This window comes from Natator depressus, chromosome 11 (assembly GCF_965152275.1).
Source record: "Natator depressus isolate rNatDep1 chromosome 11, rNatDep2.hap1, whole genome shotgun sequence".
Classification (NCBI taxonomy): Eukaryota; Metazoa; Chordata; order Testudines; family Cheloniidae; genus Natator; species Natator depressus.
The window spans coordinates 2,148,673-2,214,350 of record NC_134244.1 but is presented as its reverse complement, the minus strand read 5'-3'; the positions used below and the strand labels follow the sequence as shown (position 1 = coordinate 2,214,350).

Genomic DNA, 65,678 nt, shown 5'->3' with positions numbered 1-65,678 from the left:
CGTCTCGGAGACCTGCACACTCACCCCCCTGGGAAAGAAGGGGTGGCGTCATCTCCGGCTTACACGTCACAAGCCAAAATGCAGAGAGACGAAGGGAAAAAGCTCCCACTAATTTTGTGTGCCCAGTTCGAGACCCCTCAGTCCTCATTTTTCAGAGCCCTTAGCCTTACCCAGCTCACGCTGGCTTCAGCTGTCACCGGGAACGCTCAGCATTTCCTCTGGGTTGCCAGCTGGCAGCCAGCAAATGAGGCACCCGCAATGAAAAGCTGCTGCAAGAGACTTGCCCAGGAACTGTGGCAGAGGCAGGACCGGAATCCAGTTCCCCAGGGCAGCATCCAGCAGCCGTAACCACGAGACTATCTGGTCTCCTCCGGCAGAGCCCTGCCTCGTTCACCATGCACCTGCCAGCTTCTGCAGCAAATGAGGCAGGGCCCCTACAGGGAGCCGCAACCTTCTCTGCACGGCCCTGATTCATCCCAGAGCAGGTCCGTGAGGCAGGGTCCTGTGGAAAGAACAGAATGTGAGCTGGTAATTAACAACCGCGTCATTATGAAAAACTGGAAATTCTAGTAGGTGGCATAGTACTGGCACCCAAAGGGGTCATCAGCGGGGTAGGAACCCTTCGATTCACCACACAGACCTCTGCCACTTGAGCTAATGGAGTAACTGACAGCAGTAGTAGGTTGTTATCCTCTGTATGGACCAGACCTAGATGGGGAGGAGACGCACACTTTGGCAGTGGGTTTCTCAGGTGTCTGCTGACAGCAGAGGAATGGTGAGACTCAGGAATCCTGGGGTCCAGTCCAGGCTCTGGAAGGGAATGTGCTACAGAGAACAGACCCTTCTGCCCATCCCTCCGAGCTTCACCCCTTCTGCCCCATCCCCTCCAGCCAGCCCTGGCCCAGTCCTGTCTCTTCCCCACACCTGGCTCCTTGTCCCAGTCTCCTTGCCCAGCCAGCCCTAGTCCTTCCTTCTTGGCTCACTGCCCCTGACCCAGTTTCCCCCCCATCTCCTGGTCTCTCCCCCTACTCCCTACGCCCAGTCCCCGTTCTCCCCCACAGTCCAGCTTCTCCGATGGGTCTGTCCTCTCCCCTGCACTACCCCCACCCCGCACTGGTTCCTAGGTGGAACAAGATCCACTCTAGTTCAAACAGGAATGAAGTCAGGGCAGCCGTGTGACCTGTGCCAGGCAGGGGATGAGACCAGATGTTCGCAGTGGTCCCTTCCGGTCCTGGAATCTATAAATCAACTGGTTCAGGCTCCCCCCATTCCTCCCCTGGTTCCTGATCCGATCTCCGTGGTCCCCCATCCCTAGCCAACCGGCTCCTAGTCCCCCCATTTCCCTCTCTGTCTCCCCGTCTCCCTCCCCTCCCAGGCCCAGTCTTGCTGTCCAGCCAGTCCCAGCCTCCCCCCGTTCACAGTCCCAGAGTCCTTGCCCAGCCAGCCTCAGTTTGCCTCCCCTCTCCAGTCCCCATCCCACCAGACTCCTTGTCCCAGTCTACCCCTTTCTCTCCTCCGGCTTGGCCCTTGGGAGCCTCCACATTAGAATCGGGCACCCTCCTCCTCCCTGCTGCGTGGGCCCCAGCAGGTGGTGGATCCTGGGAGAGACAGGCTCCCTGCTCTCCAGCCTGGGATGGCAAACACTGCTGTTCTGCTCTGGTTCACTCTCACTTTGCACGAGTGCAACCGGGCCCCGAGGGAAGCCAGGCCCCAGGGAGTTCAGCTCGCCCGTCATCACAGAGTGGCGTGGGCAGAATCCCAGCCCAGAGCCATCTTCCTCTCGAGCGGGCCGGAGCTGATCAGCGCTTCAAGGGATGCGGAGTTATTCTAAGTCAAGTGGGAGAGATTGCCAGCTCCTAATCTTGGCGGCTCTGCTCCCAGCCAGGCCTTCCTCCCTGACCCCCTGCCCCAGAGATGAGCCCTTAGCCAGGAAGATGCAAGTGTGCTCCCAAGGAGGCTACCCCGGAGCTGGGGCTGGTGTGGGCCGGCGGCAGGGAAAGCTCCTGGGGCAGGCCCCTGGGGTTCCTCTCTCAGTTCCGAACATCCAAGGGGGAAAGAAGAGAGGGAGGGAGTCCTTAGCCTTAGCCAGCCCCATGGCGTCCCTGCCCCGGCTGCACATGGCTGTTTACCGTCAGCCCAAAGCAAACCAGATTTTATCTCCCCACTCCAGGCAGAGTTGGCTGCCGTCCCTTGCAGATGCCTCCTACGCAGACGGGGCGCGTGATGCACAGCCGCGGCCCCGGGGAGACAGAGCAAGTCGTTTGTACGCCCGCCTGCATTAGCTCATGTTCACGGCCCTTCCGGGGGCCACGGCCGCCCCCCGCCACAGCAAACGGCTCCTGGCTTTTCTATGCGATAACAGCCCTGTCCCCGACGTCCCGCCCTTCCTGCTGGAGACCAGCGCCTCTCTCCCGGTGCCCTCAAAGCACTTCCCACGGGGTGCTCGGTGTCGTTAGCCCCGTGATACAGCTGGGGAAACTGAGGCATGAGACGAGACGGGGTTTGCCCAAGGGCACACAGGGAGCCAGGCACAGATCTCAGATCACCTGCCTCCCGGTGCTGCATGCTGGGCCATGTGGCTTCCCTTTGCCCCTGCTGGCTTCTCCCTAGGAAGCTATTGAGATCCAGCAGTTTGCGAGCAGCGCCGACAAGAGCCACAGGGGAAACTCATCTGAGCAGGCCTGGGACTTGGGAGACCTGGTTCAAGTCCGACCCAGACTCCCTGTGTGACCGTGGATGAGTCACTTAGCCACTCCGTGCCTCAGTTTCCCCTCTGTACAATGGGGGTGACAGCCCTGTCCTGCCTCCCAGGGATACTGTGGGAATAGAGAAATTGTGAGGTGCCCAGATACTGGGGTGAGGGGGGCCAGAGCCGCACTGTAGGTAGAACCCCCTGAGATGGCACAAAGGGGCGTGTTTTCAGGGGTCACTGAGATGTTTTGCATTTTGGGACAAAAGGACAAATTTCCAGCCCGGGACAAAGTCACGCGAATTCCCCTGGAGGGCAGAATCTGGTCTGTTCTCCCCATGTCCAACCGGGTCTGCTGGGTGGAGAAAGTGACTGGAAAGCAGCGTGAGCTCTGTGGTTTGCACAGAGGCCACCTGGCCACCCAGCCACCCTGCCTGGGAGAATCTGTCTCTGCAGGGCTAGTGCATCCACCATGGGGAAGCTGAAGCACAGCGTCTGTTCATAGATTTTACGCGGCAGGCGCCCAGACACCACGGTGACGGGCGGCTGATAGATGGCAGGTTTCATGCAGCGAGTCCCCACCGAGCAGTACAAACCAGGGGTATTGCTTTGGCAGTAGCCGTATGATGCCCCCAGAGGCAGCTGCAAGCGCCCAGCTGGCAGGAGAGAGATCGGAGCATTGCTGGGGCTCTCTGGCTATGTTTACACTGCACATTTTAGCTCTGTACCGCAGCCTGGCGGGCCCCGGCCAGCTGCCCCAGGCTCGGAGACTCAGTGGGTGTGGGGTTTATTGCAGGCTCTTGGTAATCCTCAACTGGGATTGTGCCTCGTGAGCCGCCATGGGGCAGCAACCCAGGGATTAGCTGACACTGCCCAGCCTGGGGGCAGGGAGTGGGGGTTTCTGCCTAGGGAAAACTCCAGCAACGAGCCCTAACGCCAAGGGCCCAATCCTGTGCACCCAGAGCTGCCCTTGATGCAAATGGGCCCAATCCTGGCCCCAGCATGCAGGATTAGGCCCTTTAAGAATGACACGAATTAGGGAGAGTGGAAAACTGCCTGCCGTTTGTGAAGCTGAACCCAAACCTAGGATCCCAATCCAACCCGACCCCCATCTCTGTAATGGGCCAAACCAAAACCCCAGATCTGGATCCACACACCCCCATCTCTGTACCGGGCCGAACCAAAACCCCAGATCTGGATCCACACACCCCCATCTCTGTACCGGGCCGAACCAAAACCCCAGATCTGGATCCACACACCCCCATCTCTGTACCGGGCCGAATCAAAACCCCAGATCTGGATCCCAAAACGCCAGATCTGGATCCACACTCCCGCCTCCCCACCTGCCTGCAACGGACAAAACCAAAACCCTGTATCAGGATCCACAACCCTATCTCTATAATGGGCCAAACCAAAACCATGGCTCCAGATCCACTCCCCCATCTCTGTGATGGATCAAACCAAAACCCTGGCTCTGGATTTCACCCTCTCTATAATGGGCTGAACCAAAACTAGGGATCCGGATCCACACCCCCATCTCTATAGTGGGCCAAACCAAAACCCTGACTGTGGATCCACCCTCCCATCTCTGTAACAGACTGAACCAAAACCCTGGATATGGATCATAAAATCATGGAAGATCAAGGTTGGAAGGGACCTCAGGAAGTATCTAGTCCAACCCCCTGCTCAAAGCAGGACCAACCCCAACTAAATCATCCCAGCCAGGGCTTTGTCAAGCCTGACCTTAAAAACCTCTAAGGGAGGAGATTCCACCACCTCCCTAGGGAACCCATTCCAGTGCGTCACCACCCTCCTGGTGAAATAGTGTTTCCTAATATCCAACCTAGACCTCCCCCACTGCAACTTGAGACCATTTTTCCTCGTTCTGTCATCTTCTACCACTGAGACCAGCCAAGCTCCATCCTCTTTGGAACCCCCCTTCAGGTAGTTGAAGGCTGCTATCAAATCCCCCCTCACTCTTCTCTTCCACAGACTAAACAATCCCAGTTCCCTCAGCCTTTCCTCATAAGTCATGTGTTCCAGTCCCCTAATCATTTTCATGCCCTCCACTGGACTCTCACCAATTTGTCCACATCCTTTCTGTAGTGGGGGGCCCAAAACTGGACACAGTACTCCAGATGTGGCCTCACCAGTGCCGAATAGAGGGGAATAATCACGTCCCTCGATCTTCTGGCAATGCTCCTACTAATGCAGCCCATATGCCATTGGCCTTCTTGGCAACAAGGGCACACTGCTGACTCATATCCAGCTTCTCGTCCACTGTAATCCCCAGGTCCTGTTCTGCAGAACTGCTGCCGAGCCAGTCAGTCCCCAGCCTGTAGCGGTGCATGGGATTCTTCCGTCCTAAGTGCAGGACTCTGCACTTGTCCTTGTTGAACCTCATCAGATTTCTTTTGGCCCAATCCTCTAATTTGTCTAGGTCCCTCTGTATCCTATCCCTGCCCTCCAGCGTATCTACCACTCCTCCCAGTTTAGTGTCATCCAACAACTTGCTGAGGGTGCAATCCACACCATCCTCCAGATCATTAATGAAGATGTTGAACAAAACCGGCCCCAGGCCTGACCCCTGGGGCATTCTGCTTGATACCGGCTGCCAACTAGACATCAAGCCGTTGATCACTACCCGTTGAGCCCAACGATCTAGCCAGCTTTCTATCCGCCTTATAGTCCATTCATCCAGCCCATACTTCTTTAACTTGCTGGCAAGAATGCTGTGGGAGACCATATCAAAAGCTTTTCTAAAGTCAAGGTATCTCATGTCCACCACTTTCCCCATATTCACAGAGCCAGCTATCTCATCAGAGAAGGCAATCAGGTTGGTCAGGCATGACTTGCCCTTGGTGAATCCATGCTGACTGTTCCTGATCACCTTCCTCTCCTCTAAGTGTTTCAGAATGGATTCCTTGAGGACCTGCTCCATGATTTTTCCAGGGTGAGGTGAGGCTGACCGGTTTGTAGTTCCCCCAATTCTCCTTCTTCCCTTTTTTAAAGATGGGCCCTATATTTGCCTTTTTCCAGTCGTCCAGGACCTCCCCCGATCGCCGCGAGTTTTCAAAGATAATGGCCAATGGCTCTGCAATCACATCCGCCAACTCCCTCAGCACCCTCGGATGCAGCGCATCTGGCCCCATGGACTTGTGCACGTCCAGCTTTTCTAAATAGTCCTGGACCTGTTCTTTCACCACCGAGGGCTGCTCACCTCCTTCCCACGCTGTGCTGCCCAGTGCAGCAGTCTGGGAGCTGACCTTGTCTGTGAAGACCGAGGCAAAAAAAGCATTGAGTATTTCAGCTTTTTCCACATCCTCTGTCACTAGGTTGCCTCCCCCATCCAGTAAGGGGCCCACACTTTCCCTGACCTTCTTCTTGTTGCTAACATACCTGTAGAAACCCTTCTTGTTACCCTTCACATCCCTTGCTAGCTGCAACTCCAATTGTGCTTTGGCCTTCCTGATTACACCCCTGCATGCTCGAGCAATATTTTTATGCTCCTCCCTAGTCATCTGTCCAAGTTTCCACTTCTTGTAAGCTTCCCTTCTGTGTTTAAGCTCACCGAAGATTTTACTGTTAAGCCAAGCTCGTCGCCTGCCATATTTGCTCTTCTTTCTGCACATCGGGATGGTTTGTTCCTGCGCCCTCAATAAGGCGTCTTTAAAATACAGCCAGCTCTCCTGGGCTCCTTTCCCCCTCACATTAGCCTCCCAGGGGATCCTGCCCATCAGTTCCCTGCGGGAGTCACAGTCTGCTTTTCTGAAGGCCAGGGTCTGTGTCCTGCTGCTCTCCTTTCCGCCTTTTGTCAGGATCCTGAACTTGACCATCTCATGGTCACCACTGCCCAGGTTGCCACCCACTTCTACGTCCCCAACAATTCTTCCCTGTCTGCCCGGGGCAGCCCCAGAGCCTCCCTTAGGGCCCAATCCTGCTGTTTGCGGCAAGCCTGGGAGGGAGGGGGAGAAGCAGAGCAGCGGCAGTGCGCTCACAGGAGGAGGTAGAGTGGAGGCGAGCTGGGGTGGGGGGGCACGCGGGGAGCTGCCGGTGGGTGCTAAGCACCCACCAATTTTTCCCCCAGGGTGCTCCAGCCCCAGAGCACCCACAGAGTCGGTGCCGATGGGCACATTTCCAGGGGCGGCACATTTGCAGGGGCAGCATTCCAGCCAGAAAGGGGGGCTGGCCAAAAATTTTTTTTCTTGGGGCGGCAAAAAACCTAGAGCCGGCTCTGGGCTGGGTGACTGGCAGGATCTGGAGTGGGATGGGGCGGAGCAGGGCTCGGGTCCTGTTGGGGAAAGGCAGGGGGCACACAGGTATTTAATGGGGGGTTAAACCACCCCTGCACTGGCCGTCTCTCAGCACAGCACCCCCTGCAGCCGCTCACTCCAGTCGCCCTTCTGGGGCATGGCTTGTGGGTGGAGGAGACACAAAATCCTTCACAAGCAGAGCTCAGCTGGAGCACCTGGCTCTGGGGCTGGGGGTCCCATCTCCAGCCCTGGCAGCTGGTCACATGGCAGCTTCGTTCAGGTGCCAGCTGGAGAATGGCCACATGGCTCTGATCGGGAAGGGTGCGAGGGCTGAATGGGGCGGTGGGCTGGGGGTTGTGCAGGGCTGTGACCGGTGGGGAGAGTTTGATGGGGAATGTATGGGGCTGGGTGATGGACAGCGTGTGTGTGAGTGTAGTGAGGGGTGTGTCTGTCCAGAGAGCCAGGCCAGGTGTGGAGAGGGGAAAGGGTGGGTGTATAGAGGTGTGCATGGTGGTGGTTGCGGGGTGTCTGGACAGCAATGGGGCTGCGTGCGGCGGTTGTGGGGTGCTGGTACTGTGTGTGTCCCGGGGCAGAGGACGTGGGGCGAGGGGCAAGGGAGGGGGCTGGGGACACAGGCTGGGGCCACGGCCCTGTCTAAGTCAGGAAGCGTCCCCGTCAGCGCTGGGCGGCCGCTGTGATCTGGAGACAGGCCCTCCTCTGCTGATGGAGTCACCTCCCTCCAACAGCGACACCCACGTGGCCCCACACGTGCCCCTGATGGCTGGCCCGACGCGGCCCTGGGGAGAGAGGAGACGCCGTCTGGCCTGGGCCGCTCTGTGCCGATCCCTGGGCTTCGGGGAGCCCAGCTGGCCCCCTGCCTCTCCCACATGGAGCAAACGACCCAGCCAATGGCCCCCTGCCAATGGTGCCAGCCCTGCCTTTGGTTCCTGAGCTCCGCTAGTGCCACCCTGAGATCATGGCCCCCGCCATCAGGGCCTGCCACCCACATGCTGTGCCCCTGGCTTCTCCTGGATCCTGCTCCACTGGGGGATCCTGGGGTCGGGGTTAGTAAGGAAAAGCCTAGTGCTGAGCCCCATCCTGCCCCGGACAATCTGGCAGCCAGACCCTGGCCCCTGCTTGGACTTACCGTTGTCAGCTGTCAGCCCCTCAGGGTCAGCATCCCCATGGCAATGAGGGGGAAACTGAGGCACAGAGAGGGGGCTGATACTTGCTCAAGGCCAGCCCTGGGAGAGCTGGGAATGGAAGCCAGGAGTCCTGACTCTCCAGCTTGTACTTTTGCCACCCTCCTTTCCTGTCTATCACAATTCCCCTTCCCACGAGGGTCACTCACCATCCCCTCCCTTAGGACCCAATCCTGCAGGCACCCGTCGGGCCCAGTTCTGCTCTGACACTGAATGTATTTATCCCATATTCATGCCACTGGCCTCGCTGAGTCTTGAGTCACAGCAGTGCCAGAGCTGGCCCAAGATCGATCTTCTTTGTAGCCTGCCTGGAGGGGACCCTTCCCATTCCCCATGCTTTCATTAATGCAGCCCTGTATGCCCCGGCCATACATGTTGCTACACCTCCATGGGAAGGTGGAGATTTCCCCAGAAGCAGAGTCTAGGGCAAAAGCCGGAGGCTAGGTGGGGGAGATAGAGTAGGCCTGTGTTATTTAAAGCCACGTTACAGCAAGATCCACCAGTGCCTCTTAGGTGCAAATTCACCAGACTTCACGGCGTGAAAGGGCTGGAGCAGCAGAAGGCTGGGGAACGGGGTCTCACCGTGGGAGGACGGGGGACGAATTGCGGGTGTGTGCAGAGCAAAATCCACCCAAGAGGCCAAAAATCTCAAGCCGGCGCCCCCTCCCCATAAAATTGGCTTTAAAATATCACATACTTTTTTAAAATAAACACGGGGGCTTCTTTGCTCTCTGGTTTCTGAGGTCTTAGGGAGCTTATTTTCCAGCTTTGCTCTGCAGCCAGCGAGGCTGCAAACGTTGAGTTTCCGTGTAAAACGAGAGCGGAGCGTCTCCCTGCTGGGAAGTGGGGCTTTCAGAAACACCCCAGAGCCGGTGACGGCCGGGCAGCAGCCCCAGCCCTAGCATGCTGGTAGGTGACCTCCCCACAGGGAGGCTCTTCCCCAGAGCAGTCCGGGTCCGTACGCTAGCTCTGGAAGTGGCAGGAAGCACAATCCGGACCCAGACCCACCGGCCCGACCGGCAGGCAGCGGGAGGGAGGAGAGATTCGTCCTACTCCAGCGTCCACGGCATGAATAGGAGGACTTTTGTGGCACCTTAGAGACTAACCAATTTATCTGAGCATAAGCTTTCGTGAGCTACAGCTCACTTCATCGGATGCATTCAGTGACGAAAGCTTATGCTCAGATACATCAGTTAGTCTCGAAGGTGCCACAAGTCCTCCTGTTCTTTTTGCGGATACAGACTAACACGGCGGCTACTCTGAAACAAGGCATGAATGCGAGAGAGAAAAAGGGACACCCACAAATGGCCGGAAGTGGGCCAGACTTTCCAGTGACAGGGGATGAGAAGAAACGGGAGCAAGACAGCAGGGCTGGCATCCCGTGGGCGGCCACTGGGTGAACTGGGGACTCAACCCCCGACCCGGGTCTGCCCCCAGGCTCTCCCCCTTGGGCGGAGGCAGAGTTTTGCCTTGGAACGCCCTGGCTGCTGCTTCTCCCTGCCGCCTGCATCGGGATCCTGTTGTTTCAATCAGATCATTCTCCCCCTGCCGGGAGGGCTGCAACCCCATGCTGATGACATCACAGCGCGCTGCCATGGAGACGGCGGGGATGTCACAAACACGGGTCTATGACCTCACTGCAGGGGCAGGCGGCGGGGCGGCGATGGGGCCACCCTGGCTTTAATCACCAGCGGCCGTGGTCACAGAGGAGAGATAAATGATGGGAAATATGTGCCTGCAGAGCGGCCGGCTGTTTGGGTTGGATCTCGCCACGCTTTCCCACAGCGGGGATGGCCCGTTTCCCTGCCTCCCTCTGGCTGCGGAGCAGTTGCAAGGCGGGCGATTCCCTGCAAACAGCCAGACCACCTTGGCCTCCCGCCCTGGCGGCTCTCGCAAGCGAAGCTGGGGGGGGGGGGTGGGAAAAGGTGCACGGGACACCGCTGGCCAACAGGGGGCAGTGCACTGGGGATCCCGTGGGAGGCGCTGTCCTCTCTGGGTCCATGCAGACCCCAGAGTGGTGCTCGGGGGGAGCTGTGCTTCAGGGAGCCGTGGGGGTGACCCCGGGCTAACTCCATGGGGGTGCTGGTGACTCTGCGGAGGGTGCCATCCGGAGGTGCTGGAGCTCGGGGTGCTGGGGGTGCTGCCACGGCCCCCTGGCTTGAAGTGGTTTCTGTCATATACAGCAGTGGTTTTCAAGCGTTTTTTTCTGGCCACCCAGCTGAAGAAAATTCTTGATGCCCGTGACCCAGTGGAGCTGGGGATGAGGGGTTTGGGGTGTGGGAGGGGCTCAGGGCTGGGGCAGAGGGTGGGAGTGCGGGGGTGAGGGCTGTGGGGTGGGGCTGGGAATGAGGGGTTTGGGGGGAGCTCAGGGCTTGAGTGCAGGAGGGGGTCAGGGCTCTGGGCTGGGGGTGCAGGCTATGGGGTGGGGCCAGGGATGATGGGTTTGGGGTGCAGAAAGGGGCTCCGGGTTTGAGGGGGGCTCAGGGCTGGGGCACGGGATTGTGGGGTGGAGTTGGGGCATGGGCTTACATTGGGCAGCTCCCGGCCAGGGGCACAGCCGGGGTGCAGAGGCAGGCTTCCTGCCCGTCCTGGCACCGCGGACTGCGCTGCGCCCTGGAAGCCGGCAGCAGCAGGTCCAGCTCCTAGGTGGAGGCTCGCAAGTGGCTCCGCGTGGCTCTTACCCACAGGCACTGCCCCCCCCCCAGCTCCCAGGAGTGCAGAGCCAATGCTCGGGGCGGGGACAGTGTGCGGGGTCCCATGGCCCCCCTACCTAGGAGCCGGACCTGCTGCTGGCCGCTTCGGGGCACAGCGTGGAGTCAGAACAGGTCGGGACTAGCCTGCCTGGGCCGGGTAACTCCGGCTACGGGACCGGGACCCAGCGCCTTCCATGCCGCCACCCAGCCCTGGGCTGCGACCTGCAGTTTGAAAACCACTGATACGCAGGGTTTACAGTTTGGTTCAATGGCTCTCAGCACCCCACTATGCAAATTGTTCCGGCCCCCCTGGGGCTGTCTCCGTAAAGTGAGCGCTAAAACCAGCCCCAAGGTGGGTGGGCGGGCAGGGCTGTACTTCAGAGGAGATTTAAAACCAAGGCCCCAACCTCTTGGGGTCTTGTTTTGCAAGACGAGGATATTTACATTCCTAAATGCTCCCTGAATTTTCAACGGGGGATTCATCTTCACTTCCTGTCCCAAACTGTGTTAACCAGCTGCCAAGTCCCACCGAAGCAGTGGCTGCAGGTGGGGGTTGGGATCCCTCCCAGCTTACTTTGCTCATCAGCGTAACAATGACTAATAACACTAAACACTTTTACAGCGCTTCACTGTGCTTCGTGCAGAGCATAACTCAATTAATAGCAGATAACTCGTTAAGAGCCCAGCAGCTCCTCTGCCTCTGAGCTCTGTGGCCAAAGCATTATGAAGATTAAGTGTCTCCGTTGGGGAAACGCTTTACCAAGGCAGAGACAAATCTGGAAGTCCCCTGCCCTAGGGGTCGTCAAGCGGCCGGTCCTCGCTTTGCAGGGGCGACTTAGGAACACGGCGCTCTCCCCTGATAGCAAAAATAAATACATTAAAATTCTTGCAGGAGGCAAAAGAATGCGGGACGGCAGGACAAAATTGTTTTATAATTTGCAATAACACAAAAGACGGGGGGAAGAGGGCTGGGAGGGGAGAGACAGGAACAAGCCAGAGACAAAGGACCGGATCTGCTTGGTCGGTGCTGTGGGTGGATGGCAGATGACTGGTCTCTCTCCACATCCCTTTGCCCCCCCTCAGTCTATGGCCAGCTCCTCCGCTGGCAGCAGTGAGCTGAGCTCCATGGACGGAGGGGTGGCGACCGACGGCAGATAAGGATCTGGCCCTTTGGATGTCAGTTTGTTCTGTTTTAGAAAGGCTGGCCTTAAATGCACAGGGCTGGGACCCAGGAGATCTGGGCTCTGTTCCAGACTGTGGGTAAGTCTCTGCTTCTCTGTGCCTCAGTTTCCCCATCTGCAGAATAGGGATAAAGACCCCGCCCTGCCTGACAGGAGGCGACGTTCATTCATGTCCAGGAGGGGCTCAGACACAGAATCGCTCATGAATAAATAAATATAAACCCATGGTGATCCCATTCACCCATCTCCACGGAGCTGATACCCCTCCCTCCCCCACCTGTGACGTGCTGGTACCCCCAATGCACATCTGTCTTTCAGGAGCAGTCCTGCTCCCCGCTTTAATCCCAGTGCGGAGGTTGACAGTTCCCTGCTGTTTCACACCAAACTGGAATCCCAAGATACGCTTCGGTCACTTGATACCATTCCCCGGGGATATCTGGGGGGCTGCCCAGGCACGGGGGATGCAGGGAGGGAGGCACGGGGGCCTGCGCTGAGCCCCCCCCATGGATGCAGACATGATGGATTGCAATCGGACGCACCTGCTGCTCTGCTGAATAGGCTTTGGCTCTTTTCCCCTTTGAACTCCCCCCCGTGGAAGAAATCAAAGGGATTTTTCTGCCATTAGTACATCAGATAAACGGTTTTCACCTGCCCCGTGGTCCCTTTATGGCAGATACTAAAATGGCTTAGAATGCCAAGAGCTGGGGGGAGCTTTTCAGCACGAGACGTGGCTCATATTTCAGCTCTCCTGGGCCTCCCCCTCTGTCCGGAGAGCCTGAAAGCGAAGCCCCCCGTGTGATGAGTGCTACCACGCCACAGCCCTGAGAGCCCCCTCCCATGCCCCTGCCGCCTTCAGGCCTTGCCTTGGCCCAGAGCCCGATGCAGCTCTGGGGTGGATGCAAAAACTCAGCGGGTTAGATGCCTTCTGGTGGGGATTAACTGAACCATTCTGGGGGAGGTTGCAGATCTACCTCTGTCTCTTGAGCCCCCCCCGCCCCGGTCATTATCCTGCTGCTCTGAGTTTGAATAATGAGCCCCAGGACCCTGGCGACAGAGAAAACCGCCCAGACATCCCAGCAAAGACTCCAGGGGCGCCTGGGTCCTTTGCGGTTTGTCTCGGAGGTGGGCGCACGTTTTAAAAGCGCAGCGACAGACCCATTCCCCTGGGGAAGAAGTTGCAGACAAAGAGCAGGTAAAGGCATGCGGGGAAGCTGGGAACACGGCGAGAGCCTCTGGTGAGGAGGGGGACGTCGGAGTCCTACAGGCAAAGAGGAGTTGGCAAAGCCCTACACGGTAGGGGGACTAGACGTCAATATATCAGGGGCTTTGCCTTATGCAACGACACCCCCTCCCTGAAAAGAAAAGGGTCCCGATTTGTCACACTTGCTCTCTGGTCACCCTAGACAACGCTCTGCATTGGGGGCGGCCGTGGGGGCCTGGAGAAACCCGGGGTCCTGCTGCTGTTCAAACAAGGGACAGGAGAGAGACCCCGGCAGTGGCTTCTCTGGCAGTCAAACAACAGGGCAAGTATTAGGAGAGCAAACCTCACATGAGCTGGTGGGGCCAGGTGGGCCGCCAGGGCATCGAACGCAGCTCCCAACAGCCGTGGAGTTGCAGGCCCTGGCTTCAGGGCTGGGTTGAGCTCTCAAGCCAAGTCAGTCCAGGCAAGCAGCTGATCTCTGGCCTCTCACCCTCACCTGGCAGGCAGCTAACTCTCCCAGGAGGGGAGGCTAAGCCCAACTCCTCTTAAAGGGCCAGCCCTCCCGTGCCACGCTCTAGGCCGACGGGCTCATCTGCCTACCTTGCGGACCCCAAACCACCCACCTAGCACCCAGGCCCACCCAGATCTGATCAGGGGCATGGAGCTGCCCCAGCGGCCCGGAGCGGCACTCGGGCCCCTGGAATCGAGGACGGAGCTCTGTGCCCGCCCTTCCGAAAGCCAGGCTCCGGCAGCTCTGCCGGGCCATTGTCTGAGCCGCCCCATGCGCGTGCCCCGCTCGGCAGGTGAGGCTGTGTCTGGGGGCAGCAGGGCTAGGGAGAGGGTGTGGCGTCGGGGGAGACGCTGAGCGAGCGCCATCTGTCATTGCTCACCTAAATTCCCACTTCTAGCTGCCCCAAACTCTGACCCATTTCAGTCGGAGTGCTGGGGGGAGGGGAGCAGCTGACCCCAGGTGCACTGAAGTCACGTGTGTCTTGATATTGCTGGATCGGGCCCCAGGGGGTGAGGGAAGAGAAGAAATAATGAGTATGGGGTGGCCGGGGCCCCTTCTGAGCATGGGCCTGGCACCATGGCACCCCTGGCTCCTTCGTAAACCCAGTATGCGGCGCTGGGAAGCCAGGCTCCCCAGACCAACTCGGCTGCTTGGCCGGGGGCAGGATGGCAAAAGGGAATCACTGACTGCACACGGTGGAGTTTAGGGTGATGCGTGGGATCCTGTTCTCCAAACAGCTTCCGATCGGGCGGCTGGGTGCCGACACCTGGCCAAGAGAGGGAGAAGAAAGGGTAGCAGTGAAGGAGGTGGTATCGGGACCAGAGAGGGGCCTGCAGGGGCCCTGCTAGGCCAGGGCTTCTCATGGATGGGGAACCAGAATGGTCCCAAAATGTGCAGAGGGCACTAAACGGGGAGGAGAGAGCCAGCCAGGTTAGACAGCCGGGCTGGAAGGAACAACATGGGATTTGCCTGGGAAAATGCAGGGTAAATCCTGGTTTTCACTGGCAGGGAGAGCAGAGAGCTAGGCAGGGCCTGGTACTGGCATCTTCTTACACTACCCATCTGGGCATCTTCCAATGGTGCACTGAGTGGCGTGACTGACAGCAGTCAAGGTGTGCTTCATCCTGTCCCCATGGGGAGAGCCGCACGTGCAAGGAACTGGTTTGTTGTTGTAGGATTTGGTTGTTTTAACGCTCAGGTCGCGTGGTGTTTCCAGGCGAGGAGGCCGGGGGAAGAATGCACCTGGCATGTGGAGCAGGGCTGGGCTGGTCCTTGGTTCCTAGGGGAGCTCATTCTGCAGTCTGGGACTGGCCCCCAAGGACCCTCTGCCTTCTGCCCAGATGGCAGAATGTCCCATGGGGCCAGAGGAGCAGAGTTGTCATCCACAGTCCCCATCCGATGCCAGGTGCCCAGCCCCACAAAGTATAATGCTCAACCTCCCCATCCCCCACATAGTGTGCACCCTGCCCCCCCCTCCCCATGGCTAGGTGCCCACCCCCTGTGCCCTGGTTCCCCAGCCCCCGGGGTGCCCACCTCCCTGACTCCCTGAGTGCTCCATGGTGCTGGAAGAGTGAAGCTGTCAACAATGGGCTGGGTTTGATCCCGGGAGTCCTGGCCACTGAGTGCTTGAAGATAAGGACCAAGACCTTGACCTTGATATGGCTGCAAAAGAGTCTACACTGCCCGGAGCAGAGATACGGCGCTGGCTCGGCACACACGCCCGGCGGTTCCCAGGGTGAACTCCAGCAGTGGACGAGCAGCTCGCTTCACTTCACTTCAGCTCAGTGGTTTTCAACCCGGGGTCCACGGCCCCCGGGGGCCCTCCAACGATGGGTCCGCATCCCCCTTCGAAATTGTTGAGGGGTCCACAAATGAAGAAAAGTGGAAACTCCTGGTTCAGCTTAAACCTGGTCTGAAACTAAACTGAAATAAGAGCATCCACACAGCCTGGTGCACTGCCTTGTATCAGTTTAAAATCACACCCACATTAAATTGGCCCAACTCTGTGAGGGAGATCTGGGGCATCATCCCCCGGGAAAGGGCCGCACCACATTAGGGAGATGGATCCACCCCAGGAATTATCCCCCAGGGGCTCAGGGCATTTCAAACAAGACAAAGGAGCGGCTAAGGTTCTGTAGGAGCCACTCCTGCTGGGGGGACACGGGGGAGCGATGAGAGGGGACCGGAGGGATCAGAGGAACACGGGGTCTCCCATCTCCTGAGCCGGATTCTCTGCCAGCCCCCAGCGATTCCCTTTGCTCCTGCACTGGGCTGTCCCCTTTCCCTTTCTTCCTTGCACTGGCTCTTCTCCACCTTCCTCTCGTCTCCCTCCTTTCACATTCTAACCCTCCCCTCGAAAACGGCTGCGGGGCGGGGGGGAGGTTCCAGGGATATCCCGCAGAGAGGGGGAGCAGGGGCGCTGGGAGCCAGGAAAATCTCTGGTCAGTGTCTTGGAGGATGGGGGGACTTAGGGGGTGGATCACCTCTGAAACACCCTGGGGCCTGGCCAGCAGCTCAGGACATAAGGGCTCGTTCGGCCCTGAAGTGCTCTCAATGGTTTGGGCCAGCTTGGCTCAGTTGGGCTCCGAATAGCTGGCTGGCCTATCAGGGCTCACTGGGAGTAACTCCTCAGGGCTGGGTGCTGCAGGGGCATGGGGTCGGGCACTGCTCTGCCAGGCTGGGTCCAGGGGGCCGGGCACCGCTCTGCCAGGCTGGGTCCAGGGGGCCGGACATCACTCTGCCAGGCTGGGGCCCTGGGGCCAGGCACCACTCTGCCAGGCTTTGGACGTGGAGCTGGGTACCACTCTGCCAAGCTGGTACCAGGGGTCCGGGCACTGCTCCACCAGGCTGGGTCCAGGGGCCAGACACTGTTCCGCTAGGCTGGGGCTGGGTGGCCGGGCACTGCTCTGCTAGGCTGGGTTCGGGGGTCCAGACACCGCTGTGCCAGGCCAGGTTCAGGGGTCCAGGCACCGCTCCACCAAGCTGGGTCCAGGGGCCAGGCACTGCTCCGCCAGGCTGGGTCCGAGGGTGCCGGGCACCGCTCTGCCAGGCTGGGTCTGGGGGGTCCGGGCACTGCTCTGCCAGGCTGGGTCTGGGGGGGCCGGGCACCGCTCTGCCAGGCTTTGGATGTGGAGCTGGGTACCACTCTGCCAAGCTGGGACCAGGGGTCCAGTCACTGCTCCACCAGGCTGGGTCCAGAGGCCAGGCACCGCTCCGCCAGGCTGGGGCTGGGTGGCCGGGCACCGCTGTGCCAGGCCAGGTTCAGGGGTCTGGGCACCGCTTTGCCAGGCCAGGTTCAGGGGTCTGGGCACCACTCCGCCAGGCTGGTTTCGGGGGTGCCGGGCACCGCTCTGCCAGGCTGGGTTCGGGGATGCCGGGCACCGCTCCGCCAGGCTGGGCGCTCCCGGGGCTGGGGCGCTGCGCTCCGCCTGGCGCGGCTCGGTGCCCCGGGGCTCGGGAATCGCTGCGCTCCCGGAATTGGCGCTCGCCATCCCACCCCCACCCCCCCCCCGCCCCGTCCCCTCGGGCTCCGGTTTCCTTGGCGGAGGCAGATGCTTTCGCAGCCCGGTCCCTCCTCCTCCGGAGCCGCCTGCGAGCCTGCCCCAGCCCCTGGCTCCGCGCCGCCCGCCCGCTCCAGCGCCGGAGCCCCGCGCCGCCCCGGACAAGGCAGCCGGGGACCGCGGGTGGCAGCTCGCCGCGCTCTACCTGCGCCCCGCCGCGCTCCAGGATGCTGCCCCCGTCCCGCACCCAGCTGGGGCTGTTCTTCATCCTGCTCTGCCCCGCCAACATCATCGGGCTCTGGTGGTGAGTAGCCGGGACCGGGGCGGGACGAGACGGCGGCAGCGCGGGGTCTCCTCCGCCCCAGCCCCTGGCCCCCCTCCCGGAGCCCCGTGGCCAAAGAGCGCTCACCTCCGGGACAGGGGGGAGCGGAGACTCCCAGCCCGAGACCTGCCGGCTTCTGCCCTCAGCCGCGCCGGTGTCAATCCGGAGTCAGACCCGTTGGAATCCGGGGAGCTAGGTGAGGCTTACCCCGCGACAAATCGCGGCGTGGCGCGGCGTTTACACACAGGGGCATCGGTTCAAGGACGTTCTTCGGGAGGGGATGGGGGAAAGTTGTGTGAGCACATCCAGCCTTACATAGGATTGAATCGTATCCTGCAAAATCGGAAGGAGTGGAGCATATAAACCTGTGAAAAGTCGGGGGTGGGGGCAATTGCCTTGCTTACCGCATAGCCCCCTCTTACACAGCTGCTGGGGGCATTACTCGGGAGCTGGGGAGCTGCAGGGGTATTGGTGGAGTTTCTCCGAGTTTATCCAGCTGCTGGGGGAGTTATTCATGAGTGTTGGGGCAGTTACTCCGGCGTTGGAGGAGTTACTCAGGTTCACACAGCTGGTGGGGCAGTTGCTCTGGTGTAGGGGAGTTACTCTGGGGTTGGGGAAGTTACTTGGGTGTTGGGGGAGTTACTCGGGCGTTGGGGGGTTACTCAGGGTTCACACAGCTGGTGGGGGAGTTACTCAGGCGTTGGGGGGGTTATTCAGGGTTCACACAGCTGGTGGGGGAGTTACTCGGGCTTGGGGGGGGTTACTCAGGGTTCACACAGCTGGTGGGGGAGTTACTCGGGCGTTGGGGGGGTTACTCAGGGTTCACACCGCTGGTTGGGGAGTTACTCAGGGTTCACACAGCTGGTGGGGGAGTTACTCAGGGTTCACACAGCTGGTGGGGGAGTTACTCGGGCTTTGGGGGAGTTACTCAGAGTTCACACCGCTGGTGGGGGAGTTACTCAGGGTTCACACAGCTGGTGGGGGGGTTACTTGGGCGTTGGGGGAGTTACTCAGAGTTCACACCGCTGGTGGGGGAGTTACTCGGGCTTGGGGGGGGTTACTCAGGGTTCACAGCGCTGGTGGGGGAGTTACTCAGGGTTCACACAGCTGGTGGGGGAGTTACTCGGGCTTGGGGGGGTTACTCAGGGTTCACAGCGCTGGTGGGGGAGTTACTCGGGCTTGGGGGGGTTACTCAGGGTTCACAGCGCTGGTGGGGGAGTTACTCGGGCTTGGGGGGGTTACTCAGGGTTCACAGCGCTGGTGGGGGAGTTACTCAGGGTTCACACAGCTGGTGGGGGAGTTACTCAGGCGTTGGGGGAGTTACTCAGAGTTCACACTGCTGGTGGGGGAGTTACTCAGGGTTTACATCGGTGGAGCTGGGATCAGTCCACAGGCCGTTGGAGGCAATGGGCTGAGCAAGGTGTGAGTAGCAGCTGTGCAAGGGCTTCAGGGTTTGCCCCCCTGGATCGGCGCCTTTGCAAGCCTGGGGACGTCACGGAGTCCCCTCCCCTCCCTGCCTGCTCCTGTCTTCCCTCCAATAAGTCCACTTTAATTAAAAGGCGGGGGCTAGCGTGAGGCGACCCCCCCCCCCCGAGCCTGCCCTGGCCTGGAGCAGCAGGGACAAACCCCCCATTTGTAATGGTCCCTGCATCAAAGGCCCAGACTGCAAGGCAGGCTCCTGGCGGGGCGGGGGGGGGGGGGGATTCATGACAGGAGCCGCAGCCGGGACCAGCCTTGGAAAGCCCAGGGATCTGTCGAAACATGAACCATTTCAATCGAGGAAGAATTTTGCCGAGCCCGTCTTTATCCGCTTTTAAGTGCTTGGATTCCAGCCCCTGCCGTGCAGCCCGGGCCATAATTCATGCTCTGCGGCGATTCATCTCCACACTGTCACATGCTCCTGACCCCGAACATAAAGCTCGCCTCCCCCTCTCCCTCCCCTTGCCCTCCCAGCCAGAGCTGCCTTAGCCCGCCGCTGGGTCCTCTTCGCCAGGAAAGGGCAGGTTGCAGCCCAGACGGTGGCAGGAAAGTTTGGGAGAAACAGACCCTGGTTTCAATCAGCAGAGCAGCACTGAAGGATCTGGCCCTTTACTCTGTAGCATTTCAGTAGGACCTACTGTATTTGTCTACCCGGGAAGGAGGAGCTCAAGGGACACGGAGACGCAGCTGCACTGGAATTTTGCTGCAGGGGATGGTGTACGGGGCATATAGGCATCCACAAGCATTTATTAGGGCAGGGTGTACACAGATCCCAGGTATGCAATGGCAAACATTTATCCTCCTGGAGGCAGCCTCCCATGGTGACTGACAGATTTACCTTTTCTCCTCCTGGCTATTTCTCAGTCTGTTGCTTAATGCATCACTCTGTCTCTTGATCTCGGCTTACTCTTATCATCCTGAGACAAGCAATGCTTCAGCACAGCCCCTTGAGCTAGCGATGGCAACCGCAAAGCACGCTGGTGCAGCCAGCTCTGGGGAGGAGCGCAGCGGCCTGGAACAGTATCACCTGGCAGTGTATTTCAGATGGAAAGTGATAAGAAATCCTGCATGCCATCGAAACTGCATGAGGGATAAAGTGGACAGAGAGAGAAACTGTGGCCCCATTTAAATCCATGGGCATTTACCCAGAACATGATTACTCCCGCTGGAATTTGGCCGGGACATCAGATTTAGCACCCCTCTCTCAGAGAGAGTGCTACAGGGTCTTGGATGGTAGTGGGGTCTGGATTTTGCATCTCATCTAAAAGATGGCTCGTATTATTGCGAGGGGCTGTGTTGTGTGTGTTGGCAATGCCGGCACAGGGAGATTAGGGGGAGAATGTAGATCAGGGCGAAGAGTCAGCCAATGCTGGTTTCTCATTGCAAACAACGTGACCAAACACCAACACTCAGAGAAGAACCACAAATCGTCATGCAAGAATATTGAGCGCTACACAGCCCACCCTGGGTCCTCACGCCCGGCCCTGCAAGGTGGAATTAGTCCCCAGCGAACAGCAATTGTGTGCGAGACCAGATGCTAGAATAAAACAACATGGGCCAGATCCTCAGCCTGCGTACGTCAGTCTGGCCCTCCGGGGAAGAAGCGACCCACCCATCGACACTCTGCCCACGCTTAGATGACGCTCAGGCAGTGGGGACTTGCTCCGACATTATCTGTTCGTGCGACTTGCTCCTACATTATCCCCCTCTCAGGCCCCGGGGATCCCGAACGCCAGCTGCAGCATCCCAGCTAAAGCGTCCTTGCTCCCCCGCCGACTGGGAGAAGGTCGCAGTACCTGCCGTGGACCGAAGCCATGGGGGGCCCTGGACACTCAGAGGAACGCCCGGGTTATCCTCCTCGAATGGCTGTGGGAATTTCAAAGGGCTAGGTCTATGCTGGGATGTTCCCCACAGCAGAGACCCCCCACCCCACTCTGGACTCCAGCTTGAACCGTTGAGGTCTGTGGCAGTCAGGTGATTAGTGCCCGGGGGGGCAGGTTCAGGCTCTGGCAGAGCCGGACCCCAGCCGGCAGCACACGTGCCGGGTGCTTGGCCACGGTGGTGCTCTCTGGGCTAAGTTCTGTACTCTGGACGGATTGATAGTGCTTTGGGGGAAGGCAGCCTTGTCCAGTGGGTAGAGCACTGGACTAGCCTGTGGCCTGTTTCCGCTTTTGCCCCAGACCTGCGCGAGCCACCACCCCTCTCTGTGTCTCTGTTTCTCCTTCCACCATTCATCTGCCCGGGGTATTTCAAACGAATCCCTCCAGGGCGGTGACTGTCTGTCCAGCCCCTCACACAGTGGGCACTGACCTTGGCTGGCTACTGTAACCGTGGACAATGGTTTAGCCAGGCCAGAAAATGAAGGCCCCGGGGCTCTTCTTCCACGGCCAAGCGGCCTGCCCCACTCCCCCTGGCTGAGTCCGCTGCCTGATGAAACACGGGGGAAAATTGGAGCGAGTTTTAAAACGTGTTACCTTCCCGCCCCAAGGCGCAGCTTGCTTTCAAGACGGGGGAGTGGCCGCCCAATGAAATCAACATGGGCTGAGCCAGTCGTCAGACAGGGGCTGTCCGTCCCGCTGCCTCCCCCGGCTTGAAGCGGTTCCCACCCCAGCCAGGGTTTGCGGTTCGGTTCGGTGGCTCTCAGAGCCCCCACTGGTCGACGCGGGCCAGCAGCCCTGAGCTGCGGCAGGATTTTACCCAGGCCAGCGAGCAGGCGTGGAATTGCACTCTGAGCTACAGCCAGCTGGGCTGAGACTGGTACCCCACTTTCTTCGCAAGGGGTGTTTTCCCTTCAATAGCCATCCTGCTCCGGGCTCTTGTTCGCTGGGACTCTGCAGGGACGTCCCAGGGACGTGCTGGGCTTTGGAAAAGCTGGATCGAGCGGTTGGGGCAGGTTTTGCCTGACAAAATGAAGCAAATCCCTCTGGTTACCTCAGAATACCTAGAATGGGTCCCCCGGTGAGGGGGCAGGGGGCTGGGGAAAAGGTTCCCCTTGTTCTCCGGCTCCCTTTCCCCCTCCTTCCCTTTCATGGCTATTTCTTCTGCTCCCTCTCTCTAGCGGGCGGCGCCCTGAACTCTGCAGGTCTCAGAGAGGTGGGGCATGATGGGGTTAATTATAGGTGTTCCCAGGTGCGGGAGAAAGGTAGCGCTGGACTGCTACTAATAACCTCATGTCCCAACGCTGGGCACTGAGCACAGAAGGAAACCTTTCACCATCCACAACATTTCAACCCCTCGGCCTTTTTACCTGCTTTGTGTGTCTCATCCCGGCTGACTCCTCTCCTCCTGTAAACCAGCCCCTTCATTTCTCGCTCCCCGCCTTGGTTCTCTTCGGACCCGCTCCTTTCCTTGCTCCACTGGACTGGATCCCGCGCCGTCCCCCCTGGTGTAAACCCACAGGCGCACCATTCCGTGGTCGCTGCAGATCGGTGCCCCCCCGTGGACCAGCCCGACTCCATCCCTGGGTCACTGGGACACGTGCTCGGCTGCAGTTCGCACGGCAGGTTCCGTCTGCGTGCGAGGCCGCGCTGGGCGCTGGACGTCACTAGGAAGCGCGGGGGCCACGGGGAAGCTCACAAGACAGGCGAACTCGGTTTTCCGGAAGCTCAGAGAAGGTTCAGGTTGGGCTTAGGGCAAGATTCAGACCAGTTCTTATGTTATATGAGCCCCTTTGCCTGGCCCTTATTGTACACCTCAAATACCCGCGTTCACACGCACGCCTCCTGCGCCCTGACACAGCCACCCGGCTCAGAGCAGCATCGATACATTTGTTGCACCTGCACACGCTCCCCAGCTCTCCTATTTCTTCTCTCGCTCACGCGCCGATTCTCACTCAGATCCGCTTCCGAGCCCCTGCAGACTGACAGACACAGGTGTACACATGGGAGCTGCAACCCTCTAGTTAAAGCTGCCCCAAGTGTGCTTGGTCCAGATTCGGCTCTTGTCTACATGAGGATAAATCAGGAGCAGGTCCACTGGAGTGAATTCTGGTATGGATCTAGAGCAAGGCAGCATCAGCCACACCCAGTTTAGAGTCACTCGTAACTTTACAGCACTTTCACCCTCGCGCTGAGATTTTCCAGGCCTGCTCTTAGCCTGGGGGTGGAGTTTGGGGGAAATGTTGATTCTGCGAAAGAAATACGCTTCCCATTGCATCAGAAAATCCTGGTGATCTGCTTTTAAACAGCTCTGCTATTGGGAGTCTTGTGTTTGGGCCTTCACTGTGCTGGGCACTAACAGCCGGGGCTCGCAGCGGGTTGGCTGGGGCTGGAAAGCTGCATGTTAGCAGGAAATTAGTCCGGGGAAAGGCTTTGGAGTGTTGTGGTTCCCTCTGGTTGTGGTGTACAAGCGCGTGTTGAGAACTCGGCGAACGGCGCTTTTGCTGCTCCAAAAGAGGGCAGAGTTAAGGTTACACTCAACAATGTCGGCATTTCCTATCTTCTGTGCTAATTGATGTTGTCCTAGCATAGCGTCGGTGTGTGCCACCTACCTGTGGCCGTGACATAGCTATGAGAAACAACAGGGCCCTGTGACAAGGTTTACTCCATCCTCTCCCAGTGTGTCCTGCCCCTTGGACTCACCGACACTTTGCCCACTGATCTGTCTCAGCTGGGACTACTTTCACCATGCCAGACCTCTGTGCAGCGGTGGATCTCGCCCTCACTACTTGGTGATCCTGCTGGGCTGGAAAGGGAGTTTTAGACCATCGGGAGAGGGACGTTCCCGGCTTTGCAGTGGGACGCAGCGGGCTTGCTTCTAGCCCTGCAAGTCCCAAGCAAGAAGGCCCGGCAGTCTAGAAAAGTGACTCTTGGCTGCTTCTCGAGGCACTGATGGCTCTTCAAAGCCCTGCACAGCTGGACTCAAGGCAGCGAAGGGATCAGACGCCAGCTGGAGACTCCGCAGAGCCCTGTACGGAGCGGCTCTGCACCGTCCTGTATCCATCTGAAAGTACAGGGGCAGACGTGAACCTGGCCAATCTGGGGCCAGCTAAGGACCCCAACTCTTGGGGAAAGTGGAGTCTCGCAACCCCGTTCATCTAGGAGGAGAGGAAGATTGTGATCATTGGCACATGGTCTGGGGATGAGCCTTGGGCGGGTGGACTGTCACCGTCACCACGAGGCAGGCATCTCTATGCCCCGCCACTCGCTTGCACGTGTCCTCCTGGTTTGCACAAGAAGCCAGGGTCCACGTGCACCATACTCTTGTGGTGGCGTTTTGTGGGCACTCAGAACGTGGCGGAGAGCAGGAAAACAGTCGGGATCAGAGAAGGGTCCATCCAGCCCAGTGCCCTGTCGCAGACATGGCCAGCCCCAGCTGGTCCAGAGCAACAGCCCCCTTCTGGAACAAACGGTCAGTGGGGGCAGGTTCCTCCTAAGCCCATAAAATGGGAGACTCACAACTGATGTTGGAGGGACTGTCCCACGGGTCATCAGCCTTATCTCGTCTTATCATCAGCGTTCGGATCTGCTCTTGAATCCTGCTAAGCCCTTGGCTTCCATGATAACTTGTGGAACTCACTGCAACTAGGTAACCACCAGTGTGAGAGTATCAACCCTTTTACCCACTTTGAATTTGGTGCCTCTCGCTTTCACTGCATGTCCCCTTGTTCTCTCAGGAGAGAGAGGGAATAGCAGCCCCGATCTACCTTTTCTAGTATCTAGAAGATGCACGTTCTAGTGGGTCTGAGCGGGGGAGCCTGTGATCCAGGACTCTGAGTTCTTGTCCTTGCTTAGGGTGAACATATTCTTCCCAGGGTGCTTAATCCATAGGATTAGGAGCCCCTGACTGTACCTTAGACTTGCTGTGTGATTTTATTCAAATCACTAAAATTGCCCTGTGCCTCAGTTTCCCCATCCATAAAATGGGGCAATGATACTCAAGCCACAGGGCTTAAGTGATGAATATTTGTAAAGAGCTTCAAGCGTCTCAGATGGAAGGTGCTATTGGCAGGAGCTGCTGGATTTTAGTCCAAGTGATGATTTGCCAATAGGATGAGTCACCCGGCCACGTGACTTTTCGGCCAGTTGTATAAGTGCACGCATATGACCTTCAGTGAGCCATATTCCAGTTAGCTGCTTCCCCACAACTGCCTTGCGTGTAAAGCAATGCAGCTGACAGAGAGGTCCCTACGTTAAGGAGCACATGGGAGCGAGTCACAGTCTGGGAATAAATCACTAATTCCACAGGGCTCCTTGCAGGCCGGTGGGGTTTCTGAACCGCCGGACGCAGCCCAGGGGATGATCAAGCCAACCCAGCCTGCTGTGACGCCAGTTTGGGCAACGGCCTCGAGGGTTCGTGGGGCGCCCCAGCCCCCCATCTCAATGCAGTTAGACACGTCTCCCCTCGTCCGGCGCGACAGCCAGAGGGAACTAGGCTGGGCTAGGAGACCCAGCGGGGGCTGTGACGCCAGGAGCTGGCTGGCAGGCAGTGCAGAAGGGCTGGAGAGAGCTGGGGCCACAGGAGCAAAGGAAGCACCTTCCAGGGAGGAGGGCAAAGTGGAAGCCATCAAAGCCCCCTGTGTGACGGGAGGGGACCCGATTCTCCCATGTGGGCCCAGCTCCACCAGTGTCCCCATCTCTCAGCCCCGCAACCCCAGGGACTTGTCTTTGGCACATCCCGGCCATGGCCAGGCCTTGCTGTGGCTTCTCCACAAGGTGGGACTGTGCGATCTCCCCCCAGGCCGTCTTTGGCTCCCACCTTGACTCCAACCCTGAGCCCAGTCCCTAGGAACTGCACCTGTTAGGGGGCCGGGCTCAGCAGAAGCCCTTCAGCACGAGTCCTTTGCCAATTCAGGGCCAGGATCGCCTTCCTCCCCCAGCACTCCAGCCACATGGCCGCCCCCTTCAAACCCCTTCACTGGCTCCCCCATCTCACGGTGATGTATTCCCACCACCCCCCAGCCTCGCTCAGATATTCATCCGCTTCTCCACCACCACCCCAGGCCTTGTCCCTGGTGACCCCTCTAGCCGGACGCCCTGCAGGAACGGCGCCGTAAGGCCCCGCCTCTCCCCTCGCCTGGACTCACATCCATGTGTCCACAAGCCGTTAGCCAGCTGCTCTTGCCACAGGTAGATTGTCCGCAGACCTGGCAGCCCCACCGAGAGCGACAGTTGCCTGCCACTTGCCTTTTAAGACCCTGCTGTCGGTTGCTTATCACTTTGCCAGATTTTACCAAGTCTGTCTGAAGTCCTCCACGCTTGGCGTCTGCTTCCGGCTGAAATTTTGGGGAATGCTTCAGCAAGAAATGTCTCAGCCGGTGCCAAGAACAAGATCAGAGGATTAGACTAAGATTGCCCATTTTACTGCCAATTCCTGTCGCTGTTTGGTTGAAATGTGCTAACGCCTCCATGCTTTGGAGCAGGGCCTTGCAATTTGGCAGTGGGGGTGGGGGGGAGAATGCGCCCTGGTGTCAGAGATCTGCCTTTTGCCGTCATGGCGAAAATCCACCAACGTTTGGTCCAGACTTTGAGAAGACACCCGCTTGCACATGCTCGGTAGAGACTTGTTAGCATTTGACAGCTAAATTCTCAGAAGATTCCGTCTGCACTGAGCATGCTCCAGCCCCACGGCTCCGACACTAGACCAGAGAGTCCAGGCACCATCCCCGCAGCGCGACTGAGCATGCTCCACCCCAGGGCTGCAGGGCTGACTAAGACTTTCCCTGCAATTGCTTCTCTCGGCTGCTGAGGTGCCGGGACTCAGAGCAGAGACGGTGCCGTCCGTGCACAACGGCGAGGGGCAGAGACAAGCTGCCGCGAGGTGCTGGGTGGGGGCATGTTTCCGTCCCCTTGGCTGGTGCCCAAGATGCCGGAGAAGGAGGCAGCCCCACTCAAATGCAGCGGGGACAAGAACCAGACTGGGCTGGGGCTGGGGTAAAGGGTTGATTGGGCCAGGCAGCCTGGGCTGGGGAGAAACTCAGCGTGATGGGGCTAAGCCATTGCAGGCATTGGCCGGGGCAGGCTCCTGGGGAAAGAGCGTCTCTAATTCCGAGATCACAGCCCGTCTCGTCATGCAGACGCCCCGGGGGGCCGAGCTGAGGCTGCGTGGCCAGGCTTCGTCCTGGCGTTTCCGAGCTCTGGGCTTTGCAGCCTCAGCACCGCTCCTCTCCTGCAGTTTGTTGTGCGGCAGATTGAACCGGGCGAATCAGATCGCAGGCCCCTCCCCGGCTAGCGATGCGAGTTTGGGAGCTCGCTGGGGCAGGGACCGTGTCTTCCCAGGCTGCCTACGGCGCCGCTGGGCACTGCTGGGAGATGAATACATATTTTTGCGTGTGCGCGTCAGGAGTTCGCCCCCCAAGATATCTGGCTGGATTATGGGGAATTTCGCACTCACGAGAGATGGACCGCTCCACACACAGCTCTGCCGGTGCCCCTCACTCCCGACCCGCAGCCCCCTGCTAGCCCTGCCCCACACACACCCGACAATGTACCAACTTCCTGACCGGCAGTAGCGATGGCATCTAGCCCTTGGGAGTCCCTGGGCAGATATGGGGAAATAGCGCCCAGCTGCCGGGTGGTGGGCGATTTCTGGTGGGGACGAGGCTGGGACCGACTGGCGCCGCTTGTGACCAAAGTCACGGTGGGAAGCCTGCACCCAGAGCCGCAGGGCTAGCCCCCTAACCTCTGGCAGCTCCTTGTCGGCCGAGATCCCCACATGCTGAGCGCAGCAGGGGCTTAGGAGCAGGAAGGATTAGTCTGTGTGCCGCAGCTCAGCCTGGAGTGGCGACCCCATCAGAACTCCTTGAGTGCCCGAACACTTCCCATTGGCTTCAGCGGGCCCCTCGCTGGGCTGCCTCAGCAACGGAATAAGAACCTGGAGGCTATGAGGGTTAGCGGACAGCTGTGCCTCAGTTTCCCCATCTGTGCCAGGAATGACGATGCTTTCCGCGCCTTGGGTCATTGGCACAAGTTACCAGGGGACCTGGGGGATTCTCTGACCCTTTATAACCCCAATGGGACACATGCCCAAGGGAGCTGCTCCAGGAATGGCTTTGGGGCAGTTCTGTGGCCGGTGTCGTACGGCCGGTCAGTCTAGATGATCACCAGGGTCCCGCTGGCCTGGGAATCTAGGAATCAGTGCTGAATTAGTGACACGTCCCAGGAGTGACAAACCTCCAGGGAACTCCCGCTGCGGCAGGGAGTGGGTCAGTCCTTAGAAGGAAACAATGGGCCAGTGACCATGTGTGGTGCAACCAACCTCCCCAGCTGCTTTCTGGCAGAGCCAAAACCCCAGCCGAGTTGCCTGGATTTTGTGCCCCTAAATGCCCCCTGCAGAGTGTGAGATCCACTCTCACTTCCCAGCCTAAGCCTTTGCGTTGCTGTGAGCTGTGACAGCTGCTGCCTTCCGCCCCAGAGGTAGCTGCATCTCCACAGCGAGCAGAGGGGCTCCTGTGGTGATCAACACTCTGTAAATGCCGAGGAGACCGAGCTCGCCTGGCAGCCTGTGCAGAGCGATACGGGCGAACACTGGAGGGGCTGGTGAGCGAACCAGCCAGGCAGGGCCCAAGCCAAGAACAGGGGCAGCAGCAGGGGGCTCGGCAGGGCCTGGCAGGGCCGTTCCCCTGCTCCTGGGGCATCCTCCCAGCCCCGCTCATTCCTGAGCGGGTCCCCTCACCGGGGCAGGGGGCGGAGTGGCCAGGAGGCAGGGGTGTGGTGTGTTAATTATAGATCCCCCCAGGTTCGGAGGGGAACAAGCTCAGACAGCCCAGGCTGCGGTGGAGGAGCCCTCGCCTCGCCCTCCCGCACGCCCCCCCCCCCAGCTTTGAAAGGAAAACAACTCGCTGGATCCCAGCGACATCCCCTTGCGAGAGGCAGGAGCCCGACGGAAATGAATATCGCAGCTCGGCTTATGCCGGGCCGTCTGGGCAGCGAGAACGGGGGCAGGCCTGATAAGGGGGCAGCTGAGCAGAATGGGGGGGCGGGTAGCCCTGGGCTATGTACTAAGGGCTGGGGGCGAGGGAGACCAGAGGCTCCGAAGCTCCCTGCGCTTGCTGGGCTGTGTGTGTCCCAGCCCTGCTGGGCCAGCAGGCCGGGGTGAGCTGCAGTTCGGCATTTGGTCCAACGGCCCTCGGGCTGGTTCATCATTTTCAGATGAGTACGGAGAGTCTTCTCTTAATGAAAGTCTGGGCCCCTCTGGCTCAGCCAGCCACGCCTCCAGAGAGACCCTGCCAATCCCCAGAGTACCTGACCCCCACGCGCCCCCCCTCCCTCGCTCGCGCCATCCCCAGCACTCTCCAGAGCTGGGCAGCTCTGGGGACATGAAGCACGGAGAGACCGCGGCCCAGAAAGGAACGGGAAGGAGCAGCTCGTGGTTCCAGTGCAGAGTCAGGGGACATGGGTCCTTGCCACAGGCCGAGGGTGATACATGATAGGGCCAACCTGGGGGCCTCATGCCCCCTCTTTGTGCCTCAGTTTCCCAGTCTGGAAGCCCTGGGCTGTGATATCCTTGCCCCGTGTTGGGGCGGTGGGGTTCCTGCAGGAGAGGCTGGGAGCGCTTTGCGATCCTTGGAGAGGGCAGGTTACCACCCGCGTGTCTGTATGCACAGTGCTGCGCTCTGCTGGATGGACTGAGAACGGTGCCACCGTGGATCATGGGCCCTGCGCACGGGGATTCGCTAATGCAGGAGAGATGCTCGTACAAGACCCTAGTCGTCAACGGCAGCTGCCCGGGTTCTGTAACCCAAGAACTAACCTATAGCCCTCTCCCTGCCAGGGCACCCAGTGGAGGAGCCGGAGTTAACCACGTCTCACTCCGTGCCCTTTGGCCTGAGCACAGGCCTGTCCAGCACGGCTCAGAGGCAGTGGCCACACCCCACCCCAGAGGTGGCTGCATTTTACTGAGCGCAGGAGCAACGGCTGGACTTTGTGTATTGCCAGTTAGTTTGTGGAGCACGTTGGGGGTCTTTGGATCCCCAGTGAGGGGAGAGCAGCTCTGCCTTTGAGAGTTAAAGGAGCTAGAGACATATACACATTGGCCAGGGGGGATACAGCAGGTTCTTACCTTTCTGGCACTGGGTGGGGCCATGCCTCAGTTTCCCTGCTGGGCCCATGGTCTGCAGTCTCGTAGCTGGGTAAGTTTGTGCCTCAGTCCTCCAGCCAGAGGGCAGCCGCTCCCCTTCCAGGGCAAGGAGAGACCCCGACACAAGCCCCCTTTGACTGTCCCCACCCACAGCTTTCACCCCTCTGAGGCAGAGTTCCAGCAAACATTCCCTCCCAGCGCCCATCCCATCCCGTCCCCACCACTTGTATAGGTGCCCAGGGCCCCCCTCTGCTCCAGCCCGCACCCACCATGTCATGGCCACAGCCAGGTGCTACCCACTAGTGCAGGTCAAAACCTGCCCCAGGGCTTCCCCAGAGCTCCTTGACCCACCCGCCTCCGGGGCACCCCCAAACCCGTTGGCTGCAGCTGGCCCTGGGTCAGGGCATACTCCCAGGCTTGGCTTGGGCCTGGTCTTGCCCAGGCAGACCGAGGAAGTTGCATTAGGTAGCTCTGCAGTCACCTGCTCCCCGGGACCCTGCCGCCCATCAGCCCCTGCGGACGACAGCCCCCAGAATGCCCTTGTTCTGGGCCATGGCCTCTGGGCTCCTTTAAAGGGAGGGGTGGAACGGACAGGAGCGGGGCCGGGTCGGGAGGGCTAAGGGGGCAGCAGCAGCAGGAGACTCAAGGACAAATGCAGCCCGAATCCGAGAGCCTCAAGCTGGGACACTGTCTCCCCATGGGATGGGGCAGGAGCCGTCAGCCCAGGACTGGCCACAGCCCCGGAGAGGGCCAGCCCTGCCCTGGCTGTGGGGGGCCCCCCACGGGGCTTTTCTCTCTCTCCGCGGCCGAGGAATCTTCCGTGCACCGATCCCTGCCGGAGGGGAGGGGGCTGAGCCGGCTCGGGACGCCTCACCCAGCTGCACGGGCCGGGTGGCAATCCAAGCTCAGCCTGCTGGTGGCAGAGAAGGGGCGACTGGTGGGGGGCTGCGAAGCCAGAGCCCACCGGGACACAGCCGTGATGCTTATCGGGCATAGGCATGGCTGCAGGAAGGCTCAGAGTCCATGGGGGAGGCAGAGAGATTGGAGGGGGAATCCGGGGTCGTCTGTAGCTGGGCGTCCCCGTCTTCTCCACCCTGTGGCCACCCGCCTGGGTGGGCTGTCGGTGAGGGTCGAACCTGGGACCTCTCCATCTAAGAGCAGGAGTCTCTCGTGCCTGTGCTGAAAGGATGGCGTTAGCAGGAACAGAGACCAGCCATGGGGTGGGGGAAGCCCTATATTGTATGAATGAGGGTTACCCCTCCCCGCCCCTCTGACCCCCGGCCCCTCCTTGGATAGATACAGGCTGGGCAGTTTGGTTTTTCTTTTTGTAATTTTGAAGAGCGATATTGGTATTTATTTGTGATCGATTCAGACTGGCAGGGCTGTGGGACGTTACAGAGGGACGGACAATGCCGGGGGCGGGGGGAAGGAGGGGAACCAGGACTAGTTAATGGCAGTGGATGGTGAAGACTTGTTCTGGTGAAGTTGTGTGAAATCGATGTTTATCGACTTTCACCCGCAAAAATCGAATCCTTCCCAACCCGGTTCTACCGTGGGCAGATTCTCCCACTCTGGACACGGAGCGGGAAGGCCTGGACTGGTTTGTGGGGCCACTCGCAGGACCTGGGGAGGAGCTGAGGGCAGAGGGCTGGGCAGCAAACCAGAGCTGGGGGCTGGGGCAGGCAGTCGGGGGTCCCCCCATGCCTGTCTCTGTGTCGGACCCCAGGCTGCTGCTTGGTGTGGAATGGGCACCATGATTCCAAGCTGCCACAATCGGCTTATTCCACCCCCCACCCCACCCCGAAGACCCTCTGGTGCTGACCCTCATAGGAGGAGAATCAATAATAAATCGTCCCTAAGGCCCCCGCCTTGGGCAGCTGTAGTATCAGGAGCCAGAAGGCCGGGCTGATCCCTCCCGTTCACACACACCCGGGCTGCAGCATCCCTTGACCTTGTCGCTGGAGGCTGATGGTGGGGCATCGGGAGGCAAGCCTGGGAGCTGGGGAGGAACTTGGCAAGCAGCCAGGGGTCTTCCTGGGGCTTTATCACCGGGCAAGGTCGTTCGGCTCTTCTCCCACAAGGTAAACAGAGAACAGCCCCTGCTGCAAAAGCGCCTCCCTCCCCCGGGGAGGAGACATTCCAAGAATGTGCGGCACGCTGCAGCCCGCCCCGGGCACTGCCCACCCTGGGCCCGGGCTGAGACGCCGTGGAATCAAGGGCTGGGCTCAGCCGGGCCCCGCTCTGCAGGGGGGTACAAGTGCCTGCCCCCAGCATGCTGTTGCAATAGCACCTTGGTGCCCATGCTGTGCAGCCACCCGGCGAGACACAGCCCCTGCCTCGAAGAGCTCGGGAGCTAAATAAACCGGGCAGGCAAAGAGTGGGAGGGGAAACTGAGGCACAGAGAGGGGACAGGACTTGCCACAAGCAGAGCTGGGACTAGAACCCACTTTTCCTGATGCTCAGCCTGGTACATTAGCCATTGAGCCAGGCTGCCTGTAGCGTGCCCTGCTCGCTGCATTGCCCTGGCGAAGGGCCTGGCCGGCATTGTGTCTGAGCGCACGGCCCTGCAGAGCTCTGCCAAGAGGGGCAGGGCCAGACGTGGATCTCAGCAACGCTGGTCTCAATCCAGGGCACGGCTATGAACGAGTATTGATCCGTGATCCACTCACAGACCAGGTCCCCAGCGTGCCAGGTGCTGTCTGAACCCAGAACAAGGAGAACTGCACTGCAGTGACTCCAGAGTCACACCCCACTCAGTGAGAACAGGATCAGGCCCTCGTAGGCTGCTTTCCCTCTTTGGATCGTGGGGGAAGTCGAGGCAGAGTCATTCCTGGTGTAACGCGGTGTGACCTGGGAGGATTGACACCAGATCTGGATTTGGACCCGTGTCTGGTGGGCCAGGAGAGCCCGAAACCACCAGGGTGTCCTGATAAGGCGGAGCTGGACAGTATTTTCGTGTGTACAGAATACACCAGCCACACAACGGTCCCTCTCCCCTCCTCAACCCCCAGACTGACCCGTAGCAGAGGGGGAGCCCTCGCTCGCGGGCTTGCAACAGCAGTGCAATAATCGCTGATATTTCTACAGTATCTGTCACTCCTCCCGGCATCTACTCGACCCACTAACACCACAGCAACTGCTTACACTCACCTCACCCACCAAGGAAAGGCAGCCACCTCTGGGGTGGATTCCGGCAGCTGATCAGCTGTGCAGGGACAGTACACAGGAGCATAGGGCAGGAGAATTCAGCGGCCGGTTGACCTCACAGGCACAGGGGCAGATTAGAAATAAGCGAGTGATTTTCTCTCTCTTACCACGGGGCTCTGCCGTCAGTCCGGTGTCCCCAGCACCCTGCTGGGGCACTGGGGTCAGCATGAGCCGGAGAGGAGAGCGCCCCCTGCTGAGTCACCCCCTGCACTCTCTGGAGCCGCCCCCGCCCCTAGTTCTGGCACTGGTGTGAGCTGCATGGAGGCAGGGCCCTCCTTTGCCTCCTGCGTCTCTCGGGGCTCGTTCCGGAGCTGAGCTGGGCTTGTGGAGCCAGGGGCTGGTCGCTTGGTCAAAGGCTTGCAAGTCCTGCCAGCAGCCTTTGGCACAGCAGGCTGGGAGGGGCTGCCGAGGGACCTGGCAGGGCCAGGCCCCCACCCCCTGTCCGGCAGCTCCCCCAGCGCATCGAGGGGCAGCTGCTCCCAGGCTGTGAGAGTTGCCCCCGGCGGGGCCCTGGAGACGCCATCCCATCCCGCCACCGTGCTCGGCACCTGGGTGGCAGGCTCCCTGGAGAGACCTGGAGGACCTCAGCTCCACCTTGCCCTCTCCCCAGTGCCCGGCTTCCCCAGAGAGCCCAGCGCCTGGAGGGGAGCAGCTGCTGCGACCAGCCCAGGCTGCCCCAAGGGAAAGACGGGAGCTCGCTGATGTGCCGTCCCCAGCCATCACCACCCCTGTCTCAGTCGAGGGGGCTCAGAGGCTCAGGGTCCGTCTGGGCTCTTGGCTGCCCGTGGGTACCCACAGGGCACCAGCAGCGCCCACTGACGCTGGGGAGAGGAGGCGGCTCTCCTTGCGGTCCCATGAGGCCCTGGCCGTGCGCTGTGGGAGAAGAGGGCATGAGTGGGCTCGGGGACAGGGCTCCCGGCACAGAAAGCCCCATGGCAAGGGGCACAGAGACAGTGCAGACAGGCGGCGGGGCCAGTGGGTGACACAGTACGAGCCAAGAGTGGACACTCTGGGAAGGGCCTTGGTGGGGAGGGCAGGCTGCGGGGGGCATCAGGCTTCGGCTGAGGAGGGCTGTGGTACAGGGCCTGCGCCAGCCCGCTGAGGAGCAGCGGGCTCCCCGGTGCCCCAGCTGCTACAGCGCTGGCCTCCTCCGCTCTCTCCCTTCTCCAGGGCAGTGGGCAGCCCCCTGGTCATGGACCCCAACAGCATCTGCCGGAAGACCAAGCGCCTAGCGGGGAAGCAGGCGGAGCTGTGCCAGACGGAGCCCGACATCGTGCAGGAGGTGGCCAAGGGCGCCAGGCTGGGGGTGCGGGAGTGCCAGCACCAGTTCCGCTTCCGCCGCTGGAACTGCACCAGCCACAGCAAGTCCTTCGGCAAGATCCTGCAGCAGGGTAAGGCTGGCGGGGCCAAGGCGATCCCCGGGGCCAGGCTCCCCCCCTGGAACCCTGAGGACAGCTGGAAACTCCCCCCCACCCCGTGCTATTGCGGGAGGGGCTGGCCGGCGCCTAGAGACAGGGGGGCTGGGGAATCGGAGCGGGGGCTCCAGTCTAAGAGAAAAGGGAGGGGGCCAAGCCCCACGGCAGAGGGAGAAGTGGGTCCCCACCTGTCTGGAGGCTATCAGAGGGGGCTGTGTGCGTGGGGCACAGATCAGCCTGTGCATCAGTGTCCGAGTCAGTATCAGAGGGGGCTGTGTGCGTGGGTGTCACGGAGCCCCCGGGGGATGCTCTGGAACTGCTCCCCACGAAGCCAGGCAGGACTCTGGGGAAGTCTCCTCTCTGGGAGCAGCCTGTCTGCAGGACACACAGCTCACCCGGCTCCACCTTCCTGGGTCTGACCTCGGAGCATTCAGCCTCCTCTGCCCCTCCCTGCGCTTCCCACAGCGAGTCCACCCAGGTGGGGTCTTGGGGAAGCCAGAGGGTCCTGCCCCCCAACTCCACAGTCAGACGTGACTCTGAGCCAGCCAGTAAAACAGAGGTTTATTAGACGACAGGAACATGGTCTAATACAGAGCTTGTAGGTGCAGAGAACCGGAGCCCTCAGCTGGGTCCATTTTGGGGGGCCGTGAGCCAGACAACCCCATCTGCACTTCACTCCATGTCCCAGCCAGCCCCAAACTTGAAAATCCCTCCAGCCCCTCCTGCTCTGGGCTTTGTCCCTTTCCCTGGGCCAGGAGGTCACCTGATTCCTTTGTTCTCCAACCCTTTAGCTCTCACCTTGCAGAGGGGAAGGGCCCAGGCCATCAGTTGCCAGGAAACAGGGTGTCGGCCATTGTCTGTGTCCAGACCCCTGCACACACCTGCCCTCTAGGGCTCTGCAATGATCATACACCCTTACCCCACCACCCAGACACTCAAGAACGATATAGGGGAAACTGAGGCACTCCCACACTATTCAGAGGAAACATTAAGAACAGACCCACTTCGTCACAGTGGGGCACAGATCAGCCTGTGCGGCAGTGTCGGGGAAGCCCAGCAGGGTCCTGCCCTCAGGCCGGGGCCAATCCTGGCTCCTCACCGAAGGAGGGATCCCCCAGGCAAGGGAGGCTGGCTGGTTTGGAGCAATACGGACCCTAGCCTGGCCTCCCAGGCTGCGCCCCACCACCTCCTCTCTCTAGGTCAGGGCAGACCCTGCTCAGCTAGGCAGTGTCTCTGCACAGATGATCAGCTGCCGGAATCCACCCCAGAGGTGGTTGCCTTTCCTTGGTGGGTGAGGTGGGCGTAAGCAGTTGCTGCAGCGTTTCTACCCCCTCCAGTGGGTGGGTGCTAAAGCTGCTGCCCCCAGGAGGACAGCTAGGCCCCTGCCTCCTGCTTGAAGCCCTGCCAGAGCCAGGAAGAAGCTGCAGAAGCCCGTCCCCCCCAGCACTGCCCCCCCCTCCGGCCAGCCGAGGGGTGATTAACCGACCTCCCTGTGCCCGCTTCCCTGGGTGAGAGCCAGGCCACGGTGCAGGCCCCCGGGGGTGCCAGTTAGTGCTCCACGATGCAGCAGGGCCGAAGGTTTACTGCCGGGACATGTTTCCCCGTGTTGTAATGAGCCAATTACCCGTGCTCCCAGCCACCGTGGGGCTTAATAATGCTCAAGAATGCCTCCGCGTCTGGCAGTGATTTACTGCGCCCCGAGGTGGCATGTCCCCCCCCCCCCGCACGCCACTCCCTGCATGCGCCTGCGTGGAGGGCACCGGGGGCGGGGGAGGCTTGCAAATAGCTTGCACGCAGCCTGTGGAAGAGGGGCACGGGGGTAGAGAGGGCTGGCAGGGGGATCTGCCATGAGGAGGGGGCACTGGGATGGGCAGTGGGGGTTAGGGATGTAGTTTTGCTCCTGCCCTCGGCTGGTGCCTGGCCCAGCTGTAGCCAAGTCTGTCCCCCCACCCCCCACCCCCCGCCTGCAGAGCCCAGTGTCATGTAGGCAGCTGCACGGGTGGTGTTCCGCGGATGGCCGGACCTGGGGGGCGCTTGCCCCCTGCCACGCTGGGCTGTCCCTGGCCCTGTGTCGGGCCTGTCCGAGCACATGTGGGACCCCCACCCCCGGCCACCCTAGGGGACATCAAACCCCCCAACCTGTGCCCAGCTGGGGGGGGACACAAGGGAATTTAGTGCCCCCTGGCTGCAGCTCAGCTGTCGCCCACACTGGCCCTACTGCCAGGAACCAGCAGAGCTGCAGGTGCATGTCCAGCCACTGCCCTCTACTGGTGGGACTCAGTGCTTCCACTGTGTGTCATAAGCCCTGTAGTGCTACGAGCTAATGGAGCGCTGGACCAGGCAGGGCGGCGTTTCCTGCTGTCTCTGAGAACGCCCCGAGGGCCCTGGGGGCAGCACAGTGACACCCTGGGCAACAGTGGAGATGCCGTGTCCCAGCATGCAGTGCGGCTGGGCTGCCTGGATCGGCATGGAGCATTGCATGCTGGGAACTGCCACTTCCGAGGGCCGCAGCAGCACCTCTGGGCTACCCCACCTAGCAAACCGCGGGAGCACCCGGGCCTGTGCATGCCACTGCCAGGTGCGCCCAATGAGACGCCCACCTTCCCTTTGGGCTCCAGCTGCTGCAAAGGGGCTGGGGCATCCTGCATGTGTCTGGGGCGGCTCCCTGCTCTGGAGACATTTATCCCAGCAGGGCCAGTGCCCAGATTTCTCAGGCGATGCCCATTCCCACCCGCCCTGAGGCCAGTAAGTTCTCAGAGGGAGGCGTGCGCTGTCCCAGGGAACAGCAAAGACCCATCCCCACAAGCGTCAGGGCACTAAATGTGCCAGTGACCCCACTTCGGAAGGCCAGGCCGGCTCTGGTTCTGAGGGCTCCCCCTCGGCGGGAGTGCAGGGACTCCCGTGATGAATGCAGCGCCCACGCTTGCCTTTGCTCCATGCACATGTACCGTGCTGGTCAGCCGCTGTGTCCACCACACGGCCTCACCTGGCCACAGCCCCGAGCCAGCAGCCCTCCCCTCCCACGGGCTCTTGTAGGAAGCAGTGAGGGGCAGTGGCTTGTGCTGTGACCCCCACTCCAGCCCTGTGGGGGCCGTGGATCTGCCTTAGGACAGGGAAGAGAAGGAGGAACCCACCCTGCTCTCCTGCCCCTGCCATGATCTCCCAAGGGGAGAGGTGGGAGCCCTGTCCCACACACCAGCTTTCCCACCGGGAATGACGTGGGGTTCTCCCGTTGGTAGGAGCATGGACCTGCAGCTCTGCGGGCTGCGGTGGCGCCGGGGCCCTACCCCGGAGGACAGGGAACGTCCCAGCTCAGAAGGATGAGAAATGCCAGCTCAGGACTCTGGGATGGGGCCCCGTGGGACCAGCATGGCTGAGCTCCCCCTCAACCCCTGCATCCAGCCCCGAGCAGGCAGCCGTCTAGCGCCGAGCCGTTAGAGACACAGCCGGTGTTGCTGGAACGCCGTCAAGGGATGGAGAACCCAGCCCAGGCCGCCAGGGGGTCCAACGGGTAACTCCTGTCCCCGTTAAACATTTGCACCTTACGTCTACTCTGAGTCGCTCTAGCATAAGAACATCAGAGCGGCCAGACTGGGTCAGACCAAAGGTCCATCCAGCCCCGTGTCCTGTCTGCCGACAGTGGCCAACGCCAGGTGCCCCAGAGGGAATGAACCTAACAGGTAATGATCAAGTGATCTCTCTCCTGCTGTCCATCTCCACCCTCTGGCAAACAGAGGCTAGGGACACCATTCCTTACCCATCCTGGCTAATAGCCATGAATGGACTTAACCTCCACGAATTTATCCAGTTCTCTTTTAAACCCTCCTATAGTCCTAGCCTTCACAACCTCCTCAGGCAAGGAGTTCCACAGGTGGACTGTGCGCTGAGTGAAGAAGAACTTCCTTTTATCTGTTTTAAACCTGCTGCCCATTAATTTCACTTGGTGGCCCCTAGTTCTTATATTATGGGAACAAGTAAATCGCTTTTCCTTATCCCCTTTCTCCACACCACTCATGGGTTTATAGACCTCTATCACATCCCCCCTTAGTCTCCTCTTTTCCAAGCTGAAAAGTCCTAGCTTCTTTAATCTCTCCTCATATGGGACCCGTTCCAAACCCCTCATCATTTTAGTTGCTCTTCTCTGAAGCTTTTCCAATGCCAGCATCAGCTGCTGGGTCTCGTTAGCCCTTCATCTGCTAGGTCAAAGCACCATCAGCTGTCAGAGATCGCCTCCCCGGGCAGGTCCTTCTGAACGCTGATCAGTCACCGCTCAGCCTTCTCCTGGATACCTCGCCAGGTGGAGCCGGCGCGGCTCTTGCTCTCGGGCAGGTTTTCCAGCCCTCGCCTGCTGGGCGCCCTTTTCCGAGCCCTTTCCCATGAGGCGCCGTCCTGGACGTGGGGCCTCCAGGTGGGTCCTGGTCTGGCTGATGCCACGTGCCGAGGTGACGCCGGCTCCAGGACGCGTTCTCTACGTCCTTCTGGACGCAGAGCACGCCGTGGGGAGCTCACCAGGATGCCTGGGTCCTGTGCAGAGTTGCTGCATTGAGGGGTCTGCCCCACGCCTGAGCTAGGTTCTGCGTTAGCAGGAGCAGGACCGGCCCTTTGGCCGTATGAGACGGCACAGCGGAGACCCAGGCGCGGAGCAGCAAGCGTAGGCAGCTTGGTGTCTGGAAACCAGTGAGGGGGCACCCCCTGCTTTGAGAACAGCACAGTCCGGGGGCTCTGATCCCCTTGGGCAACCGCTGCTGGGTGCTCTGTGGCCAGATGCCACGGTGACAGGCCCAGTGCAAATGCATCTGCGAGGCAGGTCAACTCTGTCACCACATCCCCTCCCCTGGCTCCCACCACCCCATGCCCCCGGCCTGTGCCCGTCACAGCGGTGCCCCTCCTAGCCCGCTTTCTTGTCTCTGAGCACGTCATCTTTAGCCCAGGGCTGGTCTCTCCCTGGGCATCTGGGCATCGCCTGGCCCGATGGGGGTGGCTATCCTGAACGAGGACCCAGGGGGCTAGTGCAATGCCCCCCGTGGCCAGGCCCCACAGCCCCGCCGGGGCCAGGAGTTGGGCTCCCACATGGGCTGCAGAGGGAGGGCTGGGGGCCCTGCCGAGCGCTGGATGGGCCCCAAACCCTGCGGTAAGTGCCGCAGTGCCAGAGCCGCAGCCGAGGGGGTGATGCTGCTCGAATCGTTCACTGGGGCTGCCGGAGCAGGTCCGGGCAGGGGAAGGATGCTTGGAATTCGTGTCCCGGAGCAGAGAGGGGGAGAACACGCTCATAAGAAATAATCCCGCAGGGTGGAGGCTGCTGCTGGGAGAGTGAGGGGGGTGTGTGAGCGCCCCAGCATTGTCCCATGGGGAGGCACCGGGCAGGGCAGCCTGGCACGTGCCCCAGGAGGGGGAGATGGGCCCCAGTGGGGCCTCCCCAGCTCCGTCACCTCCCAGCCAGCCCCCAGTTGGACTCTCAGACTTTGCAGCTCTGGGGCAGGGGGGAGCTGAGGCCATCTGGGGCATTAGCTGCCGGGATCTCCTGGTGCCCCCTGCGGGCTCAGAGCCGTCACTGACACAATGCTGAGCTACTCGCATCTGCCCTCTACTGGCTGCAGTCAGCACCGCTCAGTGTGGGTCAAAGTCCCTGTACTGCTTGTAACTAATGGGGAGTTGCCTTTAGCTCGAGGTGGGGACCCATGCTTTTGGGGGTTCAGGGAATTTGGAGTGGGAGGGCAAGAGAGGCGTTGATTCCTGTGGTTGGGGTGCTGCACACGGGGACAGCCTCTGGCGACTCTGATCTATGGCCCCCCCTCATTGGCTCCAGGAGGTGCCCCTGGGGTGGGGGATGGGGTTAACCCTCCTTGGAGGGACTGGGTGGGGGGGCTCCGGGACAGTGAAGGGAACCTAGCCAGGCTGGACAAGCTGCAGCATCCCCCCAGCTGCCATCCTGCCTCAGAGCATTAGTGCAACCTGCCTCGCAGCCCCAACCCCAAGCCCCTGTCCCCACCTGCCCCACAGAACCCCCTGCCCCCGCCCCCGAGGTCCGAGAGTGACCAGTGAGCCCCCGTGCAGAGGGAGGCCTCATGGTGGGGGTGTTACATTTTCCAAGCCTCTTTCTCCTGGCAGAGCCTTTTGCAAACCAGACACAGGGACCCCCCCCACACCCCCGGTGACAGGAGACCAACAGCCACCTCTGGGGCAGCACAGGGTACCCGCTGCACAGCCCACGGCAGCCTGGGGCAGGAAGGGGAGATGCCAGGGCAGGGGGGAAGGTTAGAGTGGCATTGCCCGAGCCAGGAGGGGTGGTCACGCCCCAGCCCCTGGCAAAATCCCCCCCAGGGGTACCCACCAGCCAGTGCCCCCTGCAGCACAGCGCCCCCTCGCGTTGCTTGCCGGCAGGTTGCCTCCACCGCCCTGGGGGCCACCGGCTGATGCTGCTTCCCCCCCCCAGATATCCGGGAGACGGCCTTCGTCTACGCCATCACCGCGGCCGGCGTGAGCCATGCCGTCACCCAGGCCTGCAGCATGGGCGAGCTGCTGCAGTGCAGCTGCGAGGGGACGCGGAGCCGGGCTCCCCCGCTGCCCACGGCCGGCCCGGGCCCCGAGGGCTCCACCTGGGAGTGGGGCGGCTGCGGGGACGACGTGGAGTTCGGCTACGAGAAGTCCCGGCAGTTCATGGACGCCAAGCGGAAGAAGGGCAAGAGCGACATCCGCACCCTCATCGACCTGCACAACAACGAGGCCGGGCGCCTGGTAAGGCCACCGCCAGGCCGGGCCAGCCCCCCTACCCCGTCCTCCCCACCCGACGGGCAGGGCACCTGCCAACCACATTCCCCCCTGCCCTGCCACTGCCAGGCCGGCCCCCTACCCCGTCCTCCCCACCCGAAGGGCAGGGCACCTGCCAACCACACCCCCTACCCTGCCACCGCCAAGCCAGCCCCCTACCCCGTCCTCCCCACCCGACGGGCAGGGCACCTGCCAACCACACTCCCCCCTGCCCTGCCACTGCCAGGCCGGCCCCCTACCCCGTCCTCCCCACCCGACGGGCAGGGCACCTGCCAACCACACTCCCCCCTGCCCTGCCACCACCGGGCTGGCCCCCTACCCCGTCCTCCCCACCCGACGGGCAGGGCACCTGCCAACCACACCCCCTGCCCTGCCACCGCCAAGCCAGCCCCCTACCCTGTCCTCCTCATCCCCGCCCCACCCGACAGGCAGGGCACCTGCCAACCACACTTCCCCTGCCCTGCCACCGCTGGGCCAGCCCCCTACCCCGTCCTCCCCACCCGACAGGCAGGGCACCTGCCAACCACACTCCCCCCTGCCCTGCCACCGCCGGGCCGGCACCCCTACCCCGTCCTCCCCACCTCTGCCCCACCTGATGGGCAGGGCACCTGCCAACCACACTTCCCCTGCCCTGCCACTGCTGGGCTGGCCCCCCCACCCCATCCTCCCCACCCGACGGGAAGGGCATCTGCCAACCACACTCCCCCCTGCCCTGCCACTGCCGGGCTGGCCCCCCTACCCCGTCCTCCCCACCTCCGCCCCACCTTATGGGCAGGGCACCTGCCAACCACACTCCCCCTGCCCTGCCACCGCTGGGCCAGCCCCCTAGCCCGTCCTCCCCACCCGACAGGCAGGGCACCTGCCAACCACACCCCCTGCCCTGCCACCGCCAGGCCAGCCCCCCTACCCCGTCCTTCCCACCCCCACCCCACCCGACAAGCAGGGCACCTGCCAACCACACTCCCCCTTGCTCTGCCACCACCAGGCCAGCCCCCCTACCCCGTCCTCCCCACCCCGCCCCATCCAATGAGCAGGGCACCTGTTAACCACACTCCCCCCCTTCTCTGCCACAGCCCAGCCATGCTGCCCACCAAGTACCATCCCCCCGCCCTGCTACACTGCCCATGAAGTTCCACCCACCCACCCTGCCACGGCGCTGCCCGGCCACACTGTCCACTGCATACCAACCTGCCACAGCCCGGCCATGCTGCTCACCGAGTACCAATCCCTGCCCTGCCATGATCCTGCCCAGCCGTGCTACCCACCAGGTACCACCCTCCCCTGCCACGGCCCTGCCACAGCCCTGCCTGGCCACGCTGCCCACTGAGTACCAACTCCCCCCCTGGCCCTGCCATGGCCTGGCCATGCTGCACACCAAGTACCATTCCCCTGCCCTGCCACGCTGCCCACTGAGTGCCAACCCCCCGCCCTGCCACGGCGCTGCCCAGCCACGCTGCCCACTGAGTACCAACTCCCCCCCCGGCCCTGCCATGGCCTGGCCATGCTGCACACCAAGTACCATTCCCCTGCCCTGCCACGCTGCCCACTGAGTGCCAACCCCCCGCCCTGCCATGGCGCTGCCCAGCCACGCTGCCCACTGAGTACCAACCGAATGGCCCTCCAATACTGCACTGCCAGGCACAGCCGCACGCTGCCCGCCAAGCACGCACCATGTACCACACCTAGGTGCTCCTTTGCTTGACACCCACCAGCACACACCCACCTTCCCCCCCCACCCCCAACAATTCCCTCCCCCATGACCCTCCCCCCCCGGCAGGGTGCCTGCCCGGCCCTGGAAAGCCTGACACCCACCCCAGTTCTAAACCCCCCTGCCTCAAATCTGCTCCGGCCCTTGCTGCAGAACCAAGTTTTATTCTTCCCAAATCAGGCTCACCTAGTGACCTGCCTGGGCACTGCCCGTGCCCAGCCCCCTGCCAAGCTCTCCCTGGCCCGGTGCCCATCCCCAGCCGCGCCCCGGGCCGGCTCTGGTGGGCACTGGTCCAGTCTCTGCTGGCAGGTGGCTGGTGAGGTTGGGTCCATCTGCCCTTGTGGCCCCACCCGGACACTCCTGTCCCCCCGCACTGTCCAGCACCCGGTACACCCCCCTCCTTTGGGGGGGCCGGCATCCCGGTGGGGTTTGATGAGAGGCTCAGGGGCAGGGTGGGTGCCAGGGGGCCAGGCAGGGGACCCCAGTGCGGGGCGGGGGGGCCGGGGCCGGGCCCCGCTGAGCGGCCCTGTCTCCCCCAGGCTGTGCGGAGTTACATGCGGACGGAGTGCAAGTGCCACGGCCTGTCCGGCTCCTGCACCTTGCACACCTGCTGGAAGAAGATGCCGCACTTCCGCGAGGTGGGCGACCGCCTGCTGCAGCGCTTCCACGGGGCCTGCCAGGTGATGGGCGCCAACGACGGGAAGACGCTGCTGCCCGTGGGCCGCGGCCTCAAGCCCCCCGACCGTCAGGACCTCGTCTACTCGGCCGACTCGCCCGACTTCTGCGCCGCCAACCGCAAGACGGGCTCGCCGGGCACGCGGGGCCGGGTGTGCAACGGCACGGCCCCGGGCGTGAGCGGCTGCGACCTGCTGTGCTGCGGGCGCGGGCACCGGGCTGAGACGGTGGTGCTGGAGGAGAGCTGCCTCTGCCGCTTCCGCTGGTGCTGCGTGGTGCAGTGCCACACGTGCCACGTGCACCAGGAGCTCAGCCTGTGCCTCTGAGCCGGCCGGGGGCCCCGCGGGGCCGGCCCCGGGCTGCCCGGCCGCTGCCCCTCTCCCGGCCCCGGGCGCCGGGGGGGGGTCTCCGTCCAGCCCCCGGGGAGGGGCTTGGCCGCGCCCTGCCCTGCCGGCCGGGGGCCCCGAGGCCTGGGGGCCGGGCTGCGCCGGGGGGCGACGCACACAGACTCAGCGGGGAGGAGGCCGGACTCGCTCCCCAGCGAGCCCACATCAGGCCAGGCTGGCGCCCGGGCGGCCCCCTCCAGGCTGCCTCCTCGGGCCCCTGCTGCCACCGGGCCGGGGGCTCCGTGGGCACAGGGGTGACACGAATAAAGATATTTAAACAGAGTCCTGCCCCCTTTCCTGGAGCAGGGCTGCAGAGGGGACGCCAGCTTTGGCCACACCCCAGAAGGGGATGCTGGCTGGGGGGCAGCCAGCCGCGGCCGTGCCCCAGAGGGGACCTTCTCCGGGGGCACCCACACATCGCCACACCCCGCAAGGGAGATTCGTTCGGGGCCCAGCGGTTCATGAACTGAACATACACTTGGTCCAGCCCACGTCTGCCCCGGCTCCTGGGCGCGGCTCCCCCCGAACCGCTCACTCAAGCTGATTAGTCCCGGGGGCTCTGTCCCCCCTGCGGCCATGCTGAGCCCCAAGCCACAGGGGGCCCGCGGCGGGGGCGCCATGCTGCAGGGAATGGCGGGGGTGACTCAGTAGGGGGCGCTCTCCGCTCCGAGGTGGCATGGACCCAGCATGCCCCTCGAGGTGCATCTTTCACTCGCAGCAAACAAGTCAGGCCCCCCCTGTAACGAGCCCAGGCCACAGCTCACTCCTGCCAAGCTCCTCACTCCGGGGCCTGGCTCATTTCCAAGGGGGGGTGTTGATCGCCGGTACCGCTGCCAGCTCGCGCCCCCTCCAGCCAAGGAGCTCCCCCCATCTCCGCTGCCCCAAGGTGGGAATCGAGGCAAAGCCACCTGCTCAAAGGCGGCCTGGAGAGTTAGCAGCAGAGCCAGGCCTGGACCCGGGCGAGATTTTTCAGACCCATCGGTGGTTCGAGGGAAATGCACTTTCTGGCCCCCCAGGACTGTCAGAAGACGGCCAGCGGAAGTAGCTGGGGCTCTGCGTTGCATGCCCCGGCCCCCTGCCCCCTTTATAACCGTCAATCCAGCCGCTAGGTCGCTCAGGGTACATCTGCGTTACAATGAGATGCCCGCGGCTGGACGGTGCCAGTGGACCCGGGCTGGCAGGGCTTGGCCGTGGGGCTGTAAAACCGCAGCACAGATCTCCAGGCTCCGGGACCCTCCCCCCTTGCGAGGGATTTTTCTGACCCCTCCCCAAATTCTGACCAAGTTCAGATTCGGTTCAACGTGAACCAATGTCGGTTTGTCATGATTTTTGCTGGCCCTGCCCCCGACCCGTCCCACTCAGCTGTTCGCCCGGCTCTGCCCGGGCATCGGGACCCAGCTGGCAGTGGTTGGTACTGTCCCACGTGCTCCGGGCCCACGCATGGGAGGGTCACGCTCCTGCCGCGCCTGCCGGAGAGTGATCTGGGCTCGGGAGGCAGCAGGGAGTGGGCAATGGGGCAGAGATGGGCCAGATGGCTGAGGCGGCGGAGATGCCAGGGTGGGGAGCCTGGCCAGCCCCTCCTAGATGGCTGCAGGGCCGGTCAATGGGCTGTTCCGTGCTGGGGATGGTCAATGGCCTGTTGCGGCCGGTGTTGGGGGCGAAGGGAGAAGCCCCCAGCACCTTGCCATGCAGTGCTCGCCCGGGGGCTGGCCCGATCCCCACACGTGCCCTGAAGCAAGAGGAGCAGGGCCGGGTTTGAGGCAGGTGCTGACCCTGGGTGCCAACTTCTGGGGGTGCCCCCCCCAACGATCTGATTGGCAGCTGGTTTTGCTCTGCTGATTGGCTGGCTGTTTTGCTGGAGGAACGGTTGGCTTGGCCGCTTCGGGGGGCCCCCTGGAAAAGTTTTCTGCCCTGGGGGTGTTCTTGAGGAGGACGGGCAGTGCGGGCCAGGCTTCTCCTCGGTAATGTCACTGCAGAGGCTGCTCTTGGCCATAGAAACACCTGACCCTTCACTGAGTTCTGCGCTTCAATAATGTATCCAGTAGCAGTGAGTTCCGCAGACTGATTAAACACCTGCAGAAAGACGTTTCCTTCCAGCCAGGGCGGCTAGTCAGGGTGTAGTCTCTTAGGGGGGCGCTGCAGGGGCACCGGAGCTGCCCCCTGCTGGCCACCCAGGGCTCCGCTAGGTTCTTCGCATCACACCCGCCCCCTGCCTGCGAGGGAAGCGCTGCTTTGGGGATCACAAAGCCCCCTGGTGAATGGTTAACACTGCCCCGAGAGGGCTGGCGCGGCAGCCACTAGACGTGCCAGCTCTGGCTCTACAGCCCATCAGGGAGGCACGGACAGCGCCTGCCTCTGTGGCTGCCCAGCGCTGCTGCCTGGACCGAGGTGGGAAAGGAAAAGCCAGGGAAGCCTGGCGTGAAAACCCGGTATTGTGTGTGTGTGCATGCTTGTGTGTGTGAGTGCCTCTGTATGCATGTGTGCGCACGCTCGTGCATTCCTGCATGTGTGTGCATGCTTGTGTGTGAGAGTGCCACTGTGTGAGTGTGCGCACACGCTTGCATTTGTGTATGCCAGCATGTGCACGTGTGTGTAGGCATGTGTGCACATGATTGTGTATTCCTGCATGTGTGTGCACACTTGTGTGTGCGCGTGCATGTGTGTTTTACTGTGACTGCCTGTGTGTGTGTATTTGCATGCTTTTGTGTGCGCTGACCTGCCCCCTCTGGGAAGGGGAGCAAGCAGACTGCAGAGCATGGGTGGAGTGAGTTTGACGGGTCTCAGGCTCCTGTTGCTAGTGACTGTTTGGCTGACTCACTAAACCACAAGTCCTTCAGCCGGCAGGCCCATCTGTGTTCAAGAGGGGCCCAGGGCTGGGCTAGCAAAAGGGCCTGTGGGTCAGGATTGAGGGGCACCAGTGGGAGCTGATGGGGGGAGTGCGGGGCCTGGGCCCTGTCCCTGTTCCACCCTTATTTGGCTTGTGCCACAGCCCTGCTAAAATGTAGCCACCTCTGGGGGTGCAGCAGCTACACCTGGGGGCTCAGTCTCCACGGCCCGCTCGCTCTCTGGCCGGCTAGCACCAGATAGTGGGTGCTTTGGGGAGGCCGACAGAGCCCAGCTTCGGGGTGGGGTGGGGGGAACTGCAGCCCAGTGGGCCCAGAGCCGAGGCACCCCCCGCACACATGGCAGCAGAGCAGAACCGGGATCCCCTCAACCTGTCAGAGGGCCCCCGGGGCGGCTGAACGTGCCTTTGTCCTCACTGCAGCATCCTGGGGGTCTCCATAGTACCCCTCCCCCGCTGTGTCCCAGCATCACCGCAGAAACACCCCAGAGCCAGCTGCTCTCGGGTGGCGGGAGGGGGACGCTCAGCAAGCTGCCCATGCACGTCCCATTCTGGCCAGCAGAGGGCGCCCTCGGTCGATGTAACAGGCCAGCAGGAGGGGGAGGGGGGCGCACAAGGGACTTTCCCTCCTTCTCCCCCTAAATGGGGTGAATTCACCCCAGCGTGGTGTGTCCACCGGCTGCAGCCCCTCGTGCTCTGGGTGCCCCGGCCTGCCCGAGCTCCCCGTCCAGGGCTGGCCCCTCGACCAGCGACCCCCCCCGCGAAGCCGCCTCTGAGCACCCAAGCCCCGTCTGGCCTGCTCCAGCTGCCTGCATGGTGCCAGGGTGCTGCCCGGCAGAGGGAGGGGTGCCCAGAGCAAACACCCGGAGGCTCGTTCGGGCCACCAGCTGAGTCGCCTCCAGGCAGGAGCTTCCCTGGAGCAAATTCCCAGGTGCAGAAAGTGAGTCGGGCTGTTCCCCGGGTCTGGTTCTTTAACCCCGGAGCCAGGCAGGGCACCAGGCACCTGGAAGCTGGGGGTCCAGCCATTGCAGCCCCCTGCCGCTAACGGGGATGAGGGAGCTGCTGTCCAGCCGCTCGGGGGCCGTACACGCTCACACGTCCATGCACAATCAAAGACAGATGTGCATGGACACAAGCGCACACACAATATGCACAGCAGCACGTGTGCACAAGCACAAGTGCCCAGAGGCAGCCGTGTACACACACGCGTGTGCACAAGCCCCGAGATGCAAACAGGCGTGTAGGTGCACATGCACGTGTACACGCTCCCCCCGCCTTACTCAGCTCCTCCCCCACTGCAGGCCTTTTGGCCCCCTCTCCCTCCCACCTAGGGCTGGGTGCAGGGAGGGGCCTGCTCCATGCCAGGGAGATGGGACCCTCGCGTCTGCCTGGTCAGCTCCATCATGGGTTGCTGTGGGGCTCGGCCTGCCCTCCCATGGCCTGGATTCTTGGCTGGCTGCCGGGGAATCACAGAACCCATGAAAACAACTACCCCAAGCATGGTAGCTAGCATTCCTGTAGGATCCACAGCGCCGGGCTGCCCCCCTGCTGCCCCGAGCTCGGCCGCCCACCCGCAGGGGCCCGGGTAAGCCGAGGGGCAAAGGGGGGGTTGTTTCCAGGGTGCAGGGAGGAGGAGAAAACTGGCCCGGGAGAATCTGCCTTTCCCAGCTCCCAAGGGCCCATCAAGGGCAGAGGTGGGAGGACGTGAGTCGAAGGGGCAGCGCCTGGCCGGGGGCATCTCCCAGCACCGAGGCACCCACCAAGGGTCAGACTGGGGGACAAAAGGCAGCAGGGCCCTTCCAAAAATAGCCTCCACGATTGGTCCCAGTAGATGGTGCCGATGGTAGACTGTGAGGGTGAGGCCGCTTGGCCCCCCCGGGACCCCCTGTGGGGCTGGGTCAGGCCCGTGGGCTCGACTCCCCAACTGGGGGGGCAGCCACGGGCGTTTAACTGCAGTGTAGCTGTACCCTGAGTGTTGGGGGCTGAGCCGGAGCACCCGGGTATCTGCTGAGTGAGCAGGCAGCAGGGATTTAAATCTCCAGCTGCAGGATTGTCTTTCCTAGGCGTGGTTCAGAGGAGCAGCCGTGTTAGTCTGTAGCCGCAAAAAAAACAGGAGTCTTGTGGCACCTTAGAGACTAACCGATTTATTAGAGCGTGAGCTTCCGTGTTTCCTGGTCCGAAAGACTCGCCAGAATACACAGGCTCCTGCCCTCTGGCCAGCAGGGGAAAGATCTGAGAGGGCAGGGGCGAGCGCTTCTGAGCAACCCTACAATAACAAACCAGCGCGCAAAGCCCGTCTCTCACCGGCAGCCACACACCCAGCGGGGACAAGCGACCCGACAAGAACAACCCCCTTCTGCCAGCTGAGCCCTTCGGGTGCCCAGGGGCCCGGAACACCATGCTTGGCAGAGGCTGGCCTGGCGCGCAGACCCACGGCCACGGCTGGGGAACCGCTGGCCGAAGCCCATTGGGCCAAGTGCATCAGTGGCAAGCTAATGGGCTTCTCGGCAGCACAGTGTGTCACCAGCCCCCCCCCCCCCCAAATGCCCTGAGGGGCTCGGTGACGCAGCTCTGAGTCACGATACGGGGCGTCTACACACACAGCCCTCCTCCCGTGGGGCTGGCCATCATTAATTGTTCACCGTCCCATGACTCACTGTGATGAAGTGGGACTGTTCTTAATGTTTCCTCTGAATACCGTAGGGGTGCCTCAGTTTCCCCTAGGCATTTCTTAAGACTCTAGGGGGTGGGATAAGGGGGTGTGATTGTTGCAGAGCAAAGGGCCAGGGTACATAAATGGCCAACACTCTGTCTCCTGGCAACTGATGGCCTGGGCCCTTCCCCCCTGCAAGGTGAGAGCTAAAGGGTTGGAGAACAAAGGAATCCGGTGGCCTCCTGGCCCGGGAAAGGGACAAAGTCCAGAGGAGGAGGGGCTGGAGGGGGAGTCAGTTTGGGCTGGCTGGGGACATGGAGTGAAGTGCAGACGTGGTTGTCTGGCTCACTGCCCCCCAAAATGGACCCGGCTGAGGAGTCCGGTTCTCTGTACCTACAAGCTCTGTTTTAGACCGTGTTCCTCTCGTCTAATAAACCTCTGTGTTACTGGCTGGCTGAGAGTCACGTCTGACTGTGGAGTTGGGGGGCAGGACCCTCTGGCTTCCCCAGGACCCCGCCTGGGCGGACTCGCTGTGGGAAGCGCACGGAGGGGCAGAGGAGGCTGAATGCTCCAAGGTCAGACCCAGGAAGGTGGAAGCCGGGTGAGCTGTGTGTCCTGAAGACAGGATGCTGACAGAAAGGAGACAGCCCCAGAGTCTTGCCTGGCTTCGTAGGAAGCAGCTCCAGAGCATCACCGGGGGACTCCGTGACACTCACCCACTGCCCCTCCCCATCCTGTCAGGCATCTCAGGGGCCAGAGCTCAGTAATTCGCACCCACTTACCCTAGGGCAGACAAGCGCCGGACGCAGGGGTGGGTGCCAGGGAGCTTTCCTGCCTGTCGAGTGACTGCAGGCCAGGCAGCTCCCCGATCCTTGCCTGCAACCCTAGGGGCGACCGGCCTGCAGCTTGTCCAGCCACTGGGGAGCTGAACTGGTGACGCTGGTTTGGAGAGGGGAGCTGATAGCCGCTAGATCAGGGGATGGGGCGGGGAGAGACTGCATGGAACCAGGCACTGGGCAGGGTCCCACACAGGCCTGCTGACTTCCCTCAATCCCGACCCCTGCTACTCCGTCCCAGAGCTCTCTGCACACACAGCTCTGCCGGTGCCCCTCGGTCCCGACCCACAGCCCCCTTCTAGCCCGGCCCTGGGCTCCCCCATCCCCAGCTCTGCTGGTGCCCCTCAGTCTCGACCCGCAGCCCCACCTGCCCTGGGCTCCCCCAGCCCCCTGATGTCCCTCACTCACAGGTCCTTGTGCTTTCTTCGCTCCTCCCAGGAGGGAACGGAGACCCTCTGTCAAAGTAAACTCAAGCTCTGAATCGGCAGGAACTGGCAGCTCAGCTGCACCCACATTTCCACATACGTAATTGAACTGATTTCATTAAACCAGTTCAGTTAAAGCAGCAGGAGCCCCCATGTGGACGCGCTGATTGCGGGTCAGGTGACTCCTGTCACTAAGGCCTGGCCTGAGCACAGCTGTGCCGTGGGCCGGCCGACTGGCGCAGCTCTGGGTGTGGATGCTCTGACATTGCTAGAAACCCGGCTAGGCCCCTCTGAGCCCTGTTTATACCCATCTCCCTGGCTCCACACCCAGAGTCGCACTGATTTGACTAAACTGGTTTCAAAGCCAACTTTCCCCTAAGCTGGTGCAACTCTGGGTGTAGCTGCGTCATGGCGGGCGAGATCTGGCCCACCGGGTGGCCTCGCTATGACCGAGGGTGGGGCCATTACGATGGAGGAGGCAGCAGGAGCCCGGATTCACTGGCCAGCGGCTACCCAGGAAAAGCTCTGGGGATCTGGAGTTTCCCAGCGGTGACAGAGGTGGAGCCGTCCCGGCACGCCGGACAGCCAGAGCTCCGGGGATCTGTGACAGTGAAGGGAGCAGGGGGATGTAGAGGAAACTGACGGGCAACGCCATCGAAGATTAGGGCCAGGCGCGACCCCTGTGCTCCTCTCGTCTGACCCCTGCACAGCACGGGCCGGAAGGTTTTAGGCAGGGAGCCCAATCCTGAGCCCACTCAGGCTACAGCAGGTCTGTTGTCGGGCGGCTGCTGCCGGAGGCAGAGAACAGGCGAGACCCAGGTGCCCGCAAAGCCCCTGCAATGGTAGGGAATTGATTAGGTGGGAGATGCCCAGTGGGTGACCCACGCTGCAGAGGAAGGTGACTCTCCCCCACCCCCAAGGTCCCTGCTGATCTGACTGGGGTCAAATTCTTTCCCAACTCCAAATCTGGTGACAAGTTATCCTATGAGCAAGCCCCAGCAGCCAGACACAGGAAAGGGATTCTCTGACCCACCTCTGGGCACCCGGTGCCTCCCCCACCCCGTCTCCAGGGGAAGCCAATCTCTGATGCTGCAGAGAACACCCCCACCTGGCACTGCCCCAGGGATACGCCAGGCGCAGTGTGCATCCGGGGAGAAATTCCTTCCTGTCCCCATAGGTGACAGCCAGCCCTTCTGCCCTGCTCCCTCTCGCCTGCGCGAATCCTTCAGCTCCCGACGCTCCCCTCCGCTCTCCCACCCACAGCCTGCTACACAGAGGCTTCTTCCCCTGGGGCCGCGTTGCCCCTGGCCCAGCCTTGCTGCTGCGCGCTGGGGTAGCCGCCCCCGGTGCCCTGCTCCATGTCTGGCCCTGAGATCCTCCACTGTCGCGCCAATCGGGGAGGCGCCATCCACTGGCTCTGGGCAGGGTGGAGCAGGCAGCCTCCTCCTGTTCAGACAGACAAACTGGGGATGACCCAGTTGCCCTGGAGCCAGGGCCCCGGGGCCAGGTCTCTGTGCAGATTAGCTCTTGTGGCCGCCCAGGGCTGCTCCTGGTGCCTGCAGCAGTAACTAGCCTAGGTCTGAGTTGCCAGGCGGCGCCGGTGGCCACTGTCGGTCAGGGGGAGCACGCTGTCCAGGCTCCCGGGCCAGCACGGGAGGCAAAGGCCACCGGCTCAGGGGACGCGGAGTCACAGACCCATCCCTCTGAAAGCCACACGTGGCTGAAGGTTAAAACGCCCCCAGCAGGGCACATGGTGCATCTGCTGGGCTCTGCGGTACACAGCCCTAAAGAACAACCCAGAGTGCCAGGTTCTGAGAGCGACTTACCTTTGGAGAACCCCAGAGGATCCCACCGGGGTCACGGAGATAACTGAGCCCTGGGATACCATAGCCCATTTGCCCCTGGGCTTTGGCCATCGGGCCCTGAGTCAGGGCAGCCTCTCCAGACACCTGACCCCCCCGCAGCTCTGTGCAGCGGGGTAAGGACTGTACTATAACAAACCAAAGCCACTAGGGCTTCCTGGCTGTCACCTGGCCCCTCACTATGGCCATGTGGCACTGGGAATACACCCTGGATCTCCTGTTTCAAACTCTAGCCCTGATCACCTAAGCAAAAGGAGAATCTCCATTAGAGTTTGCAGTACAGGGCCTACGACACACAGTGGGAGGTTCTGTGTGTCATAGACCCTGTACTGGGAGGGTTCTGATGCCAGCCAGCAGAGGGCAGAGGTGCACATAGACTCTAGCCAGCTGATTATGCTGGGCTCCCATGATCCACCGTGCACAAGGGGGAGCCACTCTGCTTGGATCTTAAGTGGGGCCTTGGCTTCCCGCTGGCCCCCTGCACTAGACCCTAGTTTCAGTCACCCAGTCAGGAAGCAGAAACAACTCGACGTGTTTTAAATGACCAGTCAGACGCCAGAAACAGTAACGAGCCGTGAAGAGCAAAAGCCACTAGTTTGCAAACAGCCGGTCGGCTGAAATACTTTTGCAGGATCTCGCGAGGACCTCTGGGGGCTGCACCCCGTCCCTGCGCCCATCCCCATTGCAGCCGGCAGCTGGCTCTGCCGTGGCATAGGGCGCATGCTAGCCGAAATCTAAGTCTGATGGTGGGCAACACAAGACACATTCACTGCACAGACAGCTTGTAGGAATGGTGAGGGCTTGAGTGACGAAGGAGCTTCCCAGTGGAATGTGAGCTGTAACTGGGGACCGGTTGAAGGACAGCAGCCTACTACTGCTGCTAGCTATTAGAGTTACTCCTTTAACTCATGCGGTAGAGGCCTGTGCTGTGGACCAGAGGGTCGGGCACGCAGCCCCTGCTGACGATCTGTGGTGGGGTCATTCTATTAGCAATCCTGGGCCAGGTTGTGCTCTCACGCTACTTCAAAGCTGGCGTTACTTCAGGGTTACACCATCGTAGCTGAGATCAGAGGCTGGCCCATGAATCTGACGCCGCGTACGCTACGTGGGCCGGTTAGCAACGCTTCCAAACCCTCACTTCTGAATTAACCTCATTTCCTGCAGTTAATTTGTACATGCCCTCCTGCAGGCTGTGAAATAGATACCCACTGTCAGTGTGTGAGTGTGTGAGTGTGTGAGTGTGTGCGTGTCGGTGTTGCTCTTTGGCGGAACAATCTGTGGCTCAGGTCACAGTGTGAAACCTCCAGCGTCGGCCCCAGGGACCACGGAGGAGCTTCTAGTCTTCTGCTTTTTTAAAATCTATACTGTGAGCATCTTTGCGTTGTTAAGGGGAAAGCACGTCACTCGCCTTTCAGTCGCCCAGCCTCCAAACCAGCTGGACAGATTATTTTAGTCAAACTTTCAGGGAAAAAATTCCCCTTTGGCCTGAGACCAGGGATGGGACATTTGAGAAAAAAACAAAGGAGACGTTTTAAGAAAGTTTGGAGTAAATGACAACGGGGGCCGATGACGGGAAAGGAGTCTGAAAAATCGAGATAATGATCTGTACTCCGAGGAGACAGGAACTGAAACTGCTGGCAGAACCCTCTCAGAAAGGGTACAATGAAATAGACGATTAGCTTAAAGGGGAATTGCTGCCTTTTGGGCTGAAACAAAGAAATTAGCAAACTGGAGCGGGAGTCAGAGAAGAGCCACAGAAATGATCAGGGGGCTGGAGACTGCATTAGGAGGCAAGATTTAACCCTGAGTCAGCAAAGGATTAGGCACGTGCTCAAGTACCTTGCCAAACCTAGGCCTAAAAGAGCAAATCTGCCCGACCCGGCTGAGTGCTGGCGCGGGGGGAAGTGGGCCCAGAAAGCGGATACCTGGGGAGTGTTACCAGCAAGCCGGACACCGTGCAGAGGCCTAGCTAGGAGCAATGAGCAGCATGAGATTGGCAAAGGGAACCTGGAGGCTGAGCCTCAGGGGAAGGGCTGGAGAGGGAAATGTGCGAGGCTGCACCCAGCGACCCCTCCCACGGGACACTTGATACTAGACTGGGCGAGGTGCTAGAAACGGGGGCTGATCCTGGCCTGGGGAGCCAGATTTTCAACGTGCTGAGTTCATCTGATGGTCTGGCCTGCAGGGAGAGGGGGGTGGTTTCCATCTCTAACCCTGGGATTCTACAGCCGCCAGTGTCTGCTTGGAACCCACGTTTGGTCCCTCTGCGGCCCGAGGGGTGAAAGGTCCCTGGGATAAACCTCGGCGCCTGCCAGCGCTCGCAATGCGGCTGGTCCCCGCGGCAAGGCAGCCAGCAGCGTCGTGTCTGGCTCACTCACTCTGCAGGGCTTCGATTACAAGCAAAGCTATTTCCCGAGCACAGGGAGACGTCTCCCAGCAGCCCAGCCCCCAGCAGCGCTGCAGCTGGACACCACGACCGCAGCTAATCTCCCAGAAGCCAAGCCCGGCCCAGATCCTCGTTGTCTTCCAGCTCGGCCCCAGGGGAGAGCTCCTGCTAGCTGGGAAAGTGTCTCCTTGGAATGTGTCAGAGCGCGGGACTGCAGAACCGGCCTGGCACCACCTCTTAGTCACTATGGCCAGGGTCATAGCAGCGAGGAGGAGTCATTGCAATAGCCCCTCCAAATCTCCCCCCCCAAATAAAACCGGGCTGCTCCCTCATGGTTGGGAGTTTTCTGGAGTAGCCCCCGGAAGAAGCTTTCGGGCCCTGTATGGGAATAATCATGTGCTGGGTCTATGGCGTCTTCCGCAAGGACCTCAAAGGGTGTTCGAGCCGGACGGCCGACGTGCCCGAAGCGCTGAAATGCAGCCATCTCTGGGGGAGGGCAGCAGCACGGCAATGCTTCAAACCGTTCAGGGCAGGAACAGAAACCTCAAGGGCAAGGTTCAGCCGAGATTTGGCCAGGACCCCAGGGTTAAAGCACCGTGTGCGAACGGCCCCATCGGGGCCACAGGGCAGCACCTCAGGGTGGTTCATGGCTGCCTATGAGACCACCTGACACAGCATCCAGAGTTTTCTGAGCGCTCTCCTAGCTACCCCAATGACCAGGCCTGACCCTGTCGCGCGTACAAGTGCTCTGTCGCTCCCGGTTCCGTTCCATACGCCTGTATGATGGAACGAGAAGAGCCCTGGTGAGTAGTAACCAGGCCAGGCACTAACTGTGTGACTGTCAATCAGCTGCCGTGGCCACCCCAGAGGGGGCTGCATTTCCACGCTAGGTGGCGTGAGCCACAGTTTGTAGCGCTTGGGGTGAACGGCGCTATGGAAACTGAGGTTAGTGTCAGCCAATCAGAACTCCGGCCTGGCATCCTGACATCCGCAGCCAGAGGAAGGCTTCCGAGCCCAGAGAGCCATGCACGGTGATTGGCTGGTGGCAAGGTCACATGATTGATAATCGGTACGAAAGCCAGGTGCCATCTGCAGCTCCGGGGCTATCTGCCGTCTATCTCTTCTCCCGTGGACGTCTGCGGGATCAGCTCCTCGGCTGCTTTGCCCTCAGGGGCTCTGATCTTCTTCTCTCCTGGTCCCTCATCCTTCGACTGTGCCAGCTTGGCCCTGTGCCCGTACGGTGGCCCTTGGGCTGTGCTAAGTAAAGGCCTGGGGGGAGCCACCTTAGTCCCTCTTTAAAATGCTGGGTTATTTTTCCTTCTCAGAGAAGCACGGGCTAGAGCGGGTGGGGTTCCCCGCGGGAAGCTCCAGACACTTCCTCAGCCAGCCGGCAGGGCTTGCTCCTGAGCAGTGCCGGACTCGGTTCTCCTCCCCTGCCAGGCCAGAGCTGCAACTGGGAACTGATGCCAGGTGCCTGGCGTGGCCTCGCCGGCCATGACCACCGGGCTGCTGGGCCTTTCTTCTTGTGAATGATTTAGGGAGGCTGCATGGGCTGGTGGTCAGTGCAGAGGGCCAGGGAGCCAGGCGAAAGCCCCTGGAGGTCTGATCACCACAGCCCAAAGCAAGAGCGCCCCGAAACACAGACGCTGGATCTTAGCTGAGCATCCCTGGGGAAGGAGGAGACTTGAGGTGGCAGAAGCTGATTTTGGCTCCCCAGGTGTTAATCAAGAGCTGCTGCCTTGGAGTCTCTGGGCTTGCTCCAGATTTATCTGAGATCAGCGGGGGCCTGAACGGTGGTGGAGGGGCAGCGGTGGTCGGGTACCTTGCACCGATCTGGCACTGAACAGGGGGCACAAAGTGAATGTCACTTACACACCTGGTGAAAGGGGTACAGCAGGAAAACCAGGGGTAAGGGGAATCAGCTCCCCCCCATTCTATCCCAGACCCTCTGTTAGGTACAGTTCCTGCTATGTGACCCCTTAATCCCCTGGGCATCTATGGTACACTCAGTTGGAACGTCCACTGTAGGTCAGATTGATGTGGTTCGCACTGCTTTGTCCATCACACCAGCTTTCCAACCCCCGGCTGTGGGTCTCCCCCCACTCTTCAGGTCTCCAGTGTGTGGACCCTGAGATTTCCCTGGGAACTGGCCCTTCTGCCCCAGGTTCTGAATACAGCCCATGTCAGAACATGAGTCAGGTCTCCCGGGCTTTACTCCCAGCTCTGGGAGGGCAGTGGGTTAGAGCAGTGGGGGCTGGAAGCCAGGACTCCTGATTCTATCCACAGCTCTCTCCCCTGGCTCTGGGAGGGCAGTGGGGACCAGTGGTTAGAGCAGGGGGGTGCTGGGAGCCAGGACTCCTGGGTTCTATCCAGGAGTTATGGCCATGCTTTTTAAACCCGATAAAGTAGAAATCCGTCACCCGCGAAAGACCCATACTTTCGCATTACTGAAATTGTCAGACCCAAAGAATAACTTGCTGGGATCTGATTTCCTGTCCAGGCAGGGATGTGTTATTGGTATGGCTAATCAGTTGTTGTGGTTTACTACAGGGCAGGAAATGGATTCCTCTCTGGTGATCATGCCTGAATGTGGGATGGTCTCCCCAGTGGAGGGCCCAGAACCAGATGGATACAACCTGGACAAATTGCTAGCAGAACAGACGCTTCGTTCAGAGTTACAAGTCCTAAGCCACAAACATGCCGATGCCTTTGCCAGACACAAAGATGACGGTGGGTGAATAGCAGTCACTGTTGTTGTGGAAGGAGGAGATACGCCAGCCCAGAAACCGTGCTCCTATCCAGATCAGGCTACGCCGCGCATAGCCAAGACTATTAAGTCTTTGCTGGCACAGGGAGTCCTATGTAAATGCACTTCCGCAGCCAATTCCCTGATTTGGCCCATGAAGAAGCCAGATGGCTCTTGGTGTCGCACAATTGATTACAGACGTCTAAATCAGGTCACACCTACTTGTGCCCCTACAGTGGCCAGGACACCAGACCTCATTAAGTATTTTGATCCGGAGGCTGCGTGGTTCACAGTTCTAGATATCAGTAACAGCTTTTGGACCCTACCAGTGGCCCAGGATTCACAATACAGATTTGCATTTAGTTTCCAGGGGGTCCAATACTCCTCGACTCGATTGCCCCAGGGCTACAAAACCAGTCCCGCATTGTTCCACGTCCAGATGCGGCGGGAACTGGCATGATTTTCTAAACCATCTGTTTTGTTCCAGGATGTAGGTGACCTTTGTCTAGCAACTCACACCAAGGAAGAGCCTTTGGAGAAGCTGGACGAGCTGGCACGGAGTCCCCGGGCGATGCTCTGGAACTGCTCCCCATGAAGCCAGTCAGGACTCTGGGGAAGTCTCCTCTCTGGGAGTAGTCTGTCTGCAGGACACACAGCTCACCCGGCTCCACCTTCCTGGGTCTGACCTCAGAGCATTCAGCATCCTCTGCCCCTCCGTGCGCTTCCCCCAGCGAGTCCACCAAGGTGGGGTCTTGGGGAAGCCAGAAGGTCCTGCCCCCCAACTCCGCAGTCAGATGGGACTCTCAGCCAGCCAGTAAAACAGAAGGTTTATTAGACGACAGGAGCATGGTCTAAAACAGAGCTTGTAGGTGCAGAGAACAGGACCCCTCAGCCGGGTCCGTTTTGGGGGGCAGTGAGCCAGACAACCCTGTCTGCCCTTCACTCCATGTCTCCAGCCAGCCCCAAACTGAGACTCTCCAGCCCCTCCTCCTCTGGGCTTTGTCCCTGTCCCGGGCCAGGAGGTCACTGGATCCCTTTGTTCTCCAACCCTTTAGCTCTCACCTTGCAGAGGGGAAGGGCCAGGCCATCAGTTGCCAGGAAACAGGGTGTCCATCATTCTCTGTGTCTAGACCCCTGCACACACCTGCCCTCTAGGGCTCTGCAGTGATCACACACCCTTACCCCACCCCCTAGATACTTAAGAACTGCCTAGGGGAAAATGAGGCACCCCCACACTATTCAGAGGAAACATTAAGAACAGTCCCGCTTTGTCACATGAGTTCCTGAAAATTCTGAAAGAAGCAGGTTTAAAGTGTTTTCCTGTCAAGGCCTGGCTAATGTGCACCCGTGTCTCTTTCTTAGGTCTCACCTTGACAAAATGGGATCGAACCCCATCGCAGCAAAAGGTGGAGGCAATCCAAAAGTTCCTGTTACCAGAGTACCCAGCTGCGTTAAGATCCTTTTTGGGTTTTACTGGATTCCACAGGGATTTCATTCCCAATTCTGCTTCCATTGCAGGTCCTTTGTATCAACTGCTAAAGAAGAGTGTCCAACGGGAGTGGACTGAGCAACACCCGGAAGCAGTGTCCCAGCGGAAACAAGCCATTGTCAAGGCTCTCGTGTTGATCAATCCAAATCCTGAGATACCCCTGTCACCTGGCGGTGTCAGTGCATTAGTGCTGTCGGCTCCCAAGAGAGGCATGGGAAGATCAGACCCGAGGCCTAAGCCTCACGTTTAATGCGTCCAGTGGAGCTGAAATGCGACAACCGTGAGAAGTTCTTATTGGCCACTAGTTGGGCCGTACAACATTTTGCTTTTCTAATTGGCCTCAGCTTGATCATATTGCACTCGTCGCACACACCCCTTCAGTTCTTACTGTCCAATCGGGTCACAGATGGGCAGGTCTCCAGTGCCCACCTTGCCCATTGGGCTTTGTTACTACAAGGGAAGGATATTGCAGTGAAACCTATCTCTGCTACCAACTGCCCTATTGTACCAAGGGGAGCCCCATGTTTGTCCAGACATGGGTGAACAGAGTCCAAGGCGGGAGGTAGAGAGGAAGTTTTTCCTACCTTTGATCCAGGAGAAAGATTCCTTCAAAGGATACCACTTCTGGGTGGATGGTTCGAGTTATTATGATCAAGGGAAACCAAACACAGGGTTCGGAATCTGTCATTCCTCCCGAAGGAAGGAGGAAAACCTTGGGAGAAAGCATACTTGTGCACCCCACATTCGGCCCAATATGCTGAATGAGCAGCGGTGGCTTGTGTATTCGAGTACTGTGTCCAGGCCTCCATCGAGACCTCGTGCCGTTTTCAGACTCAGCATGGGTGTGCAGTTCTCTCACAGAGTTCCTACCTTGTTGGGAAAACCAATGGGTTTACATCCTCTGATGGGTCACCAATCAAATATGCATCACCGTTGAGGTACATCCATGACCTGGAGTTAAAAATCACTGTCCCAGGATGGCCAGTTACAGTGAAAAAGGTCAAGGCCCACTCGAAATCAGACCCCAGAGCTGTTGAGAATGGAAAGGCTGATAGATTAGCCCGAGAGGGAGTCTGATCAGGGGAGTTCTGGAGGGAGAAGGTCCTAGAACATTCCATCATAACCCTTGGTCCTAACTGCCCCGTTGATGCCACCAGAGTGGTAGGAACTGACCTTCCTGAAGGAAAGGAGATGCAAACATTAGACAAGGACATAGTGGACGTAACCCGAGAACTTTCTAAAGCAGAAGGAGAATGGCCACCCGCATTAAACCCTTTATAGGGGAGATATAGGCAGTCTCTACAGGTGGTGGATGGAATCCTCATGTACACAGGAGGGTCCTTCTCCTGTGTGGGGGGTCCCACCTCCCTGGAGAAGAGAAATGATAAACATGGTCCATGATACTCCCAACAGGGGAACATCAGGAGGTGGACAAAGCTGTCCAACGTCTCTTAACTGTGGGATGGTGGCCGCCCCTGAGATTGGATGTACAACAGTACTGTGACAATCGTTTGGCTTGTGCCCAAGCCAACCCAATGTAAGGTTAAGGCCTTTGTCTGCAGCCATATTGTAAGGCCTAAATCCTAAGGCCTTTATCTGCAGCCAGATTAAAAGAGCAGCCAAGCAGCAGCCATTAGCTGAGAAGCAGGACGTCACATCCTCACGTTCCGTCTAATTACATTAAAACAGTGTAATGCCAGGCTGTTAAGAAGGAGACCCCATCTTAATGGCGTCCACTATCTCCAGATAAAGAAACAGATCTTAAGATGGTTAAAGGAAACGTAGTTTGATAGCATCCTGTCTGGCAAGAAACCACTTCTCAATAGTTGGGATTGTGAAATCCTCATTTCTTCATTGTTCTGTCATTATGGTCCCCTCTTCCCTACTGTTTATCTGTCTGGTCTCTGTCTGGTTCTTTGATTGTTTCAGTCTGTTACATAGTTAATTTTGCTAGGTGTAAATTCATTAAGCTGGTGGGGTCGGATTGGTTAGAGAATTTTGTTAGGATTGGTTAGTAAAATTTGACTAACATAATTGGTTACGGTATAGCTAAGCAGGACTCGAGTTTCACTATATAAACTGGGGTCCAAGAAGGAGACCAGCAGAGAAGGAACAGAAGAATAATAAGAAGGGAAGACCTGGAAGAAGAAAAACGCACCTCCAAGACACAGCCTAAGATCAGAACTACTAAAAATCCTCTGCACGACCATGACGTGCAGCAGCCAGAATCCCGACGAGACGGACCTTGCCTGGCCAACAGGGAAAGTCCACCTGCCTGATCAGATTGGTGAGCATGGCGCTGCATGCTTAGCATGTGTATCCTGCTTGGTGACTGTTAATAAACAGAGGATAAGGATATTACTGTGTAAGGCTCTTTCACTGGTAAAAGGTCCTGCGAGCCCGCAGAAAATTACATGCTGAGCCCTAGGAACAGAGTAAGGCTGGGTGCCCCTAGAGTGTGTGAGTAGCAGAGAATTTTGTGTGGGTAACACCAACTCCATCCAAAAGGAATGCACTGTTGCAATCGCAGGTGTATGAAGGACCATGGATGGCTTTGCAGATTGATTTCATAGCCCCTCTACCGAGGACCCAAAGAGGCAACCAGTACCTCTTGGTGATTGTTGATACTTTCTCAAAATGGGTGGAGGCCTTTCCCCGGAAAGCCAATACTGCAAGAGCCAACCAGCCAAGGTCCTAGTAGAACAAGTCTTCTCTCTTTGGGGGATCCCTGGGAAGGTGGAATCAGACCAGGGATCACATTATGCAGGACAGTTCTTCAAAGACTGTCTTAAAATGATGGGAGTTTGGCAGAGACTACACATCCCATATAGACCACAATCATCTGGGATGGTGGAACGAACGAGTCGGATCATAAAGGTGATGTTGAGGAAACTGGTTGAAGCCGATGGATGCAGTTGCGATTCCCGTATGCCTCTGATCTTTATGGCATTAAGGGCAACTCCTGCTGTGTCCACGGATAAAACACCCTTTGAGGTTATGGCAGGCAGAAATATGAGATTGCCAGAACACTTGATCTGGCACATCAGTGGCACTCAACTGGAGGGAATCAAAATGGATACCTACCTGCAAAATCTGCAAGAACATTTAAATCAAGTCCATCTGCAGGTTGCTGCTAAATTGGGGAAATCCCGGCTTAAGGCTAAGGCCTACTTTGACAAAAAACAAAGAGAGAATACTTGGGAGGTTGGCGATCAAATGATGTTGTTATCTTACAAAGCACCAGAGCATGGGTTATGTAACTGATGGATCGGACCCTTCAAATCATCGATAAACTCAGTTCGGCAGTGCACAAGATTAGAGTAACAGCAGGCAAGCGTAATAGAGAGAAAATCTACCCTGCTAATCAGGTAAAGCTGTATCGATCATCCAGGTCCCAGGAGTAGCTTGCTTCCCAGAAGGTAGGTGAACGGCCCGCTGTGGAATTGCTACCAATGGAGTCCGGCGAATCGCAACCTTGAAATGGCCATTGGGATTGCTGATCTACTGTTCCCTCATCTCTGCCCTGAGGGTAGGACTGAGCCAAAAATCAAGAATTTGGGACTCAAATTTTGCAAAGGATACACCAAGCTGCACAGGACCATAATGCTTAAACACGCAGGTGTTCGAACATTTAAAGCGCAATGCACCTCCAAAAGGAGCGGAGCGAACCATCACCACCAATCAAGGCAACGAACTTACTTTAGAATTATATGCCGATTCATTGGCAAATGCTTCTGTGGACTCATTTCCGTATCTTGCAAATACCGTAAGTGTTAATGTGGTGGTGAATATTGTTTGGGGGTTGAAAGGAGAGGCAAAAGCCGAACCTTCACCTTCACTTGATCCGAGGCCAGAAGGGCATGAGGTAATTCTGAGTTGGCGATACACACCGAGATGGAAAATTGGTAAGAACAGTAAAACGGCGGACCAAACTATCCGCCTGGGCTACTGAAAAAACATTGAGAATACAGGATGTACGCCCACCTGTGACAGGCAGGTATAGAGCAGGGGCCTGTCCAGCCTCCCGTCAATTCCCTGATAATTGTATCTGGTGGAAACATATTAGGTTAATAGTCTGCCCATCAAACACAGACCATCGCTTAGAAATTGTGAATTTAGGTCCTAATCCTGAGTTCATCCACCGTCCCATCCAATATGTTAAGGGAATTAGAGGGGAAGAGGTCTCCTTTAAATACCAGTTGGCAGGGGTGATATCACTGCCATCAAGTGGCTGGAAAAGGATTAAGCCCTTGGATGAAGATTCAAAGCTGGGGGAGGATGTAAAACATATATCTCCTCACCAACCAATTCCACGGCCCTCATACACAGAATCCCATATGGGGACTGGAGAAATAAGGCCAATTTTGCATAGTGACTAACCAGGAAAGGTTCCTATATGGTTCCTTGGAGTGTCAGGTCACAGATCCAAATTTCTGTTTTACTCCAAAGCAGTTTACTTCAATTGGAAACCAAGTGATTTCCCCTATTCCTGCCTTTGAAAACGCTACCGTAATTTTATCTGATCCCTTTTATCAGGACTTGACTATCCAAAACACTCCAACGTTTTCGGTATATATTCCCCCTCTGGGACTACAATTAAAACAATGATTAATTCAAAAGGAAACCCACCTCATTCAAATTATGAATGACATGGATAAGGCTAAACAAGCCATTTTTCGTTATTAGATGGGGGAGATCAGGCAACAGATGTTCCCTGGGTAGAAATTGGGCTAAAGGGATGGATTATTGTCCAAGGCATTGCAACAGGGATTATTTGCATCACTTTAGGATACATGCAGTGTAAGACCAACAAGTTAAAGGAAAAAGAGCAATTACCGTACAGCCGACAGATATCGATGGTGAATATGTATTGTGACAAAGTTCCTGCTCTACCTTGGTGGGTCTTGCGCTTATTGGTGGATTTGCTCACCTTGGAGCTTCACGGCAGCCCTCAGCTTGGCCGTTTTTCTGAACCCACAGTCCAGGTCGACTCCTCCTGTGTCTGACCAGGAGTTGGGAGGTTTGGGGGGGAACCCGGGCCCGCCCTCTACTCCGGGTCCCAGCCCAGGGCCCTGTGGAATGCAGCTGTCTGGAGTGCCTCCTGGAACAGCTCTGCGACAGCTACAACTCCCTGGGCTACTTCCCCATGGCCTCCTCCCAACACCTTCTTTATCCTCACCACAGGACCTTCCTCCTGGTGCCTGATAACGCTTGTACTCCTCAGTCCTCCAACAGTCCGCGTTCTCACTCTCAGCTCCTAGCGCCTCTTGCTCCCAGCTCCTCACACGCGCACCACAAACTGAAGTGAGCTCCTTTTTAAAACCCAGGTGCCCTGATTAGCCTGCCTTAATTGATTCTAGCAGCTTCTTGATTGGCTGCAGGTGTTCTAATCAGCCTGTCTGTCTTAATTGTCTCTAGAAGGTTCCTGATTGTTCTGGAACCTTCCCTGTTACCTTACCCAGGGAAAAGGGACCTACTTAGCCTGGGGCTAATATATCTGCCTTCTATTACTCTTCTGTAGCCATCCGGCCCGACCCTGTCACAGTATCCATGATGCCTATTGTAGAGATATATCAGGAGGTAGATCATTAGGCTATCCTGCCTCCACCCCTGTTTCCACACATCCACTATCCACCCCCTCTTCTATGTGATGGGGTTTTTATGCAATCACCCAATCAAAGGGCGGATTTGTAGCCCATAAGGTCAGTTTGCTAGCTTGCTAGCTTGCATAATATGTTTTCTTTCGGTTTTATTCATATTATTTTATCACATCATATTATTAATGAATCATAGTATTTTCTGGGATTTTGTTTATGTGGAATTCTGGTTTATGGTATTCACAAGAGTTATTCATGGTTATTCATAATAGTTGGCTGTAATGCGAGTGACCTACAGGCCTGTATCCTGTGTGATTAGCTAGAGCAAGTCAGTATGAGTGTTTGTAACCTCTGACATAGATAAACGGCCTACTGGTCCCCTTAACTTTGGGGAACTGAATGGGGAACCAAACAAAGAACTGAATCTGTTTACCCTGAGTCTGGAGCAGACCAGTAACCGCAGGACAGACCACAGAACATGGAAGTCATGAGTTAGGCCCAGGGTAACAGTTCTGGGAAGGAGATAATCGATACTAATACATATGAGTAAATGTCATGATATGTTAACCTATAGAGTAAGTGCACCCGAAGATTTATATGGGTGAGGAAATAAGATGTGGGCATGGTAGGCTGGGC

The 65,678-nt window shown here is 59.6% G+C and overlaps 1 protein-coding gene across 1 annotated transcript; it reads left to right on the top strand.

Annotated features, from left to right (window-relative positions):
• The first annotated feature begins 17,371 nt into the window (after positions 1-17,371).
• WNT6 (Wnt family member 6) lies at positions 17,372-44,146 on the top strand. Its single transcript, XM_074966998.1, has 4 exons — positions 17,372-17,534; positions 34,425-34,645; positions 41,103-41,404; positions 43,685-44,146. Exons 1-4 carry the CDS (start codon positions 17,458-17,460, stop codon positions 44,144-44,146), a joined length of 1,062 nt encoding a protein of 353 aa, XP_074823099.1. The 5' UTR covers positions 17,372-17,457.
• The last annotated feature ends 21,532 nt before the right edge of the window (positions 44,147-65,678 follow it).

What these genes read in the sequence shown, in the direction of transcription:
- WNT6 (XM_074966998.1), top strand. Translation starts at nt 17,458, where the DNA reads ATGCTGCCCCCGTCCCGCACCCAGCTGGGGCTGTTCTTCATCCTGCTC. An exon ending in AACATCATCGGGCTCTGGTG is followed by an intron (nt 17,535 to 34,424) that starts GTGAGTAGCCGG and finishes TCCCTTCTCCAG; the next exon opens with GGCAGTGGGCAGCCCCCTGG. An exon ending in CGGCAAGATCCTGCAGCAGG is followed by an intron (nt 34,646 to 41,102) that starts GTAAGGCTGGCG and finishes TCCCCCCCCCAG; the next exon opens with ATATCCGGGAGACGGCCTTC.